General features: G+C 42.3%; 2 long non-coding RNA genes across 2 annotated transcripts; one reads left to right on the top strand and one right to left on the bottom strand.

The window, feature by feature from the left end:
* Positions 1-1,418: 1,418 nt before the first annotated feature.
* Positions 1,419-7,428, top strand: LOC145801946 (uncharacterized). The gene is made up of 3 exons (XR_014343884.1): positions 1,419-1,900; positions 5,197-5,299; positions 6,871-7,428. It is a non-coding gene; the product is annotated as an uncharacterized LOC145801946 (long non-coding RNA).
* A 56-nt stretch (positions 7,429-7,484) lies between these two features.
* LOC145801945 (uncharacterized) lies at positions 7,485-10,337 on the bottom strand. Its single transcript, XR_014343883.1, has 2 exons — positions 8,839-10,337; positions 7,485-7,800 (listed from the first exon to the last, which is right to left on the bottom strand). It is a non-coding gene; the product is annotated as an uncharacterized LOC145801945 (long non-coding RNA).
* Positions 10,338-60,948: the final 50,611 nt, after the last annotated feature.

Below are 60,948 nucleotides of genomic sequence, written 5' to 3'. Positions count from 1 at the left end.
TTTTCCGATGTGGGAATTATAAAATATAAGTTAACAATTATTTGGACGGGAAATTTATTTTTAATTAAGCAATCTCAGTTGTTTAATTTTTAATCAGATCAATCTTTAGTTTATTTCAAATCAAACAAATCTAATCAACATATTTTGATAAAACTATTAAAATCGCAGTTAAACCAATGAATTAGTCAAATGAAAAATGATTCAACCTAATTGGTCATGTCAAAAGACCAACCAACTTACACAAAAGTTAATTAATTAAAATTTTTAAATTTAAATTATATTAAATTGAAACATGTACAGCATTACAATATTATATCGACGTACAAGATTGACTTTATATGAGTAAAACAATTCACTTTTTCCTTCTTCTTTCGATGTGGGATTATGAAATAAATCATAGACTAATTAGCTAACTAATGGAGATTTTTTTTAATTGTTTAAGATTAAGAAAATTAATATGAAATATTGAAGCTCTCAGAATGTTTTTCACTAAAAATTTCATTTTCTTTATATAATATATAGATATTTTGATTTTTTTATTGATTTTTATATCTTCTTTTTTCTTTTTTTTTTTTTAAATAGCTTTTTTGATTTGTCTTGTGTGTAGGCGAATCTAAAAAGTTAACCAGAAAAAACAAGGCAACAGCAAGATAAATTTTCCCGAGTTATAATCTTTCTTTTTTTTTTTAATATATTATTAATTACGTAGTTTTTGTTGCCCAACAGACTTTCCTGTGCAACACCATAGCCGTCTCGTAGGCACCCTGAGGATCGAGGCAGTTCCCCCAGGGTACGTGCTTTCTTTGCGAGTATGTCTGTTGATGGCGTTGTGTCCTATCTGTTCAAGGAAAGCTGTCCAACTCAATGTGTAATGCATCAGTGGCATTGGTACATAATCTGCATCTGTTGTCAGAATTGCTACTATAAGGGAGAAAGGAGTTAAAGTAAGCCAATTGGAGATAGAGATTCGAGATCTGAGTTCACATTTCCACTTCCTCCACCGATGGTCGGATCATGTAGTTGTTCTGAAGGTTTGCTTCAAGCGCTTGAGCCGAGCTATGGAGCATACCATTCTGTAGATGCGTGATGAGCTCAAAGCTCTTTCTTGCCCCGACTTCTAAGTTTGGCCCCGTCTCCCTTTGCAAAATAGGGACTAAAAGGTGTGCATGCTAATTCGCTCACTGTTGTATCTATAACATATATAAAAAGAATGTAAGAGTGGTGTTACATATGGTGTAACGATGGAGTTCTTGGTGCAAGTCTGAAGCTTCTTTGGTTTGCAAAACAGATTTGGGCTGGGGCTTTTTGCTTGTTCAGCTGATGCGTCTAATGCTCGCAATACCAGAATTGTCCCTATTTCAATGGGCAGAAGTCTGCAATTGCCCTTGTTGTTCCTGTTTATTACAACTCACATCTATGGCGGTGTAGTTGTTTGTTGTTGAATTGGAAAGATGGTGAGCTGTCTTCAGAGTGTATTCCCTCTATCTCGATCCTGTCGATCGCCCAACCAACCAGAGAACACCATCTATCCCTTAATTTGCTTTTCCAAGAATTCTCCATATGCTACAAACGGAAGCGGTGGTTCGGTGCTGGTAGCTTCCACACTACGTAGGAGGGCTCCCATCTCTATATCTATCTATAACCATACATAAAAAAAGCAAAAGCTCATTGTTTTGTTCAGTTTCCATTTCACCATCATGTAAACAAAACCAGACAACGCAATACGTAAGTTCCCTTTCGAGCCATGTACTGTGTGTGTTTTGTACCTCTCTCTGTTCGATTGTGAATTTTAACTTCGTTCACTTTTGTATTTTTATGTTGGTCACATCTGTGCTGCGAAACCAGACAATTTGGTATGTAAAATTCTGCTCTTACAGTCTCACAATTCTTAATCTTCTACGTAAGTGTTTATATCTCATTCATTCGTGTTTGTTAGTATGTAATGTAGCCCAATTACGCGTACCATTTGTTTGATAATATGCTTGACTAATAAAATTTATATAAAACAGCAACAGGGTTTTCCCATTTGTTTCCCTTGACTAGAATATCTCTAATGATGAAGATGAACGCTATGAAACCCAATATGGTAGCTACTGACATTGAAATCCAATCAAAATATTGAAAATAGGGTTTCATAAGATTGGTGGTCTATGTTTTATGTGAGCTCTCTTTCTAATAGCTTGTGATTTGTCTCTCTTCGAATGGTAAAAGGATGTGATTTTCAGATTATCTTACTTTGTACAATCTGTCTAAATCATAAAGAAACCAAAATCACATTTAAAAAAAAATAAAAAATCAATATAATCAAGTTCCATAAAATTCAATATCCACGTATAATATAAAATAGAATACCCTAAGGAAACAAGTTGATCCATAATTGATTAGACACATGAAACCGGAAGATTGGACTATTTACCAACCTTGCTTTCAATATATATATATATATATATATATCAACTTTGTTGTTTGTATATCTATGGTTCATGTAACATCGAGATTCCTCAAAACAGGACTGTAAATGAGTTGAGTAGTTAGTAAGTTCGTAAAGTATGCTTTGAAAACTTGACGACTTTTAAAAAGTATTTAAATTTAATTTATTTACATACTAATCCAATCTTAAACAAATTTTTAACGAGTCAAATTCAAGTCGTTTGGTTCATTTTATAATCCCAAATGAAAATGGCGGAAGCTGGCCCCAACATACGGATTTACCACCAGTTTAATTATGGAAATAAAATTAATGATTGGTGAAATTAAAGTATGAAAATCAAATCAGATCGATAATCAGATCATATCATATTTATCCGAATCTAATCCGGCAATAATTGAATCCATCGAATTAAATTTTAACGGATTATCAGATCAGATATTCATTAACAGATTCAAATCAAAAGCCAATCGATTGACCAATCTAGCTTCAGTTATGCATGTATTGAACATTGGCCTAATATATTTCATTGTCAATATTCATCCTTTGTGCAAACCAATGTTGATATTTACAGCTCCAACTTGAATAACTCTAATGGTAACATTAGTGTTTGCACAAAAAACCAAAAAAAAAAAAAACACACACACACATTTATCTACAAATATATGATACATCATGAGGTCTCCCTATCAAGTCAACAGGGATTTTAAGGTTGGAATAGAAAAAATCGAGTCCATGAATTGAAATTTTGAATAGAAGATCTTTTATATTCCCGGATACAAACTTGAATGTCGATAATCGTATACTGAAACTTGGTTGATCCAACCTGGCAAACTTCAATGAAGAATGAGGTTAAGAATTGAAGATGGTTAGACCATTTCCACGTGGCCACCACCAAGAGCTCTGTTTCACTTTTGCTCATACCTGTCCAAGAAATCCCATAAATACAATATGTAAATAACAGTCTAAAGCAGGTTCAGAAGATCAAAGCTATATTTCTTCAACAAAAACAAATGCAAAGATGCTGGATTATCTCATTGGTGTTTTGACTTCGTATAGTTCTCTTGTTGATCGTACACTAGAATTATGCACTTCTTTAACCCACAACAAAATGCCTTAAGGATGACAGTTGATATCATTTTCACCTTTCAGATTGATTTAAAATTTTGAAATGGCACTACATTGTATAGTTTATTGGCCCTTGAAACACCATAAATGCTGGGTTATGGATTCACTTTAGAGGACCCTTGACAAAGCAGAGAGCACATCAGAAGATTTTGAGAAGATTATTTTAGGGCTGAACTGACATGAAACCATGCACACCTGTCAAAAACATGAGAAGATATTTGTCTCCAGCAAGAGAAAATTTAACCTTCTCCAGTGACCATAAGTTTCAATTCTCTTTAATTATTTTCAGTCAGGTTTCGAATATCAAATGTGAAATTACATACCTTTTAGTTCCTAGACTGAATTTACCGATACTCTGGCAGAGGTATCCCAGCCATCTTTAAACCTTTTTTGATACCTGTCACTACAAAGGAAAGTTAAGCTCTGCTTGCCTGATAAGCAGGCCTATAAGACTACAAATTACAATCATCACTAACAACATTTTTTTTTAATCAGCAACAAAAGATATTTATTACAAAATAAGAGAAGAACATGAGAAATGGGGGAACAAGAAGTCCTCCAAAAAATAAAATAAAAAGACAAAAACAAAGGACTGCCAAAATCTCACATTGCCAATCACAAATTGCCCCCATATCTCTATAGAAAGAAAAGAAAAAAAATAAATAAATAAAAAATAAAATAAAATAAAATAAAATAAAATAAAATAAAAATAATAATAATAATAAAAACAAAAGTGGAATTTGATTAAAGGGAGTGGAGGCTGAAACCCAAAAACATGCCAAGTAACAAACTTTATTTATCCCATAAAGAGCCCTCCTCTTCATACAAATCCTCAAAGATCCCAGCATTACACTCCAACCAAATAACCCAAAAAATTGCATAAAAAACACATTACCACTAGAATAATGCTTTATCAGTAACAACATTTTGATTATAATGGATTTGAGACGAATTAATTTGATCTGAGAATGTTAATTTTTATGCCACAACCACCATCAGTTCACCCTATGCTATTCTTCATCATCATCTTCTTCTACTTCTGCATCTGTAAAACACACACAACACCAAAAATTCCAACAGATTAAGGCATTGTTTCATGACCATCAACAACCCAAATCTTTCCAGATGAAATAGGTTTTATTATTTTACTGATTCATAGAAAAGTAATCAATTCTTTTCATTGTTTGCATTGTTCTTTATATGAGTTTTTGATACCCTGTTATACTTAAATATTTGTTAATTGATGAAATTAGCTCTAGGTTGTAATGTAAAAAGTGGGTTTTGGGTTAGGGACTCTCTGTTATGGGTTTACATTTTTGGTTTGATTTAATGTATATTTGTTCATAGTGATTATGTAACATTAGATTTTGATAATTTGCAAGTCATGATAAAATAGACAAGGACATCAGCACTCCATTGTAATTTAGATGTTTGTGTATGATTGTCAAACACACTGTTCAGTTATTCACTGAATTTTTTTGCCTGTTAGGAATGATGGATATAATTATGTTGGAGGTCCATAAAACAAAATCGAATAATATTGGCAACACAAGCAATGCTTCTTGATGATAATACTAAAGTTGTGAACTTGAGGGGAATCTAATCTAATTTAAATGTTTATGTGTCTGGTGTTGATATAGATGCTGGGTCCTAAGTGTTGATATAGATGCTGGGTCCAAGCTTGTTAGGAGAATTGCAAAAATGCACCTGGGATTGGTGGCTTTGGAGGACTTTTCCCTCTTGGTATGTCTTTTTTCATTCTTTTCTTTTTCTGTTCTTTTGTGTTTTCAATTCTTAGATGTAGGATGTATGAAATTTGGGGTGTTGATTCAATTCAGTAGTTCTACTCATGGATTTGACAAGGAAAAAGGGAAGAAATTGTAAAGAAAATCATTATTACTTTGGTTACCGTGAAAACTACGAAGAAAAATAACCATCAGGGAATTTTTCAATTCTGAATAACTCTCTTTTTCAATTTTTTATTACTTCATAAAAAAATTTGTAATCTATTATTATTATTATTATTATTATTATTATTATTATTATTATTATTATTATTACCTTAGAAATTGCAAAGACAACGACATTTGTCAGCCATGCATTCAATTTGACATAAAGTTGGGTGTTTATTATCTATATACTGAATTAGTCATATAGACATAAAGTGGGATGAGTTTGTGTTGAATTTGATTGAAGGATCCAAACTAGAGTGAGAGATTAAACACTGACCTACACGTGCCAGAAGATAAATAAATTGTAATGGCTACATAGTTATGCTAGTTTTTGCTCAATAATATAATTCTTTAACCATCTCTTTACTTTTATCTCCTAGAATGCCAATGTTAGGCTGATGATAAATCTACGACTTGGGTTATTGAACAGCTCCAATGTGTCCACTTTCATGAAAGCTGTGACATAGTTGTAAGAGAGGCTTTCTTTACCTTTCATTATCTAAGTTGAAAGCCTTGATTTGGTCTTTGTTAGTCAATTAGGGAAAAAGAAAAGAAAAAGAAAATTTGATTCCATTGTATTTTCAAATGGATCGATTGAATTGTTGATTTTTATTTATTTTTTATTATTAGTAAAAACATTCTTTAATTGAAGATGAGATGGTATCTTTCCATGTATTTCACCAAAAAATCATTGAGAAACTAAAGGTTTGGTAAATGCTATCAATGTTATGATAGTAATCTATTCCGTGCTGTCTTGACATAACTTTTTACTATTATATGCATGAATCAAATAAGCATGACACACAGTCAATGTGATAAGTTTTGGAGTTACAAATGGTTTGAAATCAATTCCTTTTCAATATTTGCTGCTACACTTTTGGAAATTTTTTGTTTGTAGATGTCAAGTTATTTGCAAGGTAGTTGTGTATCATGCTTCGTGTCATGCTCCATTTGTTTCTGAATTGTCTTTTACACTTTTTATGAGCTAGGACAACCAATGAAAGATTTCCCAATACAATAATTCCAAGATTACATTTTCTCATGATTTGCATGCTTTCTGTTCTCAACATGTATAACATAGCAGATCCTTTGGGTGTTTCATTCTAGATAGTTTTGCATTAAGTCTGTTGATTGATCATTCAGATTACCCCTAATTGTGTATGTGTATAACTTGGTAATCATATGAACTAGGAAGTAAGGCAATGTTGTTCATGCTTGTCTTTTTTGAGTGATTCCTTTTTCTTTAATTACTTTTTTTTTATTCTCTTTTTCTTCTTCTTTTTTCCCCCATTCAATTAAGAGTTGTTTGCCTACTAATCTTTGTCCTCTTTGTGTGGATATGTTTGTGTGTACAAATTGCAGCAGAAAATCAATAGCCAAAGATATGGACAAAAGGTGATGCAAAATTTTTAATTGAAACAATTCTACATAATACACAAAGAGATTATTGCAGCATCGTATGGAAACTCATAGGCAACATTCGAAGAAGAAGACATAATTTTGAAGATTGTAAAATCACCTTCATTCTTAGAGAAGGTAACTCTGCAGCAAATGTATTATGCAACCACGTCAAAGGAAAGTATGGGAACTTCAAATACGATGACAAGACTTTACCACGTAAAATTAAAAATATTATACATCAAGAAAGACAATGATGTATTTATACACATTGTATATAATCACACTAACATAGGGTACTTCTTCTTTTTCTTATCTTTTGTAAACAAACGCCCGTTGTACATATCTACTATAATGTATAATGTTATGAAAACAAGCTACTGTATAGAGTGATATAATGAACATATTTTTTTTGGTTAAATTTATGTTATAAGATGTATACATATAACAATGTTATAAGGAATACAATTTCTTATTATCAATAATAGTGTTATAACCATACAATTTGTAACGCCCCAAAAATTTTGGCATGATATATCTATTTATGCAACAAAACCCACCTGATGGACAAACACATATGTATAGCTAACTATTCCACACATTCATTTCCATTAAATCTCAAACGCCAAATACATGCTATTTACATCTCAATGCCTCAATTCCAATCCCAAGCATACATTTTACAACAAGTAAGAAATGAAAGCCAAACAGATAACAAGTGCCCTACAGGCTTACAAATTTATCCAAGAACATTCTTGGTTACACAAAATGGAGTTTCAACTCAATACAAATACAGCCCCGAGCTTACATTCAATAAATAACAATAAAACAAAATGAAGCCTCAGCTCCGAGTCCTCCTAAGTCAATGCCTTGGCGGAGGCATAGCACCTGTACCTGAAAATGATTTCCCTTATAGGGTGAGCCACAGCCCAGTAGAGATATACTACACAATATATGAACAATGACAAGACTAAAGAGGAGTATGCTCATGCCATGCTCATGATAAAACAGTTTATCTCTCTTTTTATAAAACATGCAATACTGAGATGCACAACCAATATAAAACCATTTTCATTTTTAAACCATATCTGTTACATGAATACAGGCCTTGTGAATCTCTAGGCGAGTGTCTGCAAGTAGGCTCTAATGCACTTCCACTGTCATTTTTACTAGTAAACTGGAAGGCTTGACACCTAACCGCGCGATTCCACACCCCCTACCCAGATTTACCAAGTATTCATCTTTTCGCAAATAGATACATTTCCAAACATTTCTAAAAAACAGATACATTTCCAATGAAATGAATGTAATGCAATGTCCAATGCAACAAATGAGAAATGTGGTTCAATTTACCTAAGTCTCATGCATTTCTACAACAATTATGGCTATCCTCCACCGATAGCCCAAAACAGATATTTCTAAACACGAACAACTATACTAGTTTTCATATCACAATCATGTCCGGTAATCTCTCAAGGTTCATTTCTAACCGTGTCAGTTTTATACCAACAGATACATTAAGCAAAATAATATCGTTAATACCCAAAAAAATATCATCTTCTTTCCAAACTCATTCTCCAAACATTATTCAATTATGACATCCTATTTTTATCAAAAGCCCCCAAAATTAAATGCAATTCCTTTGTTTTCTTTAAAAATGCTCTTTTAGTCACAAACCGGTAAAAATTTCAAAACCAATCGAATTGAAGTCCGTTTTTGTTCAAATTTAAAACATAACTCTTTCATAACCTTACAAACATATTTCAAGTTTACACTTTCACAATTTGGGCATTAACTCTTTATTTTTCTCAAAATTTCTCTTTTAAGCAAATAAATCACGAATTTTTCAAAAATTCTAATTAAATTATATGCAACTATAAACACCATATAATCAAGTAAAAGTGCATAAAGAAGTGTAGGAAAAATCCCTACCTCAAGCTAGAAGAGAATGGAAGAACACCCAAAACTCGACAGTGTAGGAAAAATCCCTACCTCAAGCTAGAAGAGAATGGAAGAACACCCAAAACTCGACAGTACAAAAATGCAATCTAGTATGATCAAAACATTGTCCTTACCGTGCTCTAGCTTTTGGGCTCAAGAACTAGGGTGAATTTGTACTAAAACTAGATGATAACAAGGTTGGAAGGGCTTGGATGCTCTCAAATTATTATGGTAGTTCTTCCAGCAGCGGCCAACCCCTTTTTCCCAAACCATGCGCCCTAGGTGAAACAAACTCCCCAAGAGCCAAACCATGATCCATTTGGTGCTTGTATCTTTTCAATGAATATGGCAGCTCTTTCAATACGCTTTTCTATCTCCTCTCTCCGATGCCTGGGGTATAATTTCTTAAATGATGTCAAAGCTTGAATAGCTGCTGAGGTACATCCCACACAAGGATAATCAATAACAATATCGCCTACAAAAGGGCCTATTTGTTGCTAAGCTATGGTAAATTGGTAATTTGGCGCCCGAGAGGTTGTGTTGGTCAGGGAGGCTCATCGAAGTGAGATTTCTCGGCATCAAGAACACCCTTAATGATAATAATAGTTGCGTCCTTGTGCAAAACTTCAGATGAACAACATTCGATTCTTCTCCACAGTTAAATACCAATTCTACTTGCCGATCTTGAAAGGATCGGATTTACGGTAAGTACAAGAAGCCAAATTTTCGATCCACCACTGGGCGAGTCGAGCCGTCGTGTCGACACGGTAAACAGAGTCGTCGCTCATCCTCGCGAAGGCCAGTGCGGCTGCGATTTCAGGGATGCACTCCAAAAACCCAGCATCGTCATGGTTGGAGGAGCCGTGTGTATGGTGGCATCTATGGACGTTTTAGCCACGGATGAGAGAGAGACTGTTGAAGAACAGCAGCAACCAATAATCCCTGAGTTTGTCCAGCAAGAACCACTGCAACTGCAACGATGGAAGTATTCTGAATAATCTCATCAAGAACCGTGTCACCCCACTTACATTTCACTCCTGGGAAACACTCGCGGCAATTTCAACAGCACCTCTAGCCGATTCCTCAGTACGGCTCCAAATTGCTTTGAGAACAACAAGGTCAGAGATCTCAGTTAATCTCGGGATGTATTGAGTTCTGACGAAAATACCAGCGCCAAGAATGGCGATCTGAGATGGCTTCGTCATCTTCCCCAGATCACTGAGTAAATCGATATGATCGAATCAACAATGAGATAGATATGTATATATCTATATGGGTAGGCAATGAATGTAAAACGAAAGGAATTTATGGTTTGATGTGATTACTCCCTCCCTCTCTCTCTCTCTTAAATAAATCAATATACACCACTTGAGCACCCCCAACCACGCCCCTTTTTTTTTATTAGCTGTGCGCTTCCCCTTTTGTAACAAGAAGCATCTCCCTCATATTATAAAAATAGTTGACAGCCCCTAGTGCCTTCGTTATTAACTACCAAAGATATATATATCTCTCTATATATATATTTATTTATTTTTTTATTCTGGGTCATCACACAATTTCTTTTCAAAACACATATAAGGAAAGTTTGAATGAATATTTGAATGTAGATTTTGAAATTTTACTTGACAGGTTATTTAGAGAAATTACATAAATTAATTATTTTTCTATTAGTAAATAAATATAGTGCTCTTCTCTATAGTTTTGTCAACTTGGTTATCAATTTTTTTTTTTAATTTTTTTTTATTGCAAATGTGAAGACATATTTACATCTAATATGACATATAACTATGTTCATATTTCTATTAATTTGAAAAAAAATTTGCAAAGAGAAAAACAAAAGATAGAACTAAAAATATAATTACATTTCACTTCTTAAATTCATAAACTAAACATAATTTTAAAAATATTTATATTGAAATTGTAGTATGACCCGACGCACAAAGCGCATGGGGAGCCACTAGTGATAAGGTAAGAGATCATAAGCGCCGTTCATTTGGTTAATTACCAACTTTGAGTTACCTCCAACTTCCACTTGATGTACTTTGGTGTCACGAGCTAGTTCCATTCCCATATTACAAAATACATATATATCCTAAAGACAAAAGTAGTAACAAAAAATTAACTGTTTTTGATTTTGTAAAAATCCTTTTTGACTTTTTTTTTTTATTCAATATTTTCAAAATTTTTGATCTTTTCTAATTTCTGTAGTTGAGTAGAATAACTTTTAAATTTTTCAGGAAAAAAAAAATCATTAAAGATGAAAAAAAGTCAACAAAAAGTTATCAAAAAAAAGCTAACCACAAGCACCTGTAAATTGGTTAAAATTCAATAGATACAAATAGATAGAGAATAAAAAATAAAAAATAAAAACTTTGTCAAGGATTAACCATTAAGAAATTAAATAAAAAGTAGTGCATGTTGAGAAACATATTTTTATATTACTGATGTTGTGTGCTTCTCCTAATTCATTAAAAGTTTTGACACAAGCAAAGATTACTACAACGTGAAGAAAAACAATAGTTGAACTTATATGTGAATTTGACTGTTGCACAATAGCTCTCTGTTTTGATAAGGTTTTTGTTGGTGATACCATTGCCACATGTATGTCATTGTTGGAGCATTTTGATCAATTCTCACAACTAAAACTAGAGCCCATGGCCTCAATTGGCAAATAAGAATAAGATTTAAAGCCAAAAATCATAGAAATCACCAATAAAAAGAGAATACATATATATACAAAACACAGTCTATAACATATTCTGGACAAACCATTTATACAAAGAAATACTTACTTTAGAATATTTTACAGAAGGCACAAAATCATCAAACCCCATCAACATATATGCTAGAACTATAGAATTATTCAAACTTATTTCTTTCACTACAGGAAATTACACTTTTGGAGATCAAATTTGACGACTAAAAAAAATTTAGTAGCCAAAAGTTGTAGAATTGGCGACCAAAAATTATATTGATTATTTTTTTAGTCAGGGTATATTGATTATTGGCGACTAAATTTTGCTTCGTCACTAGAAATGCCGCAATTGGCGAAATTTTTTTTTTTTTTAGTCGCTGTAAAGTTAGTTTTGGCTACTGAAATTATTTAGTCACCGAATGAAAAATAAAAAATTACTTTTTATCTTTGGCGACTAAAAGTTTGGTCGCCAAAAATTTATTTTATAGAGTTAGTTTTGGCTACTAAAATTATTTAGTCGCCAAATGAAAAACAAAAATTACTTTTTATCTTTGGCGACCAAAAGTTTGGTTGCAAAAAAATTATTTCCAGCGACTAAAACATATTTTGGTTGCTATAGAGTTAATTTTGACTACTAAAATTATTTAGTTGGCAAATGAAAAAAAAATAGTTTTTATCTTTTGGCGACGAAAAGTTTGGTCGCCAAAAAATTATAACTACAAGTTTTGGGGGGAGAATTTCGAATTTTGGAGGGATTCTAAATTAATTGGCAACGAAAGTATTTAGTTGGGAAAAAAATACACATCCATTTCTTATTAGCGACTGAAACAGTTAGTCGGGAAAATATGGATTGCTAGGGTTTCAAAATCAATCACCATTATAATACAATCTTTACCTCTACTTCCCTCTCATGCCTTTCTGTCTCTCTCATATAGTGACTCTCTCTCTCTCTTTCTCTCATGCCTCTGCCCTCCTCCTTCCACGCTATCTCTCTCGCTCTGTCTCCATAGTTGTCCGCTACAAGAGCATCACCGTTATCGCACCAACGTCGATCCACCATTGGAGCATTACCCCAGGTATCTCTCTCTCTCTCTCTCTCTCTCTCTCTCTCTCTCGCTCGCTCACTCTCTCTCTGTTTTCTTCTAGTCGCATGCCTTCACAGAAACCCAGCCCCAAATTGACCCATCTGCCACCATTGAGTTTAATCCAGATTCCTCCTCCACCATGAACAACCACCATCAGCCTCATTTTCCCTTTTATCCCTGCTCTTCTCTCTCTCTCTCTCTCTCTATATATATATATATATATATATATAATTGTTATATGAATTTGGCTATGGTGAGAGTATGCAGATGACCTATTCGATGAAATTCCAAAATGGGTTTTGAATTAGAGAAATCATGATAGTCTGTTGGATGACCTAGGTTTGGACTGGTTTATAAACTAGTCTGTAGAGGACTAGTTTATTGGCATCCTTTGTTGTTAGAGGCACTGATTTGGCCTTCTCAGCAAATTCTTCAAACTCGTCCTGTCAATTGCCATATATATATAGTATATAAAAATTCGTGAAAAATGCAACGTTAATTAGGGTTGATATCCTTCCAGATACAAGAGAAACAAAGCAAAAAATTTTGTCACAATATAGGGATTGCACGCATTGAAGATTGCCAGAACATTTGATGGTATGAATTTATTGCTTTATAGTTCTGTTTAGCTTGAAGTGGACAAGTTAGGTGCATATAAATTATTCTCATATTGATGGTTATTTTTTAGGTTTTCTTTGAGCTTCTATTAGTTGTTAGAAAAAGTGTAACAGTCGGGTCCCTTTCTCTCTTTCCTTTTTCCTTCTATTTGGTTTCGTCCTCTTTTGTTTCTGTTGGGTTTGAAACATTCGGAAGTTATTTCATTTAAAGCACTCGTTCTTGTTTTGTTTGTCAGTGTTGAACTTCACTGGTTCTGGGAGGTACGCGGGCGAGTTCAAAGTGCCCGGGAGCGAAGCGGGAACTTTGGGTGGCTGGGCCAGGGCCGCACGTGCGGAGAAGGGCCGCACGAGTGGCGGGGGAGGCCGCACGAGCGGTGGGGGTTAAATCTCATGAGTTTACCTACTGTCTAAAAATGCACGAGCGGGGGAAATGAGCCCCACGAGCGGTGGAGGTGGGCCGCTCGAGCAGTGGGGTCGACCGCACGAGCGGTAGAGGCCGCCGCATGTGCGGGGATGGGCGCTGCACGTGCGGCCAACTGGGCAGCCCGAACTCCGTTTTTTCCCCTCTTTTTGGTCCGAATGTATACCTTATTTTGCACATTTCTCTCTCACTCTAAACCCTATTTTTCTTCTCCTTCTCTCTAGAAAACTTCCTCAAGCATTAAAACCCTTTGATTCTTGCAATCTTTGGGCCAAGATCATCATCATCTTCCTCTAAATCTTGAAGATCAAGAACTAGGGCTCCTTTTGGTGTAGTGAGGGTTGAAGGATCATCCATCTAAACTAGGGCTTCTCTTTTTCATCTTCTCAAAGACCTTGAGGTAGGGATTTCTTGAGTCATATATACAAGTTTTGCTAGATTGGTGTTGATTTAAAGGTGTTCTTGAAGTTTGGTGTTGATTTTAGATTTTGATTCAAAATGTAGAGAGTTTTGAAATGTGGGTTTGTATCTCTATCTTTTTACTACTTCTTGAGGGTTTTCCCTCTATTAAACTCATGAAGAATGGTTTGATGGAGTCTCACTTAGAAAATGAGGAAAGTTTGTTTTCAATGAAAACCCTAGAAATTAGGGATTTTGAAAAAAATATGAAAATGCGTTTGTTTTAGTTTCTTGTATTAAGAGGATGTATGAGAGTAAGTTTCACCAAATGTTTAGCAAAATAGCAATATGCTTCATATATGAGATATGAGATGTTATTTTAACATTATTGCTAACACTTGAACTAGTAATGTGGTGAGATGATAATTGTTGAGCATCATGAATTGTGAAAATTGAAATCTTGGAGGATGATGCTTGAAAATTTCTTATAATCTTGGAATGGCTAGAATGTTAACAAAATGCACATGATGAGAAGTTTTTGCCATGTGTTGATAGCATTGATTGAGCATGTGGTTATTTTGTGAGATGGCATTGGAGGAAGGAAAAATGAAGAAAGGTTATGAGATATTAATTGTGCATCATATTCGCATTTAAATTCATATCATTATTGTACATCTTGTCATGAATTGGAAAGTATTTACAATGAGGAAGATTATATTGTAATGAGAACTATGGAAATGTGTATGGAGTAAATACGTTGGTAAGTCCAGTTAGGGGTGTAGATGAATTTGATAAGTTGGCCTAAGTGTCTATGGTGAAAGACTAGAAACCCGCGCGGATAAGTGTCGAGCCTTCCGGTTAATACCGGTAAAAATGACAGTTTGGTAGTATTCGTAGAGTCTACTTGCAGACACCAGCCTAGGGATTACCAGTGTCGTATTTACCGCCCCAATTGACTTATATATTGAAAGTTTTGAAATTGATGAGATTGAAAAATATTATAGAGAACGTGGTGATTTTCAAACAGTGCATTGAAATGAAATTCCCTTTATTTTGGCATTTGCATGGCATTACCTTTGCATTTTTAATTGTTGAAGGAATTTGCATAATTGTATATACTTTGTGAGAATTCTCTACTGGGCTTTATGCTCACCCATATGAGATTTGGTGCAGATAAAGATGTGGTGATCCTGCCAAGTTGAGGGCATGGATTTATTTGTGAAGAGTAGATTGCTCTCTTATTTTGGTTGTAATTTTTGTAAAGCCTAGGGCTAATGTGTATGGGTCCGATAGACTATTTTGTGTAACCGGGCTTTTGCTTTGGAACTTGTATGCCCTTGAGGGCCTTATTCATTTTGATTTAATGATTTTACATGCTATAAATTCATGTAACTAGTTTGTCAATGAATGTATAATCGCATGTGAAATTACTTTTGTAAAACATTTGGAATTATGCAAAGGAATATGGTTAATATCTTATTTTGGAAATGGATTGATGTAATAGTTATGTGGGATTATTTTGGGGCGTTACAAAAAGAGTAAGAGACATGGCTGCTAAGTTTTGCTTTGAATTTGACTTATTGTGCATGTGTTTGATTGTTAACGATGTATCAGAAGCCTGAAATGTATGAGACAACCTATGCAATACCCATTTATGGTAGCAGAATTTGTCAACCAGATTATCTGCAATGCTGAAAAGAGTCACTTAATTTGGATAACGAGGCATTGTTTAGTCTGATTTGAATTATATAATCAGGTTCACAAACATCATAGTTTGTAAAAATCTTGTTCTTTGTTATAGGTGTTCATGGGCATTCTTCAAGTTTCAAGAAGTTGAGTGTAGACACCCCATTTTTGACCGTCCTTAAGACTTGGGCGCTACTAATTGGTTACTTAGTGATGCATGTTGTGCAGTGCAAAGGTTCAATTTCTTCGACAAAAGGAGAGTCAAATCCTAACTTCACACCCCATTTTGGACTAAAGCTATTTTGAATGGGTTTTAGACCTTAAAACCCTATCTTTCAAAATATTTTTGAAATAAAGTTCCTACGATGTTCCGAGGCTCGCATTTTGTCAAATGTTGCGCTTTTCGGTAAACCGAGCAAGGACAAAGTGGAAATGAATGAAAGAGAGATGAAATCATTGAAAATCTTTCAAAACACCTTGTTTAGGGGTTTGGAGTTGAAGAAAAGAGGAGAAGAGGGAAGAAACCAAGTTGGAGAAGAAGATGGGTATGAATCGCTAAGAGAAAGTCGAGCGGTCCTCGCTAAATCAGGCCTATCTGTCTATGCACTTGAATTTAAGATATGAGGCCACCACCATTGGAAAGAAGACTTCTGGGGCTTCATTTTACACTCAAGAATCTCCTAAAACCAATTCCGGATGGAGGAGATATGATTGGTTGAAGTTGGGCATCATTCCGGCTGGACCGAAACTAAATGGCTTCACCAAAACATGCATAACTTTTTTCACAGTTGGAATTTTGATTCAAGGCTGCCACCATTGAAAATCTTACTTCTGGGGCTTCAATTTGGACACAAGAATGACCTAAAAAGGAGTTCATATGAAGGAGTTATGCCTATTTGAAGTTGGGTCTAAAAAGCAGATTTTGTTGGCCGATCGGCCAAAAAAGTAGCAGATAAGTGGAAGATCGGCACAAAAGATGGCCGATTGGTCAAGAGTGACCCAAACTCAGATTTTTTTGAAGATATTTCATCTCCAGCTGTTTCCAGCAAGCTCCAGCTGTCCCTAGCTTAGATATTTCGAGCAATCTTAATATTTTGCTATATATGAGAACCTTATATCTCATTTTCAAAGACTTAGAACTTCTTGAACAAGTTGGAGAGCTTCTCTCACTAAAAAATTCTCTCTCTCTACAATTTTCAGACCTAAATCACTGCCTCTCTCTCTAGTTGGCTCCCTCTCTTGCCCTCTTATGCATAGAAGTAGAGAAACATGCCTAGTTTGCCTATGCCTCCTTGATCAAAGTTGCCTATCTTTGGGAGGAGGTTGCTTGAAGCTTACTTGAGACTTTGTTGGAGCTCCAAAAGGTGTTTTGGCTCAGATTTTGGGCTGGTTTTGCAGCTGTGCATCAAGGATAAGATCTCTCTCCCTTTATGCTTGTTTTACACACTTGCTTAGCCACCTTTTCACACTACTTTGGGGCTGTTTTTGGGGTGGTGCTGAACTACAAAAACCTCTATTTTCCCTCTATTTTTCAGTCCTAAAAGTCTTGGTTTGTGCCTTGGTTGGCTAGGGGGTTGTCCTCCATTTTGCTCCTTGGCTTGTAAGGCCTTGTGAGCTAACTTTCAAACATTTCAAACAACTTCTTTTTGGCCTTAGAACCACTGAAATCCAAAGGATTTTCAGTGGTAAAAACCCTATTTTGAGGGCCCAAATAGGAGAGGGTGGTCCCCTCTCCTCTTGTCTTGCTTGCTAGTGTTGATGGCCAATCAAATGAGCATGTGTTTTTACTTCTTTATGGCTTTGTTTAGGCTCATTTTTGTGACTTATCAGACCTGCCATAACTCTATTTTTGGCTGTCTTGGTCACCTCTTGCATGCTTATTGCACTTGTAGTGTAAATCCTCTTTGCTATCCTTACAAAGTAGCATGCTTTTGTAGTTTGAATTAGCTTACTTGAAGCATATTTTTGGTGTTATTTTGACATGTTATAACTCTGATTTTGATTGGTGGACTCACTCCTTGCATGGTTTATACACTTGTAGTGTATTTCTCACAAACTAGTCTTGTATGATTCATGAAGTAGCATGCCTTTCTAGCATGATTTGATTCTATTTCAGTATATTTTTGGTGATGTTTTGCCATGTCATGCCTCTGCTTTGGGCTGGTTTGGTCACCTCTTGCATGCTTCATGTACTTGTAGTGTAAATCTTGCTTACTAGCCTTGCATGCATGATGTTTTGGCTCATTATTCTAGCATATTTTGACTATGCTTCAGCATGATTTTATTCATATTTTGGGATTTTTTAGGACTTTTTTGGGCTGCCATGGTCATATGACTAATGTTTTGTATAGCTATAGTGCAAATGCCTTGACTAGTCTTGAGTTTTGAGGCCCCTACCATGCTATACTTGTGATGTTTGCATGCCTTGGCATCATTTGAAATCATATTTTAGAGCATATAGTGTTGTTACACTTCAATTTTTTCCACTCTTTAAGTGCTCTTGAGAGTTGTACCTCTTATGCCTATGCGATGAGCCAATGCATGTGCCTGCATTTTTTTACTTTTCATGCCATTGTTTCATCATTTTGGCCACTAATTTGGGCATGTTTGAGGTCTATCCATTTTAGTTTAAGTCCATTTTGCATGTTGTTGCATGCTAGTTGCATTGCATGACATTGTTGCATGCTTGGTACATTGCATGTTGTTGCATGCTAGTTGCATTGCATGACATTGTTGCATACTTGTTACATGCCATGTTGTTTGCATGCTTATTATTTGCATTGTGTTTGGCATACCTTGCATTGCATTGTGTTTGGTTTGGGTGTCAAGCCAAACACGAGGAACAAGGGACGTTTCATACTTGAAGTGATGAAACGTGCCTCAATCCTCAGTTGCCAACACTCTTGATCAAACATGATAGATTTTAAGGCATTTGTAAGTTTTTGTGCATTAATGTGATATTGATTTGTGCAACTCGGTCTCTTTGGCCATCATGCATCGAAATGCGTGATTGATGGCTTGAGAGCCGAGCACTACACACCTTTGAGCCTTAGACATGATAAGGGGTGTAGTAGCACACACATTTTCTTGCAAATACATTGTCATGCCTCTGTTTGTGCTCTGTTGCAGCAAAAAGGAGAGTTTGCAAGAAGAGATGGCCGATCGGCTATCTAGTGTACTGATCGGCTATAAATATTTGGCCAATAGACTCAAAATTGGTCGATGAGCATTATCCTCTGGCCGATGACCTCTCAGCATATCCATGAGGTGGATCAGAAGTGTTTTGGGGATTGGCACAGTTTTCAGAAGTCTAAAACAGTGCAAACAGAGGCAACATGAAGCATGGCAACAGATTTCTGAGCGAAGTCGATCGAGCATGCATATGCCCCTCTTCTCGAGGCCATTTTAACTGCTTTGTATAGTTAGTTAATTTGTAATTAATTAGTTAATGTGTTAGCTAATTTAATTCATCATTGTAAATTCTTAATTAGCTTAGCTTAGCTAATTTTCAATTTGATTATGTAATAATTAGTCTAATTAGATTATTAGATTAGTTAGAATAGCTTAGCGTAACTAGCTTATGTTATTCATTCGGACCCTCCGTCGAGAGGGCGCATTTTGTAATAAGTGTGCGTGAGTGTGTGAATATCTTCCAATCCCACGTCTTTCTCCCTTTTACTTATCAGCTTTTGATGGTTAGTTTTAGGTCATATTTCAATTAGCATCCTTATGCTTCGCATGGGTGATCATTCATCTGTCTTGAATGCACTGGGCTCGGCGCATCATACAAACTGCATTGTATTTCAATTCAAATTTGAATACATGTTATCTAATTGCATTCACATGACATCTTAGAATAGCCGAGCCTATCTTAGTTGCATTTTACATGTGTTGCATTAGGCATTGTTAACATAGCTAGGATCATGCATTGATTACTAACTAGCTTTTGTTTTGGCTCGGAGTACATTGTAAGTGTTTATGCTTTAGCATCCTTGCATGAATGTGAGTATTGCCATGATAGCATGCTTGCCATGAGGCTATTTGCTTAGCTGATATAACTGCCGGAATGCCTGTGGGTGAAGGTTGGATTGCTTGAATTGGAACAATTCATTGAAATGCGAGTTTTAAAGCCCACTTGAGAGTGACAAAATCTTGTTTTCTAAGCCCACTTGAGGGTGACAAATCTACGTCTTAGCCTACTTGCGAGTAGCACCTTCAAACCATTTTCAAACAAACAAACATGAGATGTTTTGTTCCAATTTAGGCGATTTAGTCTATACTTGTATGTTGTGCGCATCACGTAGTAAGGTTAGCTAATAAACCGGAATAAGAACACATGTGTTTTCAAAAACAAAATATCATGTTAGTAAAGGCCGATCTTTGATCGGGCGAGCGGGGGTGCTCATTGCATGACCTTCCCCTCTCGTACCCAAGTTCCCGAGCCGAGGCAACTTTGGTGATGACGGACACGTGGCCTTAGGCACGAGTCAGGGTTTCCTAAATTTTCCCAAAATAAAATATTTAGGTGGCGACTCTGTATCTGGCAAAGTAGTCCATGTTTGGCACTTCTTTATTAAAATCAGTTTTCCAAAACGATTTGCCGGATTTAGACTCTTTGGTGATTTATCAGTCTTGCATTGCACTTTGTGAGATTAGATTCAGAACCGTGACATGAGTCTGAACTGTAGTAGCTAATGAACAAAACGGATTTCGCGGCATTCACGCGCAGTGCCGGGATGTTCGGGCACATCTACATTGAGCAAAAGCATTTCAAAAAACAAATGTAAGGTCTATAATTAATTTTTACAAATTTAATAATATTTCTTCAAACATTATTTTTCCTTTTAACTGTTGAAACTTTGACTTTGTAGTAAATTACTGTGATGTTGAAAAATAGCACAAAAGCACCATATGATATGAATGTCATAAATTCCTAATTGTAGTCATTGTCTTAGCCATTAATTAAGGAGAATGAATCTGAAAAGTTAGCTTGATTGCTATTTGATGTATAGCATTTGAATATGTTGAGCCCTCATATGTCACTAAAATCACTTGTTGCAATTAGAAGAATGTAGATACGACTCAATATTCTATATCGAATTTTGATTTCTGAAAGTGTGGTCAGATACTGAAGTGATGGTCAGATACTTCCTCATTCCTCATTGCTATAATTTGGACCTGCTCAAAAAAAATTTTAGTGATTAACTTTCTACTTTATGCTTATCTTGATAGGGTAATTTATGTCTAAATTGGGCCAAGCTAAGTAGGAGACTTCTTTGGTAATTGGGCCGCGAGACAGACCGAGGTAAAAGCAGATTTACTTTGGTCTAAAAAGCTAAGCAGGTATGGGCCGAGCTAGCTAGGCGCTGTGTTTGGGAGAGCTGAGCTGTATTGGCCTTATGCGTTGGAGCACCGAGCTAACTCTTACCTCGTGCTTGGTTAGCTCGGTGTTGAGTGAACAGCCCAGTTGGAGTATGTCAAACTGAGGAACACGCAGTGAAAGGAAGAACCGAGCTAGTTGGAGTTCGGTCTAGTCTGTGGCTTTAGCATGGCCACGTTAGCTCGGTCATATTGACATCCAACCGTGGTAAAACCATCTCACTTGGTTTAAACACTGAGGGGGGTGTTGAAGGATAAACATTATCTTTCAAGAGTGTGACTCCTAGGAGGACTCTACATGGAGGAATAAGAGTCCTACGAGGATTGTGCAACGCGGAACCTATAAAAGCTCATAGCATCACTTATGGAGAGGTAACATAACTTTGATTCTCGAATACACAGAGTTTTTTGCCTATTTGTTTATTTTTGCTGACTTAGGCATCGGAGAGGTATCCGGCACACACCCGCCGGCAAGCTCACGTTTGTGTTTTCAGGGAGTAAAGCGACAACGTTTGGAGAGGAGCGCAGACTTGATCAACAGGATTATATGAGACAAATATTTCTTGCTCGTACAATTGGCGCCGTCTGTGGGAATTCTAGAAAGAACAAAACCTCTTGATCAAGTTGTTTCTCTCTAATTGGAAGTAATGGTGCACAATGAAGATTTGCTGCAGTCCGCTATCGACGGACAAATCCAGAGGGGGGTGGAAGGCACGAAGATTTTCCTTCTATCCCTCCCAAGGTGGATTTGGAGCCCCAGCGACAGAACCCCCAGAGGGATACCAGGGGGAGACGGACTAACAGCCCCCATCGCTCTCAAGGTCCTAAAAGACAGAGGCGGAGGATGGATCCTCAAGTTCTGGAGGATCGCGTGAAGGAACAGGACGAATTAATAAGGAAGATGGCAATGGACATGGAGTCGATGAAGCGCCAGATAAAAGGAAAAGGGGTGGCGACAGGAGAGGGGCGCAAAAGCAACACGCCCCTTCGCCACTCGGAAGATCGTGGTAGGCATACCACACCATCGCAAGCAGAGAGTAGAAGCCTGAGAACAGGCGACACTTAATCAAGAACTCCCAGGACTCGTTACTCCAGGTCTGAGAGAACGAGAACTGAGAGGTCATATACTGAGGGAAGCACCTATCGGCCCTCGTGCACGCACCAGACGTCATCCAGGCAAACAGAGTTGCCTAGATCATCCGATTTGCAAACTGTGCTAGAAGAAAGGGCACGATGGAAGGAAAATACCAGGGCGCGTGACCCGCGCAGAGTTTCAGTCCTTCAGCAGTTGGCTCCTCGAACGCATGGAAGCGTCGAGGTAGGAATGCCAGTACCGCGCCTTGCTTACGAACCAACAGACAAAGCATTAGCAAGGCTACAGACCTTGCCGTTCGTTCCGGCAATTGAGAACGCACCACTACCTTCAGGCTTTCACTAGCCCAAATTCACCACTTATGAGGGGAAGACAGACCCCTACATGCACTTGAGCCACTTTCGCCAGGTTATGACAGTATACCAGCGAAACGAGGCTTTAATGTGCATCCTATTCCCATCCAGCCTTGGCGACCTAGGTTTGACCTGGTTCGAAAGGCTACCAGAAGGCAGCATCGCCTCCTGGGCGCAATTGGCAGAGGCGTTCGTGACAAGGTTTAGAACGAGCACCAAGACACCAGTGGAGATCGATCAGCTACTCTCCATTGACATGGGCGACAAAGAAACATTGAGGTCTTACAACAGTCGCTACTGGGAAACTTTCAACTAGATAGGAGATTGTCCTACAAACCTCGCCATCGCACAGTACAAATGGGGCTTGCCAGTCGGCAACAAATTGAGGGACTCAATTACCATGACGCCACCCCTCACAATGGAGGCATTAATGGAAAGAGTGCACCAGCATATTTGTGTGGAAGAGGATGGCGCCCGTGCTAAAGCAAAACCTGGCACAACAACAACACCAGATAAAAAGACTTTGACAAAAGTCAACACAGTAGAGCGACCAAGCAGGAATGGGCGAGGCAGATGGGCCAACAAAGAGGATCTAGACAAAAGGTGGCTAAGAGTTCGCACTTTCATTACCACGGTGTTTAAAAAACTAATCTACCGAATTCTTAGTGAGATACGCGATGAACCTTTCGTCTGATGGCCAGCTAAGTTGGGAGAAGCACAAAAAGACTATGACGAAGGATCCTGGTGTACCTTCCATAATGAAAAGGGGCACCGCACAGAGAATTGCATGCCGTTGAGACAGCACCTGGAGGAGTTAGTGGCAGCTGGGCACTTGGACAAGTACATAAAAGGAGGGACACAACCAGGCCCCCAGAACCACGATAACCCAGATGGAATGCCGATCGACGCCCCACCTCAAAACGTGATTAACGTAATACATGGGGTATTCGAGCCTGAGCGAGTATGTGAGCTCAGGGGAATGATCAAGAAGGCTGAGCACTTAAGGGAGGTATTAAGTGCACAACCATCCATAAAAAAGGGGAAAACAGAAGCCACAAATGTCATATCTTTTTCAGACAGAGACTTGGCAAGGATATATTGCCCTCACAATGACGCATTGGTCATCACACTCTGCGTCAAGGATTACGACATCAAACGGATTTTGATCGACCAAGGTAGCTCATGTGAGATAATGTATTACGAAACCTTCAAACAATTGAAACTGGAGGACAAAGACTTGGCGCCTGCAACATCTCCCCTAATCGGATTCAACTCAATGCCAGAGTGGCCAGTGGGCAAGATAATCCTCCCAGTCAGAGTAGGAAGCATGACGAAACAAGTGGAATTCTGGGTATTGAAAGTCCCTTCCACTTACAAAATAATCTTGGGAAGGACATGGCTACATGCCATGTGATCGGTAGCTTCAACCTACCATCAAGTACTGCGGTTCCCTAACGAAGTCGGAGTAATTGAAGAGGTCTTTGGAGACCAAATTATGTCCAAACAATGCTTCGTCACAGTAAATGGCAGCCAAGCTGCCAAGGGATATGTACAGATGGTGGAAGAACCTAAGAGCAATGAGTTGTTCGCAGATATTGGCAAAGCAGCTGAACAGAAAGCGGTGGAAGATTTGGTACAGGTAAGGATAGATGAAAAAGACCTAGAAACGTTCTTTTTGCTCGGCTCGTCATTGTCCAGCACTGAGAGAATAGAGGTCATGAAATTCTTAACCTCTAACATCGAAGTGTTCGCCTGGACGTCGTATGACATGCCTGGCATTGACCCAAACTTCATCTGTCACCAATTGAATGTCCATCCAACTGCAAGACCAATCATACAGCTCACTCGCAGATCAGCACTCCACCACGCCGAGATAGTGGCGGAAGAAGTGGGAAACCTTCTAGAGGCAGGAGCTATCAGAGAAGTGCACTATCCCAAGTGGATATCCAATACTGTGGTGGTGCCAAAGAAGAATGGAAAATGGCGTGTCTGTGTAGACTACAAAACGGTCAACAAGGCATGCCCAAAGGATAGCTTTCCCTTACCACGGATAGACCAATTGGTAGACCAAACAGTAGGACACAATCGGCTTAGCATTCTTGATGCGTACAGAGGTTACCATCAGATCGCTATGTATGAACCAGACCAAGAGGTCACATCCTTTACCATGCCAAGAGGACTGTATTGCTACAAGGTCATGCCCTTTGGCCTAAAAAATGCAGGGGCAACATTCCAGCGGATGGTCACCAAGATGTTTGAACCATTGTTAGGCAGAACAATGCAGGCATACTGTAGGCACTCCATTTTTGACCGACCTTAAGACTCAGACGTCACCAACTGAGCGCTCGGTGATGTTGCATATTGTGCTCGTTCTGAGGTTGCGGAGTCTCGGCTGCGAGCCTTGCCTCCGGACTTCGAGGCTCTTTTGTGCTTTGCCTCGGTTTGCGAACCAGGTCCTGTTTTCTCTGTTTTCTCTTCCCGAAGGGAGGGAGAGGTCTCGTAGACCATCTCTCAATGGCCGTAGGCTACGTTTCGTGGTCGTAGGCCATTTTTCCCGTTTGGAGCCCAGTTTCCAATTTTCGGAGCCATCGGCCGTGTTCCTCGGTTTAGGACTACTTAACTACCTTTGTTTGCCCTGATTTTTGGCACACACCTTGTTTCCTCCCTTTAGAGAGACACTGTGGCCCAGGAGACCACCTTCGTGGTAATACGCCACTTCCAGTGCCTAACAGCCTGTTTTCGGGGCCCTAAACTGCGCGTTTTGGCCCCCGAACCTTCGTTTTGCATCCGTCTTGGTGCATTTTTGGTAGGGACCCTATTTTCAGTGCTAGGGAGGTGGTATTATGGTGGGTCGCCACTTTTTCTCCTTGGAAACCATCTTTCTCTTTTTCTCTCTCCTCCAGCCGATTTTTCTGATAGAATGCTGGTTTTTCTCACTTTTGAGCCATAATTTCTGGTTTTTCATACCACCATTGTGTTGTGCTCATCTGGGAGGCCACCAATATGGGTAGGCCAACCAGTAATTCTTCTTGACCCTTTTGAACCTTGCTAAAAAGCTAGTTTTTCTCTCTCTTGGGTCACATTTTCTGGTTTTCCACCATACAGTTGTGTTGCACTCATCTGGGAGGCCACCTTTCTGGGGTGGCCGGCCAGCATTTCTCCTTGAACCTTTTGACCCCTGGTCGGTCAACCAGGGGAAGTGGCCGGCCGGCCACTTTAACTGGTCGGCCTGCTTCTTGCTTTTTGCTCTCTTTGAATGCATTACAGCTGTGCCAGCTAGGAGGCATTTGGACCATCCTCCATACATATGGAGGATATTTGAAGCTTCCAAGAGAAGCTTTAGAGCCTCTCCTCGATAAAGGAGAGGCTTGTCTTCATTTGCAAGGGTTAGAAAAAAACCAGCTGAGGCTTATACACCTCTCCCTCCATAGCTCACTATTCTAAGCTCCAAACCCTAATTTTCTTGCACCATTTGCACACCAACCCTTGGTACAACACCTCCATCATCCATCCAAGCATCTTGGTCCAGAAGTTGCTGGAAACCTGCTCTTCAAGGGTAAGTCTCCATTTCCCTTTTTCTTGCATTATTTTGCTCCATTGATTAGCCTTATTTGAAAGCATTTCTGGACTTTTTCATAAACGATAAAGTGCCTTATTTTGAGCTCCTCTTGAAGTTTGATTGAGGATACTTTTCTGTTTGAGGTCTCCTACATCCTTGTATGCTTTATCTCTCTTTTAGGGCTTATTTTGCATGATGTCTTAGCCTTACTTACAAACATTTTCAGGATTTTCCATGAACTAAAAAAGGTCTTATTTTGAGCCCCTCTTGAAGTTTGATTAAGGGCATTTTTCTGTTTGGGGTCATCTACCCCCCCTTTCATGCTTTATTTCCTCATGTTTTGAGCTATGCATGTGAGCATTTGCATTGGCCATGGATTGGCCTCTTAGCCACTGAAATCCAGCAGATTTTTAGTGGCTTAGATGTGTTTTTGAGAGCTAAAATCAGAGGGGGGTGACCCCCTCTCTCCTTGTCTTGTTTGTTGGCCCTTTTGGCCTTCCAAAGGACCCCCATTTTGCATGCTTTGAAGTCACATTTCAGGCCCTATTTTGTGAGATTTAAGGTCTACCTTGACTCTGTCCAGAGCCCCTTTGGCCATATTTTATGTCTATGATGCATGTGTAGAACAATCCCATTCAAGGCCTTTCAAAGGGGCCTTTCATTGGATGCTTCCTAGCCTAATTTCAGGGCCTTTTTGGTGAGTTGTGGGGCTGTCATAACTCATTTCCAGAGGTGGTTTTGCCCTTTTGTCTGTCTATCATGTATGTGTAGAACAACTCATCGCATGGCTTTTCAAAGGGGCTCATCATTCTTGCATGTGTTGACTGAGTTTCAGTGGTTATTTGGGCATATTTTGGCATGAAATACTCCTTTTTTAGCTGGTTGGGTGAGCCCTCATATGCTTCATATAGTTGTAGAACAACTCATGGTTCACTAGCTTTCTTTGCATGCTTTATAGGCCATTGATTCTAGCATATTTTGGCTATGCCTTAAACTGATAATGTGCTTATTTTGGACTGCCCTAGCTCTGTTTTTGGGTCTTGTGGTCGAATGATGTTAGTTTTGCATGCTTGTAGTTCAAGGTCCATACTTAGCTTTGAGTTTTGAGATCCATTCCATGCATATACTGAGGTGTGTTCATGTTTTGAGCCTATTATTCATCACATTTCAAAGCTTGTTTGAATGCCATGTTGCCTTGTTTTCATCTCTTTAAATGCGTTTGAGAGTCAGACTTGTATACCCCATTTCCCACTGTTTTAGACCTGCCTAGGGTCTTTTTGGGCTTGGTTTTGCCTTTGGTGCATTGCTTTGGGTACCTCTAGTGTAACGCACTTCACTAGTTTCGGTACCCAGGCCCCCTAGCTTGCATTGTGTGCCATATTTGCATGTTTCGTGACCATATTTCATGCTGTTTCAGAGCTGTAATTTATGCTATTCTATGCCATTTTTCATCCCTTGCCATGCTTTGGTAGAGTGGCATTTGATGCCTTAGGTTCGGTCCTCGGTATTCGTGCATATGTGCACGCATTTTGGTTGTCTCATTTTCATCTAATGGCCATTGATGTGAGTGTGGCTGAGGTCCACTCATGTTGGTGTAAGTCCATTGTGCATTGTGTATGCCATGTTACATCGAGCATTGTGTATGCCATTTCATAGCATTGCGTATGCTAGGTTGTATGTTAGTCACATTATGTATACCATCTCATTTGCATCATGTTTGGGATAGGAGTTAGCCCAAGCACGGGAAACGAGGGATGTTTCGTACTCCGAGTGACGGAACGTGTCTCAATTCCTGGTTGCTGACACTCCGGATTACCCATGATGGAGTTTAGGTCTTGTTGTGTTTATATGTGCATTCATTTCACATCGAGTCGTGCAATTCGACTTCTCGGCCATCATGCATCGAGATGCGTGATTGGTGACACGAGGATCGAGGACTACACTCTCTGAAGAGTAGTCATGCATACATATGTGAAAATACTTTGTTGTGCCCCTTTCTTGCTCTCTATTGCAGCAAATCAGAAATCAGCAGCTTTCTAAAGCCTTGCACAACATTCCGGCATTGATTGCAAACAGAGGCGAATTGGGGCATCGCAATGGATTTCCGAGCAAGGCAACTTGAGCATGCATCTTTCATCATTCGGAACAGAGCTGAGGCGGTCCATGGATTTGTATGCTAATTTACTTGCTTTCATAGTTAGATTGTTAATTAATTAGGGTTTTGTACTTATTCAGACTGTAATTATTATTCGGACTGTATTATTTATTCGGACCCTCCGAGTGAGGGCACAATTGTAATAAGTGTGCGTGCGTGTGATGTATGTCTTCCTACCCCACGTCTTTCTCCCTTTTATTTACCAGCTTATGATGGTTAGATTAGGGCATGTTTCAATTAGCATACTTATGCTTGCATGTTTGCATCATTCATCTGTTTTGCATGTACCGGGCTCGGCTCATCATACTAACTGCATTTGTATCTCGATTATGAGTTGAATACTTGTTAGCTGTAGCATTTCACATGTCATTTTAGAAGAGCCGAGCCTATTGTAGTTGCATTTTTGCATATGTTGCATTAGGTATTTATGTATAGTTAGGATCATGCATGGATTTCTAACATAGCTTCTATTTTGGCTTGGAGTACTCGGTAAGTACTTATGCTTTAGCATCCTTGCATGCGTGTGAGTGACTGCCATGATAGCATGCTTACCATGAGGCTATGTGCTTATGTGATATATCTGCCTGAATGCCTGTGGGTGAAGGTTAGGTTATTTGGATTGGAACAATTCATCAATTGTGAGTTTTAAGCCCACTTGAGAGTGGCAAATCATCATGTTTTCTAAGCCCACCTGAGGGTGGCAAATCCACATTTTAGCCTACTTGCGAGTAGCGAACCGTTTTTCGAAACAAACATGAAATGTTTTGTTCCAATTCAGGCGATCCAGTCTATACTTGTATCCTGTGCGCATCACATAGTAACTCCAGGCTAATAACCAGAATAAGAATGCATAATATTTTCAAAACTAGATATCATGGTTAGTAGAGGCCGATCTTTGATCGGGCGAGCGGGGGTGCTCACGAAGTGACCTTCCCCAATCGTACCCAAGTTCCCGAGCCGCGAAAACTTTGGTGATGACGGACACGTGGCCTTAGGCAACGAGTTAGGGTTTTCCTAAATTTCCCAAAATAAAATATTTAGGTGGCGACTCTGTATTTGGCAAAGCAGTCCATGTTTGGCACTTCTTTCAAAAAAAATCTGTTTTCAAAAACGATTTGCCGATTTTGGACTCTTTGTTGATTCATCGGTCTTGCATTGCACTCCGTGAGATTAGATACAGGACCGTGACACAAATTGAGTCCGAACTGTAGTGAGGCCCAAGGGCGCGTCTACAGTTTCTGACAACTCTATTGGGGATTTAGAGAACTTGACTCGAACTCATGATATCTGGTTTTGACTACACTTATGTGTTTCTTTGCATTGCATTTGCATTGGTGTGCCTAGGACACCGTGTTTGCCGTATGCTATTCCTTAACAATTTACCGGAGGCTCGCTTCGAGAAGCGTGCCATAAGGCTAACCGGTTGCGAGCTCTGCCATGACGGGAACACAAACCTCGGTTTTACCAGGGCACCCTTTTTGACCATTCGACCTAGTGCATATTCGAAATCTATGGTGACCATTTCAAACTAGGACAGGTTGCTTACCCGTTTATAGGTTGTTTGAAACCACTGCGTGCGTAGTGAAACCCTAGCTCCTGACAAAATAGGACAGGGAAACCCTACCCCAACATAGGGGTGTTTTGGCTCTCACTTGTTTGTTATGTGCTTTTAGCGTGCGTCTCTATACGAATGCATGTATCAGTTTACAAGTTTGGGCATCAGGCCTACGGGCGCCAGTTCAGTATTTTGGGTATCAGGCCTGCGGGCACCAGTTTAGTATTTTCGAAATCAGTTATCTCCGGGTATCAGATTCAGCTTCAGGGACAGTGATTTGGGAATAATGATTAGTCTTTGAGAACAGTGTATCAATTGCATGTTAATTATACCCGACTGCATGTTGTGTTTATTTACGCTGTTATGCTGTCCGTTTGTCTGCTCATTTATTTCCTTATTATTGCTTTATTTATCTTTTGCTAGGGTAGTTTAGCACAATTGCTTCGGACCAAGCAGATATTCCCCAAGCACTCTGGACAAGAGGTCGCCGACTCTATCGATCTGAGAATCTGGTCGACGGACAACCAGTGTATCATTCCCTACTCCCAGTTATCAGACGGAGGTCAAAAAGACGCAGTGTATCCGATCAGAGGTTGCCAGAGCAGTGGATTACCTCATCAGTGAACAGTCGGACTGAGATCTCAATTGTTGCTATAGAGATAGACCTGCCAGTAGTTCAGACAGATCAGGGTAGTATGGCGGGACCGATAGGAGTTGAGGAAATAATGCGTCAGATGCAGGACACCATGAGAGCCATGCAGCAGGATGCTGTTCGTTGAGATGAATTTTCCAAACAACAAGCCGAGATCATGGCCCAGCAGGCAGAGTTAATTGCCAGGTTGCAACAACAAACCGGGGCATCTGCTTCACACCCGGCTCCTCCCCCACCAGGAGTTCCAGCACCTGGGAAGGCACCAAATGTCCAGAGAGATACGGACATCCCGATGGGGCCGGCTCTGCCCCCGATTCTACCACAGTTATCCAAGGCACCTACGCTTGTCAATCAACCGGACTGTCCCTTTGAGTTCGAGGTAGACCATACAGCATTGAAATTGAGCAAGCTCGAGAAGTTGTTCAAGAAATCCCAGGGGGTGAACTCCATCCCAGACATTGAGGACGGATATAGTGACGTGGCTATGACACTGCTAGATAGGTTCAAGATGCCACAAATCGACCGCTTTGACGGATCCGGGGATCCGATGGTCCATCTTCGGTTGTTCTCAGATATACTGCGACCGATGGGCCTCACCAGACCACAAAAGCTTTCACTATTCGGCCGGACCTTGTCAAGTGTGGCCGCTATCTGGTATGCAAAATTAGAAAATGATGTTAAGCGGAACTGGGACGAGATGGCCGAGACTTTCATTGCACAATACTCCTATAACACTCAAATCGAGATTACAACCCGTGATCTTGAGACAACAAGGCAGGAGCCTAAGGAGAGCTTTTCGAATTTTGTGGCCCGGTGGAGGGCGAAGGCCTCAATGATGACCCTAAGGCCTACAGATAAAGAACAAATCCAGATGATTGTGCGCAATCTCCAGCCAAAACTGATGCAGAAAATGATTGTGCTCCCCTTCCCTACCTTTTCAGATTTGCATGAGATGGGGGTACAAATAGAGGATGCTATGAAACAAGGTCTGATTGACCACGATAGAGAGCAACCCCGAAGAACCTTCAACCGCAACAACAACACAGGCACCAGCAATGCCGCAAATGCTAGAGCTTCGGAGGTAAGCATAGTCAGCACCGTCCCCCTTCCAAGACCCATGGCAGCTACACCTTTCTCCGGCGCGTCCGGAAGCAACACACAAACCGCCAAATTCCAACCTCGAGGCCAGAGAGCCTTCACCCCACTATATATGCCGCTGTCCAAGGGTCTAGGGGTATTAATCAGGAAAGGGCACTTAAAGCCTCTGGAACTGAGGCCATTGCCAAATTCACTCCCTCCCTCTCATAACCCAACAAAATACTGCGCATATCACCAACAACATGGTCACGACACTGACCAATGTTTTAGATTGCGTCATGAGATTCAAGATCTCGTCGACAAGCAGGTGATTGTGCCTCCAGAAAAACCCAATGTCACAACAAACCCTCTCCCACCGCACAACCAAGCTCTACCTCCCAAAAGAATCAACTTTATCCAGACTGGGGTCGTGTCTTACGATCCCAGGATATATATTACCCCAACCCACGTACCCAAGCCGGAGGTGGTCCTTCCTGACTACACTGACTTGTGCATATTGGATATCTCCAGAGCCCAACCCGAACCATTGGTGGTGACTGTCGAAGACAGAACATGGGAGATTCTAGGGAAGAATGGGATTGTCAAGCCAGGATCTGAGGAGTCTGGGAGTTTTGTTGAGGAAGTATACAGTTCGAGTGACTACATTCTATCAGTGGGCCAGGTTGGGCCGAACTTTGAATTGCCGGCGGGGGTAGAGCTTTGTATGATATAGGGGGATGAATCTGGTTAGAGGATAGATGACCTGGCAGCTATGGAAGAGGACTTTGCCAACCTCCAATTTTTTAATGAACAAGAGCCAGAGGGCATGGTAGTCAACTGGTCAGATTTTGAGGAGTTAACAGAGGTCACCGGGTGGCTTGATGACCTGCCAGACATTGTCGACGAAGCTCAGTTGGAACGGGGCCCGGCAGGGGTAAGAATATCAGTTGTGACCGAAAGGGCCGGAAATCAGAATGAATCGCTAGAGAGCGCCGGTGCTAAGAATTTCGCTCAAGACTTGGGCATTGTGAATGCGGGAATTGTTGAACAGCCAGCTGTACTAACGCAGTTGGAACAAGAAAGGTTTGAGGATTCTGAGAGAATCAGGAAAGCTAAGGGCCCTGAGGGGACTGAAAGTGCTGTGTGCACGAGGATAGAGAATGTTGCGGGCATGTGGACAGAGAGTACTACGGGTGCAATTGTACCGGAACCAGACAGGTGTCTGTTGGATACCGACAGAATGTGGTGGGAGGACGACGATTTATGTCTTGCCCACACAGATGAGGATTGGGGGAGCAATCAGCCAAATGATACCTGGTATATCGGTGAAGTCGATCATATGACCAGGAGTGGGCGGCATTTTAAGCCCCTGCACCTAGACCAGCCAGAGGCATCTGGGAAAGATAAGGAAGCGAAGAAGCAGAAAGAGAAGCAACTCGAAGAAGAGGCTGTACTAAAGCAGTTAAAAAAGATACAGGCAGACATCTCCATCTGGGGACTACTTATGGCATCGCGAGTGCATCGACAAGCTGTCTTATCGGCCATGGACAAGGCCAAGCTCTCAATAGACACCACGCCCGAGCAGCTGGTGGGCTTAGTTTTTCCGGGAGGGGCTACCCCGATATTGACTTTCTCCGATAAAGAATTGCCACCTAAGGGTGTGAACCATAACAAGCCACTCTACATTTCTGTGGAGTGCAAAAACAAATGGATACCCGTGGTGCTTGTCGACACAGAGTCCGCCATCAATGTGTGCCCAGCAAGGACTATATATGCAATCGGTTTAAAGACCGCAGATTTTGTGCCGACAGCCCAGGTGATTCGGGCACATGACAACACAAGTAGAGAAGTAATGGGGACAGTGAGAATTCAGACCAAGGTTGGGCCGGGACAGCATGAGGTAGACTTCCACGTCTTAGAAGTTCCAGCAACTTTCAATATGCTCTTGGGGCGGCCGTGGTTGCACCAGGTGAAGGCAGTTTCGTCCACCTTAAATCAGATGGTGAAATACCCCCATGGGAAGGGAGTAGCCATTGTTTTTGGGAATTCATCGATCCATCCACCGTCGGAAGTATCTACGCCAGTTTTGGAAATTGAGCACGGTATGGAGGATGTGTTCTTATCCGATTTTACCCTAGCTGAGGCCCGGGTCGTGCAGAACATCTTAGCTGTTAATAAGAGGGTGTATGTCAGTGCTCAATCAGTATACCTCATGAACAAGCTTCAACACATCCCCAGGATCGGATTGGGAAAGAGCGGCCGGAAGGGTGTCGTAGCATTGGCCGAGGTGCCACACAACCCACATACCTTTGGCTTGGGTTATCTGCCCACCAAAGAAGATTGGATAAGGAAGGGTAAGGAGATGGCTGGGAGAGCCAGAGTGAAGAAAACGGGGAAGCCTTTTGACTTAATGCACCGGCCCATTTAGGGTACCCTAAACGGACGCTTCGTCCGGGAGGGGGAGGACTTTCCGTTTTGTGGCTTCTTAGAGCCGTGGCTGAACGTGGAGAGGAAGTGCGTGCCGGGTTTTGAGATTTTCTTCGACCTGCAATTATCTGGAGATGACGTTGCCGAAGAGCAGACAGGCCCATTAGCTGAGATTGAGCAGAGGAAGAAAGTGGAGTCTGAGGACGCCGAAAGTGAAATGGGGGTAGCGCTCCCATGTCTACTTTCAGATCCTCCGATCGAACAGAAGTGCTTGGGGGATAACTTCTCAGTATGCGTGATCGAAAATGGAACGACTGCGGGCCTACCAGCAAACATTTTGGATGCATCTATCGTACCCTCTCTCATTTGGCAGTATGAAGAGGGATTTTTGTCAAACAGCACCGGGTCAGGTAGTGAGTCGGAATCTAATTCCTCCGAATCTGTTGAGTCGGAATCAGGTTCCAGCTCGACTGAGTCTGAGTCCGGTATTCCTGGGGATGATAACCCGGATACCATAGTCCTATCCAGGTCGTCTTTTTCTTTCTCTTTTGAGTCTGTTGTAACCGAAGAATCGGACGATTTGGATGTGCTTAATGAGAATGATGTGGCTGTGGTTTCTGAGTACTTTTCTGTGCCCTTGATTTATTGCATTAACTTAGACTGTCAAAATTTTGATGAAAACGACGAGGAAGAAATTCCTCCAGTTTTGCAACACTTAATTGAACAAGAGCAGGAAAGATTTGTTAAATCCTTAATGGATGAAATCACTACTGTGAGCATTGGTACTGAGGAGGACCCGCAGTTGGTCCAGATCAGGTCCACGTTGTCTTCAGAGGAACGTGAGCGCTTAGTTGCTTAATTAAAAGATTTCAAAGATGTTTTCGCGTGGTCCGACGAAGACATGCCTGGAATCGATCTTGAGATTGTACAGCACCAGATCCATCTTGACCCCGAGGCCCGACCCATTAAACAAAAACTCAGAAGGATCCGCCCGGACTGGGCTCTTAAGATTAAGGAAGAGGTCACCAAGCAAATTGACGCAGGTTTCCTGCTAGTATTCGAATACCCAACTTGGTTGGCCAACTTCGTTCCGGTGCCAAAGAAGGATGGTAGGATCCAGGTATGCGTGGATTTCAGGGATTTGAACAGAGCCAGTCCGAAGGACGACTTCCCTTTGTCGCATATCGATGAGTTGGTGGACTTCACAGCGGGGCATGCTTTGCTTTCATTCATGGATGGTTTTTTCGACTACAACCAGATAGTGATGGCACCTGAAGACCGGGAAAAGACTGCGTTCACCACCCCATGGGGGACTTATTGCTACAGGGTAATGCCATTTGGGCTGAAGAACGCTGGAGCTACATATCAACGGGCCGCGACCACAATATTGCACGACATGATTCACAAAGAGGTTGAGGTGTACGTGGATGACATGATTGTCAAGTCCAAGGAAAGAAAGGGCCACTACACCGCCTTGCAAAAATTCTTTCAAAGGATCAGAGAATTCTAGTTGCGGCTGAATCCTCAGAAGTGTACGTTCGGTGTTACAGCAGGGAAAATGCTGGGGTTTCTGATTACACAGAGAGGTATCGAAGTCAACCCTTCCAAAATCAAGGCCATCTTAGAAATGCCACCACGAAGGACTGAAAAGGAGGTGCGAGGCTTTCTGGGTAAAGTGCAATTCATAAGACGATTTATCTCAAAATTAACCTTGACTTGTGAACCACCTTTTGGTCTCCTAAAGAAAGGAAAGAAATTCCAGTGGGACGGCCGATGCCAAGCTTCTTTTGAACAGATCAAGGAATATTTACAGAACCCACCCGTGTTGTCACTGCCAGAGCCGGGGAGACCGTTGATATTGTACCTTTCAGTAACTGAGACCACAATGGGCTGCATGCTCGCGCAAGAATCAGAGGACAAAGTGGAGAGAGCCATCTACTACCTGAGCAAGAAGATGCTGGAGTATGAGATTCGCTACACACTGTTGGAAAAGGCTTGCTTAGCCTTGGTATGGGCTACCGAGAAACTGCGGCACTACCTGTTGGCTCACTTCGTAATGTTGGTTTCACGATTAGATCCCATCAAATATCTCTTTGAGAAACCGGCACTTACGGGTAGGCTAGCTCGTTGGTTGCTGTTGCTTTCCAAATTCGATCTAAAATATGTGACGCGCAAGTCAGTCAAGGGAAGAGCAGTAGCAGAGTTCTTAGCCGATCATCCAGTGGAAGGGGGTTAAGCAGTTGAGTACTTATTCCAAGATGAGGCCATTTTGTATATCAACGACGAGTTTTGGACGATGTATTTTGACAGAGCGTCCAACCAGTACGGGTATGGGATAGGAGTGTTGCTGATAGCACCCGACAATTCCCGTATCCCTCTAGTCTTCAAACTCTGGTTCAAAGTCTCGAACAATGAAGCAGAATATGAGGCATGCATTGCCGGTCTAGAAGCAGCCCTGGAACTAGGAGCAAAATGGTTGGACGTCATCGGGGACTCGAACCTTGTTGTATCTCAAGCGAAAGGAGATTGGAAAGTCAAAGAAGAAAAGATGATAATGTATCACCAAACCTTGGACCTGCTGATTCCTCGGTTTGAGAAGCTAAACTTCACTCATCTACTAAGAGAAAACAACAGGTTCGCAGATTCACTAGCAACTCTATCTTCCATGATAGACATCTCGTTTGGAGTCCGGATGCGTCCAGTCATTATCGACCAGAAATTTGTGCCGGCTTACGAGTCAATTGCTGCTATAGATGAGGTTCAAGATAAGAACCCCTGGTATTATGATATTTGGAATTTCTTAGAAAAAGAGGCGTATCCACCAGGGGCAAATGCCAAGGATAAAAGGGCAATCAGAAGAATGGCCGTTCAGTTCATCATCTGTGGAGGTAAATTGTATAAGAGAGGTCATCTGGGAATGCATAAGCTGTGCGTTGAAGCTGAAGAATCAAAACGCTTGATGGAGGCCATCCATGGAGGGGAATGCGGTGCGCATATAAACGGGGTAATGCTAGCACGAAAAATCCTCAGACAAGGTTACTATTGGCCCACGATGGAGGAGGATTGTATCGGCTTTGTTCGGCGATGCCACAAGTGTCAGATCCATGCAAACCGCATGAACATTCCGCCGTCGAAGCTGTACAATATGACTTTGCCATGGCCATTTTCGGTTTGGGGAATCGATGTGATCGGGGCTGTTACCCCGAAGGGGTCTAATGGGCATAAGTTCATTCTGGTCGCGATAGATTATTTCACGAAGTGGGTTGAGGCCCAATCTTATGCGGTGTTGAAGGCGTCGCTTGTTGCAAAGTTTATCAGAAACAACACCATCTGTCGTTATGGGGTCCCGAACGAGGTCATTTCAGATAATGGTTCCCACTTCAAGAAGGAAGTGATTGACTTGTTGGAGAAATACAACGTGGCTTTTCATAAGTCATCTACATACCGGCCGCAAACCAATGGAGCGGTCGAGGCCGCCAACAAGAATATCAAACACATATTGCAGAAGATGGTGGAAACCTACCGGGATTGGCCAGACAAACTGTCGTTTGCTCTGTGGGGGTACCAGACTTCAATTAGAACTTTTACTGGGGTGACTCCGTATTCATTAGTTTATGGGATGGAGGTCGTTCTACCTATTGAAATTGAGGTTCCGTCTTTGCGAGTGCTGGCTGAGTGTCAGATAGCCGAAGCAGATTGGCAACAGTGCAGATTTGAAGAACTCATGCTTTTTGACGAGCGCAGACTGAAAGCACTGTACCATGTTCAAGGCTATCAGCGCAGAATTGCCAGGGCTTTTAACAAGAAAGTTAAGTCCAGGAATCTAAAAGAAGGAGATTTGGTGCTTAAGGACAACCAAGCTCCCATCCACGACCCTAGGGGCAAGTTCAGACCCAATTGGACTGGTCCCTACATCATTAAGTCTATTTGGTCGGATGGAGCTGTGGTTCTGATGGGCCTAGATGGCCCAGAGTTCTCCCAACCGATCAACATGGACAAGTTGAAGAAATATTACCCTTGAGAGACTCGCTAGGCCGAAAACTTGAAAGGGCGACCTAGGCAAAAGTTAGAGCACAGAAAATTTGAAACTATAAAAATTGAGCTCGCAAGGTTGAAAACCCGCAAAGGACGGCCTTGGCAAAAGTTAGAGCGTAAAAGGAGAGTGAAAATACTGGAGTGAACCTAAGCCTGAACTACGTAAGGCTTGATTTCCATCTTTAGGATACGCAGGCAACTTCATCCTGAAGTTCAGCCATAAACTTTTCCCCGATCAACTTTGTCCATTTGATCATCTCGGCCATCTTTGTCTATTCAGCATTCAAGAGTTTGGTTATGATCCCCGGTGCAGTGCTCTTCAGACTAGGGGCAACTTTCCGTTGCTGTGCAGTGTTGCGGTACTATTCAGACTAGGGGCAACTTTCCAGTTGCTGGGATCCGGGGTTGTGCATCTCAGTGACAGATTTCAGGCGTGTCCAGTTCTGATCCACATCGAAAATGGTTTTGAAAAGTTTTAATAAAAGTTGACTTTGTTCAAAATTAATCTTTTTACAACTTAGACCATTTTGGACCAAAGCGAAAAATTTTCAGTACCCACAACCTTCAATTTCATTGATTTCAATACAGAGTTCTCCTGCTCTTGCATACAAATTGAAGTTGCTTTTTATTACAATCATAAAGAAAACTTGAAAGTACGAATAAAGCAATAAATTTGGGGCATAGCTAAGTCAGGTGTTCTTGCGCCCCCTCCCAGAGCTGGTCGAAGCCTCTGATACCAAAGCGGGCCCTTCTTGTGCCTCTTCATTAAGCCAATCCAAGCACTCATCAGACAAAGTGCAACTGAAAGTGGGAGCAGGGGCCAGGAGCTCTGTAGCCCTCCATGCGGTGGCATACCGGGCAAGCTGTGCGCCTCGGACTGGGAATGCAGCAGGACACTCTATCCCTCCCGGTGGGCAAGTCTGATCATGTCCGAATTGGAGCTGGAACCGGAACGAAAAATAGAAGACACAGTGTGTCATGCCAATCAATTGAATCCTAGGTTGACGGGTCATGTTGTAACTCATCGCCGGCAGATTGAGCCAAGGGCAGCGCCAAGCGATGCGGTTTGTAGACGAATTGCACATCCAGTTGTACCACCACCCCTCATCAAGGGCATCGACCAGGCGTTGTCAGAAAAAGTAACCACGAGCTGAGTATGCGGGGCAAGACTCCACAATCTGTAACTTGTCCATCAACCACAACTGAGGAGGGATCGAAAAATGAGAGAATAAAGAATAGAGAGATGTACGATGAGAGAAAAGTAAGAAAAGGGCTTTGCGAGAAAAACCGAGCCTGAGGGCCGAGTGATGTGAGCAATACATATGTGAGATTGGGTGGGAAACAGTACTTGCAGTAGTAGTGGGCTCCCCGCAAGCCTAGCCGTCTCCCGGCGATAAAAAGCGTCTAAGCCCATCAATGTCTCTGCCAATGTCATAGCAATGCAGCTCTTGCCCTCCTTTAAACCTTGGGCAACCTCGATCAACCGGACACTGGATCCTCCGGAACCTGAGGCAAATAAGAAATGAGATAGCAAGCATAGGCAAAGCGCGTGTTGCCGATAGCCCTGCCAATGATGGTCGCTGCGGTCACCAGCATCAGAAAACCAGCGAACCAAGCTTGGGATGTCCAGCTCCCCATCGTGAACCAATGATAGAGTATCATGCAAAGTGAGGCCGCACATTCGTCCTCGGGCTTGGACGTGGCCAAATCGGAGTTGAGGCAAGATTTCCTCGTTGCGCTCGGATTCCATCAAAACTCGAAAATCCTCGAAGGTAGGACACATCTCTTGCCCGCTAAAGCTAAAGACGTGTGTTACCAGATTCCAAAACCTTGCCGCGGCATAGAGGAAAGGAAGATGCAGCGGAGTACGGCCCAGCGTGAATAGTGCGTTCAAGCCGAAACCCCGAAAGTTCAACTTTTCCGAGCCATCTAGAGAAACAATCCAAGTTTGAGATTTTGGATGAGAAATGCCTCCATTTTGATACAAAACTGAGACAAAATGAATGAACCATGAAGCTGGGACTTTTAAAGAGGATAATGCACTGTTCGGGTAACACGTGTCGAAAATTTGGTGGCTGCCAAGCTAGGTGGTCGGCCGGCCACCTTTTCTGGTAGGCCGACCACCCTCTCCCCTCCAATGCAAAAAAGCTGGTCGGCCAGCTCCCTTAGGTGGTCGGCCATAGAGAGGAAGGTATCTTTGGTCTTGTTCTAGCTTCTAGAAGAAAGTTCCTAGCATTTCCATGCATTGGGGGTGTTGAAGGTGCGAGTTTTCCTTTGTTTCGGATGCGTTCTGTCACCCAGATCGTCCGAAATGCATTTGTTTATCGAGTTGTTGTTAAATCCTGCTTATCGAGTTGTTATTTTGCTTATTGAGTTGTTGTTTTGTTTATCGAGTTGTTTAGTTTATCGAGTTATTAAGTTTTGTCGAGTTGACGAGTTGTGTATATCGAGTTGTTACTCTTTGTTTAATCAAAATTGTTGTGTCTTGCTTATCGAGTTGTAAACTTGCTAAGGTTCTGTTCTTTCTTAGTAAGTTAAGTTGCTTTGCTTGTTGCGTCGGTTCACTACTTGACTTGGCAATTTTCAAATGCACAATTCCATTCAATCTCATTTTGTGCAAAATGATGCGATGCGATGCTGAGAACATAAAATTCAACACTTTTTGAACAAAAGCTGTTTCATTCCATCATGCTTCCTTTGTTACAACATTTTACAACAAGGGTACAAGTTTTATGGAAAATAAAACTGCCTAATAATGTACAATGTGCTACAACTACTAGTAAAAAAGGCAAATAAAGCAGGAACATTTGTGCTCTCAAGCGCAAGGAAAAGAGGCCCTCTTCGTCCTCTTCTGCGGAACAGCCCCTGCGTTATCCCCATCAGCACCACTATCTGAATTGGAGCGGCTGTCCTCGGAACCCTCCTCGGCATCACCTCTGCCCTCGGAACCGGACTCAGAGTCATCCTCTCTGCCGGCGGATGTCTCTGACTGAAGATGCGCGGACTCCTCCTCCTCGCTGGACTCCTCCTCGATGATATGTGCTTTGCGCCCACCTCGTCTGCGAGACGACTCCCCTCTCCCAGCTCCTCGAGAAGGCCTAGATGGCCCAGCTCCTCGGGAAGGCCCAGATGGCCCGGCCTGTGGCTCAGTATATAGTGGAGGCATCTGAAAAGAAAGAGTGCAATTCAAATACATTAGCCAAAATATGTATATCAGATGCATAGATAAAAAGCTACATGGAGTGGATGTATGCAGATATAGTACATGAATGTGGTGTGTGTCAGATGTGCTCTACATATACAGTCAATGAATGCAGTGAAATGATCAAGTTCAGCATGACATCAGAAGTATGATAAATGCAAGAAAACTAAAGAGTACCGAGACATCCATGATGGACAGCTGCGCCTCTCTCCGCAAGACCATGCCCTCGAGTGAGGCCACCAATCCGAGCATCCCCTCCATGTACTCTCTGGGTGGCTACCGATACAAGCTCAAATCATCAATGAGTAAATGAGTGTCTAAGTGTCTGAGTGATAAACGAAAAGCAGTGGAGCATACCGGTGGTGAGTCAGGATCACTGACGTATCGATGATCGGGCATAGGAGGCTCTATCGGAATCAGGTAGGAAGTCCCATATCGCCAACCAGTCAACTCAGTCAGAATGTTTGGCCATCCGGCATGATGATAAGTCGAGGGAATCGGGGGGACCAGTCCAGCCCCACCCCTAGATGTATCAACCCTACTGGTCGAAGGAATGTCTCTAGCTAGCTCGGGTGCAACTCGTGGATGGCATGCCAGTAGACCTCATCGTGGGAGTACGAACACCTGTCAATGGAGGCATCAAATATGTATGACGGTAGGTCGCGTACTCCCCGTCCTCCAAGTGTAGCAATACATCGGTGCCCAACCTGGCCTCAGTGACACCCTGAGGAGTGAGCCTATCAACGAACCGCATGTCGACCGGAGGTGCTACAGGAACACTCTGCTCGGGGTAGCCCATAGTCTGGCGAAGGAAGCGTTCCCCCAAAAACCAGGCCCTACCAACCGGCCCCTCAAACAGGATCCTGTACCGAGAGGCAGCCCATCCTCTGGCAAGCAGAAATCGGAGGTCCCCACCCAAAGGCACCCAGGGCTGCCATGTGATCTGCGGATAACCAATGCATAAGCCGATTAGAAATCGTAGATGTGCAAAATAAATCAAAGATGAAAACATGGAGGACTGAGAGTTCTAAATTACCTCTGTCGGCCGCACTGTGTCGAAAAACTGCCGTAGGTAGGGGAGAGTCTCCCGGGCCCGCGGCCGGTACTGGCCCTCGAAAACGAGCGAGTAGGGGGTCATGAGGGGCGCCTCCACCTCGAGCTCTGGGGCTAGCGTCGGGAAGTACGCAAAAACCCATAACTGTGGAAAACAGGGCAAAAGCCATCAGAATATAGAATGCTGAGTGCAGAATCCGAATACAGAATGCTGAGTGTAGAATCCGAATACAGAATGCTGAGTGCAGAATGTGAGTACAGAATGTAAAGTGTGCCATGTGTGCAATGTACAGATAATGAAAAGCAGAAATGTAAGTCAAGAGGGCAGAAGGTACCTCCCAGGCTCTCCAGTAGCCGCAAACTATGTTCCCCCGTCCGCGGGAGGTCACGCTTATATAGCAATAGAGGGTAGCCAAGCTGGCGCCACCCCAATCATACTGACTGACTTACGAGAGGTCTACCAGGGCACTCAACAGATATAGCCCAACGGTGTTCCCCCTATCTGCGAACAGAGTGGTCCCGAAGAGGAAAATAAAAAACCCTCAGGTGTACTGTGTTATCTCCTCGGGAGTCTTGGGTTCCCTCTGTCTGAAATATGAAGAAAACCAGGTGTACCAGACTCAGCCCAAGGATCGGTCGATCGGTGGGCAAGCTTCCAATAGATAAATCCAGGCGGCCTCCCACTCGCCCATGTCCTTATCATAAGGAATCACCCAGCCTCCCACGTCGAGGCCTGTCAACACAGCAAAGTCGAATGGGGTCATAGTCATGTCCCCGGCAGCTGAGAAATGAAAGGAATTGGTGGTATCCCGCCACCTCTCCACAAGGGCACCCATCAACGTCCTGCTAGCGGGATAGCGAGATATCCTGGTACAGAAGGGCCCGAACCCTGCCTGATCAACCCAATCATGAACGGTCTCTGGGAGCTCTGCATACCACTCCCTCGCAGCAATGGAGCCATATCCCCGTGTAACACGGGAGGACACCTGCATTCACAATGAACACATGTATTCAGTTTCAGAATGAAATGAATAAGCTACGTGCAAATGAAATGTATGAGCTGTGTGCAAATCAAATCAAATACAATGCTGTGAACTGCGTGTTCAGTTTGGGCTGCATGTTCAGAAATTCACAGTTTGCGCTGCGTGTTCAACTCTCAACAAGTGTGTGCTGCGTGTTCACCTTCAAAATTTGGGCTGCGTGTTTAGAAATTCAAAGTTTGGGCTGCGTGTTCAACTTTCAACAAAATATGAGCTGCGTGTTCAGAAATTTAAAGTTTGGGCTGCGTGTTCAACTTTCGACAAAATATGAGCTGCGTGTTCAGAAATTCACAGTTTGGGTTGCGTGTTCAACTTTCAACAAATATGGGCTGCGTGTTCAGAAATTCAAAGTTTGGGTTGCGTGTTCAACTCTCAACAAGTGTGTGCTGCGTGTTCACCTTCAAAATTTGGGCTGCGTGTTCAGAAATGCAAAGTTTGGGCTGCGTGTTCAACTTTCAACAAATGTGTGCTGCGTGTTCACAATCAAAATATGGGCTGGGTGTTCAGAAATTCAAAGTCTAGGCTGCGTGTTCAACTCTCAACAAGTGTGTGCTGCGTGTTCACAATCAAGATATAGGCTGCGTGTTCAGAAATTCAAAGTTTGGGTTGCGTGTTCAACTTTCAACAAATGTGTGCTGCGTGTTCACAATCAAATATGGGCTGTGTGTTCAGAATTGAAATGTGTGCTGCGTGTTCACAAACAAATATGAGCTGTGTGTTCAGATTTCAGAGATAGTGTGTGCTGTGTGTTCACCATCAAATATGAGCTGCATGTTCAGAAATTCAAGTGATTGTGCTGTATGTTCGAGATGCAAACAGAGTACTGTGTTATAGACTAAGCATTCAGAACAAGTTGTGTGCTAGAATGAGCAGAAGTATAGCATGCGAATGTGTTCAGAGCGACCAAATAAGCATGCGTAGCATAAAATGCACGAAAAATGCAGAATTAAGGCAGGAAATGTAAAAAGTGAAGTACATACCTCTCGTGCCTGATGAGAGAGATGTGACTCCGGCTCCCGCAATAGCAGGTCCACAGGTGCTCGAGCATCAAAGTCTGTAAAATGATAAAAAATCGCCCGAGAGAGGATGTGTGTCGGAGGGTCATACCTCTCAGGAATGAATGGCCGAACCCTTGGAGGTAAAGACATGATGTCAGGCTCACCTCCGGCACCTGGAGAACCTCCGTCATGGGGAAAATGACCCGCCGTCTCAAGAAATCTACAAAAAGGAGCAAAAATGAGCAAAATGAGCCAAAATTGAAAAAAAGTCAACAAAAGTCAACTCTCAAAAAATGAAAAAGTCAACAAAAGTCAACTCCCGAAAAAATCTTCCAAATGTTGAGACAAACTTACCTCAAGTGGTGAAAATGAGAAAAGAAGCTCTGAAATCAAAATTTAATCGGTTCAAAGTGAAGAGAACTGAAAGTTTTCGCGAAACAACTTTGCGTGGGACGTTAGAAAACGCGTATAGAGTGCAGATCTGTGGGAGAAAATAGTTTAGGAAGGAGGAGAAGGTGTTTTTGGATCTGAAGTTGTGAGGAATAAAGCTTTGGCCGAATGTATTTAAAGAAATGAGTGTGAAAGGACAAAATTGCCCCGGATTTGGGCTAGGTGGTCGGCCGGCCACCTTTTCTGGAAGGCCGACCACCCCCTGCACTCAAACCTGGTCGGGGGCCTCCAGTGAACTCCAAACCTGGTCGGTGGTGTTCCCAAGATGGTCTCCAAGGTCTCTGCAAATTTTGGTAGTGATTGGAGTCCCCAGCACCCGAGAAAGTACAAGAAAAGTGCACTTTTCGTCGCGACATCCCTCCGCGGGAACGTCAATTCCAACTTTCAATGCGCGTTTCATCGCCACTCGTCAAGAGCAAAATGTATCCTTTTTGAGCACGTTGTGACCCTTCCGAGAGGTAAACCGGAGGTCGCGATTGAGTCGCACTCGTCAAAACTTGCATTTATTTGCTCGTTGTTTCGTGTCAAACATGCATTCGAGTTTGCACTTATCCTGCATTGTTATGCACGTCACTTACATTCTCATGCATACCACTTGCATTGTTGTGCACGTTTCATGGGTATTGTCATACCCTCACGCTTAACTTGCGTTGACACGCGTGTATCTCTCGCATTGCGATGCACTTTCCCATCGGCACCCTGTTTGTCTATGTTCGATATAGCGTTGAACATGTGCTGCAAATTATGTTGTGCTTGTTAAGTTTCTCTCTTTTGCAGGCACGATATTGTATGTACGATTCATTTGAAGCTGGTGCAACCAGACGAATCGCGCAAGTATTGTATCTTCTCTGTGTGAGACGTGGCGAGAATTGAATAATTCTCCGCATTCTTAAACTGCATGAAAATGTAGTTGTTGCTTTGCATTCTTGCTTAAAACTGTTTCGTGTGCGCTTCATTACAGCTTGCTGCTTTGCATGATCATGAGTTACGTCCGGCTTTGTGCATATCATTTTGCATCTTGCCCCCTGCCTGCGGGCATGCCTGCGGGCACATCTTTGTTATCTTGCCTGTTTGTCTAAGTCTTCGGCCTTGTCAAAAATGGGTTGTCTTTGGGCTTTGACATTCACTCCCGTCAATTACAACTTTCGAGTTCTGTCAAAGAGGGGCAACTGTAGACACCCCATTTTTGACTGACCTTAAGACTCAGACGTCACCAACTGAGCACTCGGTGATGTTGCATATTGTGCTGGTTCTAAGGTTGCGGAGTCTCGGCTGCGAGCCTTGCCTCCGGACTTCGAGGCACTTTTGTGCTTTGCCTCGATTTGCGAACCAGGTCCTGTTTTTTCTATTTTCTCTTCCCGAAGGGAGGGAGAGGTCTCGTAGACCATCTCCCAATGGACCGCTTAACTACCTTCGTTTGCTCCGATTTTTGGCACACACCTTGTTTCCTCCCTTTAGAGAGACACTGTGGCCCGGGAGACCACCTTCGTGGTCATACGCCACTTCCGGTGCCTAACAGCCTGTTTTTGGGGCCCCGAACTGTGTGTTTTGGCCTCCGAACCTTCGTTTTGCATCCGTCTTGGTCCATTTTTGGTAGGGACCCTATTTTCATTGCTAGGGAGGTGGTAGTATGGTGGGAGGCCACCTTTTCCCCTTGGAAACCAACTTTCTCTTCTTCTCTCTCCTCCAGCCAATTTTTCTAACAGAATGCTGGTTTTTCTCACTTTTGAGCCATAATTTCTGGTTTTTCATACCACCATTGTGTTGTGCTCATCTGGGAGGCCACCAATATGGGTAGGCCGACCAGTAATTCTTCTTGACCCTTTTGAACCTTACTAAAAAGCTAGTTTTTCTCTCTCTTGGGTCACATTTTCTGGTTTTCCACCATACAATTGTGTTGCACTCATCTGGGAGGCCACCTTTCTGGGGTGGCCGGCCAGCATTTCTCCTTGAACCTTTTGACCCCTGGTCAGCCGACCAGGGGGAGTGGCCGGCCGGCCACTTTAACTGGTCGGCCTGCTTCTTGCTTTTTGCTCTCTCTGAATGCATTACAGCTGTGCCAGCTGGGAGGCATTTGGACCATCCTTCATACATATGGAGGATACTTGAAGCTTCCAAGAGAAACTTTAGAGCCTCTCCTCTATAAAGGAGAGGCTTGTCTTCATTTGCAAGGGTTAGAAAAAAACCAGCTGAGGCTTATACACCTCTCCCTCCATAGCTCACTATTCTAAGCTCCAAACCCTAATTTTCTTGCACCATTTGCACACCAACCCTTGGTACAACACCTCCATCATCCATCCAAGCATCTTGGATCGGATTTGCAGAGGTTAAGGAGCTCCCATCTTGGTCCAGAAGTTGCTGGAAACCTGCTCTTCAAGGGTAAGTCTCCATTTCCCTTTTTCTTGCATTATTTTTCTCCATTGATTAGCCTTATTTTCAAGCATTTTTGGACTTTGTCATAAACTATAAAGTGCCTTATTTTGAGCTCCTCTTAATGTTTGATTAAGGATACTTTTCTGTTTGAGGTCTCCTACATCCTTGTATGCTTTATCTCTCTTTTAGGGCTTATTTTGCATGATGTCTTAGCCTTACTTACAAACATTTTTGGGATTTTCCATGAACTAAAAAATGTCTTATTTTGAGCCGCTCTTGAAGTTTGATTAAGGCCCTTTTTTTTCTATTTGTGGTCATCTACCCCCCCCCCCCCAATTTCATGCTTTATTTCCTCATGTTTTGAGCTATGCATGTGAGCATTTGCATTGGCCTTGGTTTGGCCTCTTAGCCACTAAAATCCAGTAGATTTTTAGTGGCTTAGATGTGTTTTTGAGAGCTAAAATCAGAGGGGGGTGACCCCCTCTCCCCTTGTCTTGTTTGTTGGCCCTTTTGGCCTTCGAAAGGACCCCCATTTTGCATGCTTTGAAGTCACATTTCAGGCCTTATTTTGTGAGTTTTAAGATCTTCCTTGACTCTATCCAGAGCCCGTTTGGCCATATTTTATGTCTATGATGCATGTGTAAAACAATCCCATTCAAGGCCTTTCAAAGGGGCCTTTCATTGCATGCTTCCTAGACTAATTTCAGGGCCTTTTTGGTGAGTTTTAGGGCTGTCATAACTCATTTCTAGAGGTGGTTTTGCCCTTTTGTCTGTCTATCATGTATGTGTAGAACAACTCCTCGCATGGCTTTCCAAAGGGGCTCATCATTCTTGCATGTGTTGACTGAGTTTCAGTGGTTATTTGGGCATATTTTGGCATGAAATACTTCTGTTTTTAGCTAGTTGGGTGAGCCCTCATATGCTTCATATAGTTGTAGAACAACTCATGGTTCACTAGCTTTCTTTGCATGCTTTATAGGCCATTGATTCTAGCATATTTTGGCTATGCCTTAAACTGATAATGTGCTTATTTTGGACTGCCCTAGCTCTGTTTTTGGGTCTTGTGGTCGAATGATGTTAGTTTTGCATGCTTGTAGTTCAAGGTCTATGCTTAGCTTTGAGTTTTGAGATCCATTCCATGCATATACTGAGGTGTGTTCATGTTTTGAGCCTATTATTCATCACATTTCAGAGCTTGTTTGAATGCCATGTTGCCTTGTTTTCATCTCTTTAAATGCGTTTGAGAGTCGGACTTGTATACCCATTTACCGACCATTGAATGAGCTCCATTTCGTTGCATTCCGAGTCATCATTTTAGGTCAATTCCCCACTGTTTCTGACCTTCCTAGCGTCTTTTTGGGCTTGGTTTTGCCTTTGGTGCATTGCTTTGGGTACCTCTAGTGTAACGCACTTCACTAGTTTCGGTACCCAGGCCCCCTAGCTTGCATTGTGTGCCATATTTGCATGTTTCGTGGCCATATTTCATGCTGTTTCAGAGCTGTAATTTATGGTATTCTATGCCATTTTTCATCCCTTGCCATGCTTTGGTAGAGCGGCATTTGATGCCTTAGGTTCGGTCCTCGGTATTCGTGCATATGTGCACGCATTTCGGTTGTCTCATTTTCATCTAATGGCCATTGATGTGAGTGTGGCTGAGGTCCACTCATGTTGGTGTAAGTCCATTGTGCATTGTGTATGCCATGTTACATCGAGCATTGTGTATGCCATTTCATAGCATTGCGTATGCTAGGTTGTATGTTAGTCACATTATGTATACCATCTCATTTGCATCATGTTTGGGATAGGAGTTAGCCCAAGCACGGGAAACGAGGGATGTTTCGTACTTCGAGTGACGGAACGTGTCTCAATTCCTGGTCGCTGACACTCCGGATTACCCATGATGGTGTTTAGGTCTTGTTGTGTTTATATGTGCATTCATTTCACATCGAGTCGTGCAATTCGACTTCTCGGCCAACATGCATCGAGATGCGTGATTGGTGACACGAGGATTGAGGACTACACTCCCTGAAGAGTAGTCATGCATACATATGTGAAAATACTTTGATATGTCCCTTTCTTGCTCTCTGTTGCAGCAAATTAGAAATCAGCAGCTTTCTAAAGCCTTGCACAGCATTCCGGCATTAATTGCAAACAGAGACAAATCTGGGCAGCGCAATGGATTTCCGAGCAAGGCAACTCGAGCATGCATCTGTCATCATTCGGAACAGAGCTAAGGCGGTCCATGGATTTGCATGCTAATTTACTTGCTTTCATGGTTAAATTGTTAATTAATTAGGGTTTTGTACTTGTTCGGACTGTATTATTTATTCGGACCCTCTGAGTGAGGGCACAATTGTAATAAGTGTGCGTGCGTGTGATGTATGTCTTCCAACCCCATGTCTTTCTCCTTTTTATTTACCAGCTTATGATGGTTAGATTAGGGCATGTTTTAATTAGCATACTTATGCTTGCATGTTTGCATCATTCATCGGTTTTGCATGTACCGGGCTCGGCGCATCATACTAACTGCATTTGTATCTCGATTCCGAGTTGAATACTTGTTAGTTGTAGCATTTCACATGTCATTTTAGAACAACCGAGCCTGTTGTAGTTGCATTTTTGCATATGTTGCATTAGGCATTTCTGTATAGTTAGGATCATGCATAGATTTCTAACATAGCTTCTGTTTTGGCTTAGAGTACTCAGTAAGTACTTATGTTTTAGCATCCTTGCATGCGTGTGAGTGACTGACATGATAGGATGCTTACCATGAAGCTATGTGCTTATGTGATATATCTGCCTGAATGCCTGTGGGTGAAGGTTGGGTTATTTGGATTGGAACAATTCATCAATTGTGAGTTTTAAGCCCACTTGAGAGTGGTAAATCATCATGTTTTCTAAGCCCACCTGAGGGTGGCAAATCCACATTTTAGCCTACTTGCGAGTAGCGAACCGTTTTTCGAAACAAACATGAAGAGTGTGTTTGGTAACGTTTACGTTTTTAGTTTATATTTACAATAATTTTATAAACTGGTTTTTGTTTATTTTTTGTTTATTTTTAGAACAATATAAACTACAAACGCGTTTGGTAATTGACAAAATGTTTTAAAAAAATTAAAAATATACAAAATAGTGAGAAATGACAAGTGGTGGCAAGTGACGGCAGAAGACGGTGGTAGAAAGTGGTGACGGTGAGTGGTGTGTAGCTGGTGGTGGCGGGTGGATGGGTGACGGTGGCGGGTGGTAGCGAGTGGGTGGTGGTGGTGGCTGGTAGGTGACGGGTGGTGGTGGTGGTGGTGGATGGGTGGGTGGGTGGATGACGGTGGCGGGTGATGGGTGGTAGCGAGTGGGTGGTGGTGGGTGGTGGTGGCAGGTGGGTAGCGGATAGCGGGTGGTGGTTGGTGGTAGGTGAGTGGGTGACAGTGGCGGGTGGTGGGTGGTAGTGAGTGGGTGGTAATGACAAGTGGGTGGCGGATGGCGGGTGGTGGCGGGTGGTAGCGGTTGGGTAACAGTGGCGGGTGGTGGTGGTAGCGGTGGCGGGTGGTGATGGCAGGTAGGTGGCGAATGGCGGGTGGTGGTGGTAGGTGGGTAGCGGATGGGTGACGGGTGGTGGTAGTGGTGGTGGGTGGGTGGGTGACGGTGGCAGGTGGTAGCGAGTGGGTGGTGGTGGTGGGTGGTGGGCGGTGGTGGCAGATGGGTGGTGGGTGGATGGTGGGTGATGGTGGTGGGCGGTGATGGTAGTGGTGGTAGTGGGTGGTGGTGGTGGTGGCAGGTGGGTGGTAGGTGGCTGGTGGTGGATGGTGGTGACAGGTGAGTGGTGAGTGGTGGTGGCAAGTAGGTGGCGGGTGGTGGATGGTAGTGGCGGGTAGTGGGTGGTGGCGGGTAGATGACAGGTAGGTGGTGGGTGGTGGTGGCGAGTGGGTGACAGGTGGGTGGTGGCTGGTGGTGACAGGTGGGTGGTGAGTGGTGGTGGTAGGTAGTGGTGGGGGGTGGGTGGTGGTGGCAGAAGACGGTGGTGGAAAATGGTGGTGGGTGGTGGCTAGTGTTGGGTGGTAAAAAAAAAAAAAACTGAAAACTCAAAATGGAAACACATTTTTTGTGTTTTCATTTTTTGGCCAAATTTATAAACTGAGACTACTGATTTATAAATCAAAAATTTTACCAAACAAGTTTTTATTTGAGTTTTTTAAATTTTTGTAAATATAAACAGAAAACTGAAAACGTAAGTGTTACCAAACGGCACCGAAATGTTTTGTTCCAATTTAGGCGATCCAATCTATACTTGTATGCTGTGCGCATCACATAGTAACTCTAGGCTAATAATCGGAATAAGAATGCATAATGTTTTCAAAACTAGATATCATGGTTAGTTGAGGCCGATCTTTGATCGGGCGAGCGGGGGTGCTCACGAAGTGACCTTCCCCAATCGTACCCAAGTTCCCGAGCCGAGGCAACTTTGGTGATGATGGACACGTGGCCTTAGGCAACAAGTTAGGGTTTTCCTAAATTTCCCAAAATAAAATATTTAGGTGGCGACTCTGTATCTGGCAAAGCAGTTCACGTTTGACACTTCTTTCAAAAAAAATTTGTTTTCAAAAACGATTTGTCGGTTTTGGACTCTTTGATGATTCATCGGTCTTGTATTGCACTCCGCGAGATTAGATACAGGACCGTGAACACAAATTGAGTCCGAACTATAGTGAGGCCTAAGGGCGCGTCTACACATACATAGATGATTTGGTGGTCAAAAGCAAGGATGAGAATGACCATCTCAGGGACCTAGGTGAGATGTTTCAAATCCTGAAAAAGAACAAGTTACGCCTTAATGCATCCAAGTGTGCATTCGGCGTAGGATCTGAAAAATTCCTAGGCTTCCTAGTGACCAACCGAGGTATAGAGGCAGACCCCTCTCAGATCAAAGCAATTCAAGCTCTAGAGAGGCCCAACTCAGTAAAAGAAGTGCAGCATCTCGCTAGTATGGCAGTTGCGCTCAACCGGTTCATAAGTCGGTCGTCAGACAGATGTCGACCATTCTTCCATGCACTAAGGGCCAAGTTTGAGTGGGATGAAGAATGCGACGGCGCCCTAGAAAGCCTGACAGAATGCATGTCTTCTCCACCATTGCTAGTAACCCCAATACCCGGAGAAGAACTCTTTTTGTACCTGGCAGTTTCACAGCATGCCGTTAGCGCGGTGTTGGTCAGAGCGGAAGGAATCCAACACCTGCCCATCTTCTACGTCAGCAAGACCTTGCTGGGCGCAGAAACCAGGTACTTACCATTGGAAAAACTGGCCTTAGCCCTGATGATGGCCTCTAGGAAACTGTTGCACTACTTCCACGCCCACACCATAATCGTCCTCACTGCTTTTCCTTTAAAAGCTTTGTTTGAGAGGGCGAACTTTTCTAGGTGAATCTTGAAGTGGGTAGTGGGGTTGGGACAGTTTGACATCAAGTTTCAACCCAGAACCGCAATAAAAGCCCAAGCTTTGGCAGACTTTGTAGTAGAGTTCACACTAAAAAGTCACCACATTTGCCCAGTTGACTTGACCGGTACAACTAAAATGGGGATGGAAAGCGCCGCAGGAAATGCGCAACCCCTGACACAGGATGCCCAGCCACATCCCAAAAGAGACCGGAGTGAAGAAAGGAAGGAAGAAACAAACCATGCTACACCATGCAAAGACTCATCAACAAGTAAAAACTTGGCACAATCAGATAGTGAGGGGCAAACAGAAAGTGTGGACTTGGAAAAAAATACCAGCAACGCTCATGACCCCAAGGCATCATCTGATCCCTCCACTTGCTGGAAGCTGTTCGTTGGAGAGATGTGGAAGCTCTTCGTGGATGGAGCGTCCAACAGGCACGGTGCAGGACTTGGCATAGTCCTTATTTCACCAGAAGGCCTAACAGTGGAACAAGCAGTCAACCTTGGCTTCCCAGCATCAAACAATGAAGCGGAGTATGAAACGCTTCTAGCAGGACTAAAATCAGCACACTACATGTAGGCCACCGAGCTAATGGTCTACAGTGACTCACAGCTAGTGGTAAACCAAATTTTAGGCGACTACGAGGTGAAGGATGAAAGGATGGCTAAGTACCAAGAGTTAGTCAGAAAAGAGATCATGAAATTTGAAGTAGTACGGATAGAGCAGATCGCCAGGGACGAAAATAGTAGAGCAGACGAGCTAGCAGGCTTTTCTTCGATGGCAGATACATCCATCCCACATCCGTTACTGATTGATTACTTACCAAGACCCAGCATTGAAGAACCTGAAGTAGAAGAGGTATGTTGCGCCGAATTAGACCCTTCATGGATGGATCCCATTATAATGTTCTTAAAAGACGGCGTCTTACCTGAAGAGAAGAAAGAAGCCAACAAGATTAGAACAAAATTGCAGCGATTTTGGCTCTCCCCATCAATGGCCTTGTACAAAAAATCCTTCACAGGACCTTATTTGAAATGCGTCCATCCCAGCAAGGTTGAGGCATTCTTGTTCGAGATACAAGAAGGCGTATGCGGAAGCCACCAAGGGGGAAGATCATTGGCCTACAAAGCAATTTCACAGGGATATTGGTGGCCTTACATGCAAGCAGATTCAGAGAAGTACGTCAAGAAGTGCGAGAAATGTCAGAAGTTTGCACACCAAATACATCAACCATCCAGAGAGCTTCTACCATTAACTAGCCCATGGCCCTTCGCAATGTGGGGCTTGGACATAGTAGGACCACTTCTAACAGCACCCGACAATAGAAAGTTCTTTCTTGCAACGATAGACTACTTCACAAAGTGGGTGGAGGCAGAAGCACTAGCATCAATAAAGGAGAAAGATGTGAAGAAGTTCGTCTGGCAGAATATCATCACTCGGTTCGGCATACCAAAAGCCCTAATATCTGACAACGGCACTCAGTTCGATGGTAAAATTTTTAGAGACTTTTGTGAAGAATTCAAGATAGAATTCTACAATTCTACACCGGCATACCCCCAAGCAAATGGCCAAGCGGAAGCATCAAACAAAGTCGTCTTGGATGGATTGAAGAAAAGGTTAGAGAAAGCGAAAGGAAAGTGGGCTGAGGAGCTCCCTCATATTTTATGGGCTTACCGTACCACACCTCGGCAGTCTACTGGAGAAACACCTTTTTCCTTGGCCTATGGCATGGAAGCAGTAATCCCACTAGAAGTTGGCCTCCCCACAATTAGAAGTGAAAATTTTGATCTAGACTTAAATGGAGAAGCCATAGCATTGGAGCTCGACCTTGCAGAAGAAAGAAGAGAAAGAGTACTGGTTCACATCGCCTCATACCAGCAGGAGTTATCCAGAAAATATAACAAGACAGTACGTCCAAGGCAATTCAAGATTGGAGATTGGGTGCTGCGCAAAGTAATGGTAAACACCCTGGTACCCGGAGACGGCAAGTTAGGGCCCAATTGGGAAGGACCTTGCAAAGTGGTTGGATTAGCAGGAAAGGGGGCATACCACTTGGAAGATGAAGACATCAAAGCCATTCCTAGGCCATGGAACACTGCCAATCTAAAACTATTTTATTTTTACCTTTTTTTAAGTACTTGTAATTTTTTCTTTTTTTAATAAAACAAGTAGTTTCTTTTTCAGCATAAATCGTTTTATTCTGTAAAAATAGTTTTAGTATACTAGGGGCAATAAAATCAGAGTTGGCCGGAATAACCAACTTTGAGCTCTCTTCAGCTAGGATTAGGATCTGGGCTGAAGAGGTTGGCTGGAAAAATCAACACTTCTCCTAAGCCGAGGATAAGGATCTAGGCTGCAGGACGTTTGGCAGGAATAACCAAACACTTCACTCCAGGTTGGCAGGAATAACCAACTTTGAGCTCTCTTCAGCTAAGATTAGGATCAAGGCTGAAGAGGTTGGCCGGAAAAACCAACACTTCTCCTAAGCCAAGATAAGGATCGAGGCTGCAGGACGTTTGGCAGGAATAAGTAAACACTTCGCTCTAAGTTGGCAAAAAAAATCAACTTTGAGCTCTCTTCAGCTAAGATCAGGATTTGGGCTGAAGAGGTTGGCTGGAAAAACCAACATTTATTGCTCTTCAGCCGAGATAAGGATCAAGGCTGAATAGTGGTTGGCTGGAAAAACCAACTTTTAGTACTCTTCAGCCGAGATAAGGATCAAGGCTTAAGAGTGGTTGGCTGGAAAAACCAACTTTTAGTACTCTTCAGCCGAGATAAGGATAAACCAACACTAAGTACTCTTCAACCGAGATAAGGATCTAGGTTGAAAAATGCTTGGCTGGAAAAACCAACTTTTAGTACTCTTCAGCCGAGATAAGGATCAAGGTTGAAGAGTGGTTGGCTGGAACAACAACTTTTAGTGATCTTCAGCCAAGGTAAAAACCTAGGCTAAAGAGGTTGGCAGGTATGACCAGGTAGACCGAGGTAGGTATCTCGGCCAGAAAATGTTGTATTGCATTCAGATTACAATTGGAAAGTAAATGCAAGCATGGCATGACAGTTAACTGAACAAACAGTTGTAACAAAAGAAGATGTCATTCAAAATGCAAGAGTTACAAAAGTGGGGCTCAGCCTGGTTACAGCTTTTTTCCAAAAATAAAAAAGAAGAAAATAGAAGATCAAGCAAAGAGGTCATCAAGATCTGTATCCAGTTCAATTCGGAGCCCGATTTTAGCAGGTAGCTCGGTCACACTTTCAACCAAGTCTTCCACCGGTGGCTCCACCCGAGCTGACTAAAAAGCAGGATCATTTACGACGACCGGGGCATTGTTGGGCTCTGTTGCCTCCTCTTCGTCCTCTTCTTCAAGAAATTTTTGCTGAATGACAGTAGCGTACTCCACCATGTAGCTCAGTATGAAACGAGGAGGAGGGTTGAGGAAGATCTCGGTCTCTTGGCTGTGACCGAGTTGCGCCACAGCCGCCTTCCATCCACATTTGAAAAATATATCTTTCACTGCTTAGCATTATTGAATGTAAGTGGCCTCCCCCTCCTTGTAACCCTGGTTTTCAGCGTCATCTACGCTCTTCTCCAACCGAGCGATCTTGGCGTTCTTCTTTCCCTCGAGCTTGGCGAGCTTGCGTAGATATTTGTCTTTCACCACGGCCGCAACCTTCTTTTTATCTGCTTCGGCTGAATTGACTTGGCCGGTTAGCGAGGCTACTTCGGTCTGTAGCTCAGCCATTTTTTGCTGGGATTCTTTTAGCTCGGCTGTTTTAGCATTGGCCTCTGCCATGCCCTCCCTAGTGGTCTTTCGAAGTTCCAGCACGCGCTTGTGTGCGACGTGGTTCTTCTGTAAGGCCTGCAAGAAGGGAGAAATAATTTTTGAGATAAATCGAGCGAAAAGATGTTGAAATTTGGAGAAGGAAAAGGGGAACTTACCAACACCATTGATTTTGAAGCCGAGCGAATGGCCTTCAGCTCAGTAAGATGATTGTGGTGATCCATATCGGCTGGAAGGCAGACGCTTTTGGCCAGATTAAAGGCCAGCATATGGTCTTTTTCCGCGACCACTGAGTCGGAGTCAGTGATAGCGTGGTTCTTGTATGTGACCTTAGGCACCCACTTGGAGGAGCTAGCTCGGTCAGAGCGCTCCGGTTGTGGGCTTGGTGGTGTGGATTGGAGAAGGATGGTTTTATCTTCATCGACAAGGCGTGGCTCGGTTGTGGAAGTCCGAGCACGCTTGCTTGGGCAGGATGATGAAGGATGATGGGATGGTAAGGCTACCACGGTCTCCTGAGTCTGACCGGTTTGTGGTACCTCGGGATGGTTTGTCTTGGTGATGAGGGCTTTTACAGCTCTTTTTTTTTCCATCTCTTGCTCCGTCGTTAATGGAATGAGGTTGATTTGTGGAAGGGAAGGATCAGGCTCAGGAGAGGGCTCCAGCAAGAAGTCTGTCACCCTGGACTTTCGCCGGCTGCTGTATCGGTAGGTCGGCTCAAAGTTGAGTAGCTCGGCCCAACTCCGGTTGGAATATCTTAGCGCGGCGCGGAGGGTGGCAAGGTTTGGGTAACTATACTGCGACTTTAGAAAGTTTAAATCTACATGAAGGAAAAAGACAACGGTTAGTACGGTTGAACATAAGCAAACGAAGTAAAGAAAAATGTGAAACTAAGCCAAGGTAATTATACCGGTGACTCCTTTGTTCCAGTTTATTCGGTCGCCTGGGATCTGGGCCTCGTGGTCTTCAAAATTCCCAAAAACCCAAAAAAAATCATCGTCGTTTATATCTTTGTCTGGGGTATTCTTTATTATCTTTTCACGGCGGTGCCTTATTCTTAAATAGTACACCCAGCCGTCCTCATTTTGGCCAAGAGAGTACTGGTGAAATAGCTCGGCCAAACCGAGGTTGAGGCCAAGCCGGCGGTTTAGCTCGGCAATGCCATTTATTATTCAGTATGAGTTTGTTGAAAGCTGGGTAGGGCAGAGGTTTGTTTCTCTAAGGAACTCACAAAGAAGAGGCTGTATAGGGAATCGGAGTCCGGTTTCTACAATAGAAAGAAGGGTGAAGAGAACGAAGCCTGGGTTTCCCCAGGGTGTGGTATCTAGTTCGGCTAAGGTAAGATGAACATCATCAGGGATATGGTAGTCCCTTCGGAACTCAGCCATAGCACCTGGTGAGTTTACTAAGAACCTATACTTTCCCATATGGGTTTAAATTATGTATAAATTAAACTCAAGTGTTAGCTTGGTGCTGAGATGATATGGAATATCTCGGCTGAAGCGTTCAAGGGAGAGCCTGGCCAACCTAAGTCTGCAAGGTAAAAAGGAAAAGTGTTAAGCACAGACCAGTGGACCATGCTAAAAGTAAACAAAGGTAAAATAAATGTTGTCTTAGTTCGGCTACGTGGAATAGTATCCGTTATTAGCTCAGTTTGAGCAGGGGACTTTAGCTCGGTTAAGTAATGAGAAGTTCGTAGCCTGATTGTAGCTTATGGTGCAGCATTCTTAGTTCAGTTTTGACTAAGTCAGGGAGCTGGTTTAGCCCCAAGTTATAGCTTGGTCAGTGGTTGAGGCTTTCTAGTACGGCATTGCGCAAACCTAGTACGGTTTGCTAGCTCGGCTAAGTTAAGCTAAAGGTACTAAGACTTATTGAAACTACAAGTATGGCGTGAAATTTTAGTTCGGTTGTTTAGTTTGGGTAAACTTGTACCTAATACAAACAGTATCTTAGTTAGGTTGGAGTGTGATTTTGGATCAAAGGGAAAAATTTTCAGATTGTTCGTGAGTACAATAGTTCTATTACGTGGGTTTTTTCCAGCAAAAGGGAAGCAAAAATGGTCTATGCTTTGAAAAACATACGAATAAACATGCTATGTGTTGCAAAACATGTGCGAAATCGACAGAAAGGAAGTAGATTTGAACCACTTACCAGTTCAAGATGAAGGCACTGAAGATGGAAGTAGCAACAGCAAGAAACACAAGCTCTGTAAGTGTAAGGTTGAGCAGAAATGAAGGTTCAGAGGGAGAGAGAGAGAAGATGAACAGAGGTATTGTGGTTTAGAAGAGAGAGGGTTTTTGTATAAACCTTGGTTTTTGGCGAGACTATTCAAATTTTTTGGGGTACGAAGACGGCGTGATAGCTATGTTGGGCCAATGAGAGTCTGCCACGTGTCCATGGAATGGGAAGTGATTCAGTTACAACGATTGAAGAGACGTTTTGACCGGACAGATTTGTAGCCCGGTGTGAATTTAGCTTGGTTGAAAGGCTAAAGTTGCTAGCTCGGCTGGTAATGAGTAATCCTAATCATGCTACGCAGATGGAATTAAGGGGCAATTGAGAGGGTAATTTATGTCTAAATTGGGCCGAGCTAAGTAGGAGACTTCTTTGGTAATTGGGCTGCGAGACGGACCGAGGTAAAAGCAGATTTACTTCGATCTAAAAAGCTAAGCAGGTATGCGCCGAGCTAGCTAGGCACTGTGCTTGGGAGAGCCGATCTATATTGGCCTTATGTGTTGGTGCGCCGAGCTAACTTTTACCTCGTGCTTGGTTAGCTCGGTGTTGAGTGAACAGCCCAGTTGGAGTATGTCAATCCGAGGAACACGCAGTGAAAGGAAGAACCGAGCTAGTTGGAGTTCGGTCTAGTCTGCGGCTTTAGCATGGCCACGTTAGCTCGGTCATATTGACATCCAACCGTGGTAAAACCATCTCACTTGGCTTAAGCAGTGAGGGGGGTGTTGAAGGATAAGCATTATCTTTCAAGAGTGTGACTCCTAGGAGGACTCTACATGGAGGAATAAGAGTCCTACAAGGATAGTGCCACGCGAAACCTATAAAAGCTCAAAGCATCACCTATGGAGAGGTAACACAACTTTGATTCTCGAATACACAGAGCTTTTTGCCTATTTGTCTATTTTTGCTGACTTAGGCATCGGAGAGGTATCCGGCACACACCCGCCGGCAAGCTCACATTTGTGTTTTCAGGGAGTAAAGCGACAACGTTTGGAGAGGAGCACAGACTTGATCAACAGGATTATACGAGACGAATATTTCTTGCTCGTACACTTATCTTCATGCATTTGGTGTACTGCAGTGTCTTGGATCTAAAATGCAGCCCTGTGGAACCAATTGTGTTTCTGCAGCAGCATCCAGAGGGTACATTCTTCGTAGACTCAATATCCTATATCGAATTTTTGATTTCTGTGAGTGGGAATGACAATTATTTTCATGGTTCTTAGTGTACATAAAAAGTATCATTTGTCTGTGTGCAAGGAGACTAAGGCTGAAGAGGATATGGATTGAATTCTTAACAATGCACTTTTAGTCCCATTTTGCAACTTCAATTAATGGATTTTGAAGAACTGAGTGGCAGATGTGAACACATAATAGATGCTATTAGAAAATTCTATTTTCCCTACTATGCTTGTTGTAGGAAAACATGCCTTCTGTATCAACAATCTCTATCATAAATATTACTCATTAAAATAAAATAAAATAAAATAAATTGTGGTTTTGACTAGTAATAAGGCTCTCTTTTTTTCTTCCTTCCTTATTAGCCCTGCCCTTTGCCCCTCTAGTTTGTAGATGCCTTCTTCCTTGAGCCATTACCACTTAAAGCTTATGTCCCTTGAAACCTGAGGAAGTTTATTTAGCTTTCTTTGATTGCTTTAATTGAAATATTAAATCAAAGTTTTATTTAGGCATTTATGTTTGAGGTCATTTCAAGGCTTAAGTTCGAGAATGTATCTCTTTGCTAAGTTGAGTGCTTATATAGGACATTATATATATTGACTGATCATAATCGTTGCCTTATGTCATTCTGATATACCTAAGTACTGATGGATTTTGCATGATTAAAAAGTGCAACGAACATGTTTGCATATTTATTTGAATTAATGCAGGAGATTCTTTGATTGACATTGTATGGGTGAATGTTGCATATTGGCAACGACATATTAAACAGCTTTGTAGCTAACTTCCGTCAGTTTTGCCTCTGAATGCTCTGTGCTTCTCATAATTTTGTGAAACTGTACTCGTGAAAGAAGGCGTTTTTTTATTTATAATTTTAAATGTGCCAATATGCAGTCAATATTAATGATTTGCATTATTTTCACAGATGGTTTTTGACGTTGAATTGTGGATACGAATTTTATTTGACAAGTACGAAAGACATTGTGTTTATACCTCCGTCCTTATAATTGTTCGTACAAATTACTTTTTTGGCTTGGTACATATCTAAAATTTGGGGTGGTACAACTTAGTTTTTGGTGCGGTATAGATTATTGTTTTGCCATGGTATAGATTAACTTTTGGATATTAAATTTACTTAAAAAAATGTTATGTATGGAGTGCAGTACAGATTATTGTTTTC

Source organism: Camellia sinensis, chromosome 11 (genome assembly GCF_055761805.1).
Source record: "Camellia sinensis isolate YWXY chromosome 11, ASM5576180v1, whole genome shotgun sequence".
In the NCBI taxonomy this organism is placed as follows: Eukaryota; Viridiplantae; Streptophyta; class Magnoliopsida; order Ericales; family Theaceae; genus Camellia; species Camellia sinensis.
Note: the sequence above shows the minus strand (reverse complement) of the source record. Positions and strands in the feature narration are given on the sequence as shown.